Raw genomic sequence first — 72089 nt, 5'->3', positions numbered from 1 at the left:
GTGGATATCTTGGAGGAGAGGGACATAATTCTATCTACCTAATGTAACGTATTCTGTTTAACCTGTCATGTTTAGCTACTTGGTGAAGATAAAAATGTAATTTGAAGACAGTAGAGAAAAAAATTTAGATTAAATGTTAGTACGCCCACAAGTATTCAAAATCTTCCCTTAAGAAAATGTCTTCACCCAAAATGTATAAAATATGTCATAGACTTCAAACAATAAAACTTCAATAGATTCCATAGGACATAGTTTGCAAATGGCTCCCCTATTATATTTGAAGTGACAGTGTGATGATTCAAAATATAGCAATAACTTATATGTCCTGGCAGCAGAAATAACGAGAATAATACACAATCGTGTTATGCAGTTTTGTATATGTCACAAATTTATAAGCTTTCAAATATAAAATAATAGCATAATTCTAAATCACATTTTCACATGCTCTGATCTAGGACTGACAATAATGGGTTGGCCCTACTTTCAATAATAGGTTGGCCCTACTTTGAATCTTGTCAAGATTGGTAACCTTTAATGTTAAGATTTTCCACCTTTGGTTTGTTATCAAATCATCCCAAAGGAGTGCAGGTAATATACACCAGACATAAATATAAGGGCGTGAATGAAGTTCCCTGAAGCTTCCTTCGTTCATGAGCAAAGCCTGAAGTTATCAGTGCAGACTGCGTGGAGTAAAGCAGTCTCCAAGTCAGAAAGGAAAAAAATCAAAGGCGTCTTTGTCCTTTGTTCCGTTAGGTTGGGAAAGCAGCAACATCATCACTCAGCGGTGTTCCTACTATCATGTAGGGTAACTTCTTATATCATTGCTAGGTTCTCACTGTACCATTGGACGTACAGAGGGCCTGCCATTGCCTACCATGGTTTTAACATACATTTTAAAAAAGGTTTTTTTGATCCTTAAAACAGCTTTTACTTACCTAGAGGGCACAATTTATTTTTTAGACTGTTTTAATATATTCCAACAGAAACTTTCCTTCTGAGAGTAGTAAATCTGACTTCCAAAGATATCCTTTTTTCAAAGGAACAACTTCCAATTTGTGAGGACTCAACAAAATTAATAATTTAGCATATATTCATCCATGGTGGTGCATTGGGTCTATCCAGAAAATGGAAAACACTAAAATGTCTCCTGCTCTCAACTCATCAATCTGCTGCACAGATAAGAACGATATCAACTGTGACTTGGTGGGACTGAATTGGAAAACCGGTGCTATTGTGATTGTCCCTGAGGACAGCAGTAGGTGGAAGGCTCTCCTAGAAAGTAATAGGTCAAGAGGAGTGTGAGGTCTATAGTGTTGAGGAGGGAGACGACATTGGAAATGGGGTAAAGCTGTTCATAGAAAAACTGAAATGTCTCTATAATGTGGAAAACAAGAGTAATCAGTGAACCTAATTTAGAAGTTGATAACAACTTACAGCAGCAAAAATCAGAAGATTATCGATTTCACTGGAGAAAATTTGTAATCCAATAATTTTAGCCTTAGATAAATCATTTCCAAGTGAAGATAGCAAACATTTTGTACTACTCAAGTACAGACAAGTATACTACCCGCACACTTCCTAAAGAAAAAAATCTATCAACAAAATATAAAAAGCAAAATGAAGAATGCATGCAGAAAATCATTTAAACAGTAGTAATTCAATAGTCTACTAGAGGTCTCTCAGTTATGGATAAATGAAATATGAAAGCCATGAATGCATTTATAATAGATTTAATTAACTTAATTAGCATGTTTTTTCAGTAAGTGTAGTTAAAATCCTTCACTGCATGCAGTTACAAATTTTTTTCTTGCCATGAGAACTTTTAAGATCTACTCTCTTAGCAATTTTGAAATACACAATACAGCATTACTAATTATAGTCACCATGCTGTACATCACATCCCCAAGACTTATTTATTTAATTAACATGTTGATATTTCAGGTGTTTAACTTAAAGTGCTTTTCAAGCTGGAAGTATACTTTTGCTACTAATATTCATTGTACATTTATAGAAATTGAGCATGTCCTAAGCCACAAGAAAATCAAATAGCAAAATTTACAAGATACTTATTAGGGCATTAGCACCATAATATTAAGAATTAAAAAGAAGAGACCAGCCCCGTGGCCAAGTGGTTAAGTTTGCACACTCCACATCGGCGGCCCCAGGTTTCCCTGGTTTGGATCCTGGGTGCAGACATGGCATCATTTGTCAGGTCATACTGGGGCAGCATCCCACATGCCACAGCTAGAAGGACCACAACTAGAATATACACTATATACTGGGGGAATTTGGGGGAAAAATCAGAAAAAAGAAAAGATTGGCAACAGTTCAGGTGCCAATCTTAAAAAAAAAAAAGAATTAATAAGATATAAACAAAAATGCCAAAGCACATAAGTTAAAAAAGAAAGCTTTTCATAGTTAACTCTGAAGTAGTTATCTTCAAATACAAAGTACATGGAAAAACTGATAAGATCACATTACAAAATCTATGAAATAGATGCAAAGACAGTGTTAGACACAAACTTACTTTTTTTGTCAAGTAAAATAAATGGAAATAAAGGAATTAAATATTCATCTGAGGAATGTAGAAAGGGAACAAAAAATAAACAAAAAGAAAATGATTTATAAATTAAAAAGCAGATTAAGGACAATATTATAGAATTGACAAATGCATTGTTTTTTTGTTTTTTGGGGTTTTTTTTGAGGAAGATTAGCCCTGAGCTAACTGCTCCCAATCATCCTCTTTTTGCTGAGGAAGGCTGGCCCTGAGCTAACATCTGTGCCTGTCTTCCTCTACTTTATATGTGGAACGCCTGCCACAGCATGGCTTGCCAAGCAGTGCCATGTTGGCACCTGGGATCCCAACTGGCAAACCTGGGCCGCTGAAGTGGAATGTGCGCACTTAACCACTGCGCCACCAGGCTGGCCCACAAATGCATTGTTGATATGATTTTAATCAAAAGACACAATATTGTGAAATACAAAACAACTCACATAATGAAAAACATATATAAAAAAGAATAATATCATAATTGAATATACTTAAAATATGAAGGGAAATTTTTATGTTTTAAAAATTTTTTAAGGATAATTTAGTTGAATAGAATTTATAATATTTCATTATATGAAGTTCATTAGTTTAACAAAAATAAATCGTTTTGGTTTTGTTTAAAGCTTTTGAATTTTTTAAACTTTAGAATTTACGTTGGGAATGTAAATCAAGTGTTTTAATAAACTTCAACATGCCATAAAATGTAAGGAGAAAATTTATAAGATTATCCAAATTGATGCTAAAATACAAGTCATTAAATTTCATATATCTTCATGATAAAAGCTATATATAGAAGAATATATTTTTAATATGATAAACATTACATTTTAAACTAACAGCCAACATTACCTTTATAGTTGAAACTATAGAAACATGTTCACTAAGGTCAATAATTCGGGAAGCACATGTCACAACTGTAATGACGTATTTTTCTTAAAGTTTTAGCCATTGCATATATGTAAGAAAAATAAAGTATCTGTTAAAACAATTTTATTTCTAAATATAATTTGTCTTATTTAAGGATAATAACTATTTTATTACATCCAAGACAATCAACTTAAAATTTAAAAGAAATATTAAGAATCCTCAGTAAGGTGACTGGTTATAAAATTAATATCCTAGTGAATAGCTTTCCAACATGCTATTAATAACCTATAGAAAATTAAAATGGGGCAATCACCTTTACTATGGCAATCAAAAATACAAACTTTAGGAAATAACCCTAACAAAAAATGGCAGATGTATATGAATAAAATTTTAAAATAATGGTGTATATGAAGAAAAGCATGTTTTCTCATCTTAGAAGGTAAAATGCTAGTTCTCTATAAATAAATGTTTACATGAAATGTGATATGAAGCAAACGTTGATAAAAATACGCACATATACACAGGTACTTTGAAAAGCTTATTCTCAGGTTCATATGGAATGTAGAAAAGACAAGGATAATCACAAAGATTTTGACAGAAAAATTACTGAAAAGGGACATCTGCCTCCAGATATTAAGATGCATCATATAACTAAAATAATTAAAGAAATATACTACTGAATATACAGTAATGATGAAATTGTCAACTAGAAAAATAAAACCAGATAGAAAGTTCAGAAATATACCTACAAATATTTAAATATCTTATAAATAAAATTGTAGTTTAAATCAATGACATCATGTTTAGTTAATAAATGCATAGTAATAGAAACTGAAGAATTGAAATAAAAAAATAATGGCTAAAAATTAAATGAAACAGGGGCCAGCCCCATGGCATAGTGGTTAAGTTCAGCATACTCTGCTTCAGCGGCCCAGGTTCATGGGTTCAGATCCTGGACACAGACCTATACCACTTGTCAGCCATGCCATGGCGGCGACCCATGTATAAAGTGGAGCAAGACTGGCATAGATGTTAGCTCAGGGCTAATTTTCCTCAAGCAAAAGAAGAGGAAGATTGGCAACAGATATTAGCTCAGGGTTAATCTTCCTCAGCAAAATAAATAAATAAATAAATGAAACAAAAGCATCCTAAAAGCATACAGGCAAACATTTACATAACTTCATGCTATGATTGATTTTTTTAAAAAAAACAAAGGTAGCATACAGGTATACAATAAATGATTGGTTAATGAAACATTAATCTTTTATACATAAAGAACCCTTAGAAACAAATAAAACTTGAACATCCAAGGGAAAATTGAGCAAATGAGATAAACTAACAAGTCACAAAATTTGAAACACTTATGGCCAAACTATAAACAATTTAAATCTCTTTGTGATAAATTCTTAATCAAGAGTGACGCCAGTTTTCATCTATGAAAGATACTTTTGATTTTAAGAGTCAAACACATAAGAGTTAAACTGTATAATACAGTTAGGCTTAAATCTTAGTTTTGCTTTACTAATTTGAGATTTTGAGCAAATTATTTTAATTCTCTATGCTTTTGTTTCTTCATCTGGAAAATTAAGACTATTGTACCCCCTACTTCACAGGTTTGTTGTGAGAATAAAATGAGCTTGTTTCCATAAAACACTTGGCCCAATCCATGGCACTTAGAAAATATTTAAAAATATTAGATTTAACCTAAATGTCCAAAGAGAGGATATATTATGTAAACTAATTCATTGTAATAGAATATTATGCAAATTTTAAAAAATCATGTTGGTGTGGATAAAATGTTTATATCTGTTGGCAAGTGAAAAAATGCTCAAACAGTAAATATGGTCTTTTCTTTGGGGCTACGATAGTAACCAATACTGGAGTAGCTCTCCCAGTGAAAACTATAATTCACCAAATATATGAGGTATCTGTTTTCAGATATTGGAGAATGGATGAGCAAGACAATGATGCCCAAATAAAGAGAAACACAAGATTTGATGATATGATCACCTACACCTCTTGAGGGGACAATTTCTCGACATGGCACAAAAAACTAGCGCCCAAGCAGAGCTCTACAAAATTAGGAGTAGCTGAAGCATTAGACAGCCCTCTAGAGATAGAGATCCGTGCAGAAAGAGCTATCAGGAAGTTGTGTGAGTCGTTGGCCCAGAGCAGGGCAAAACTACATGAGGCTTAACAGAAAGTGGCTGTTATGCGCTTGAGAACAGAAGAGCACAGAGGCAGTACAGATTAAACAATGATGGGGGACTTTGCAGGTCAAGTGCATGCAGAGTGAAGATGCTGTTAACATATCAGCACACTGAAAAGTCTGGCCATCCAGCTTAGACACCAGAGAGGCTGTGAATTATCAATAAGGGCCATCCCCTAAGGTAAGGCCTATTCTACTCCTTCTCTAACGAATCTAAAATTAAATCCTGATAAGATCTTTAGGGCAGACAGATTTGGGAGGTCACGTCCCTTTAAAAAGAGGGGCTTGAGAAAATTCAGATTTCTGTAGAAATACTCTAAGAAGATGTAAAACTAAGGCTAAAACAAACTCAAGATGATCAGCCAGTTGCAGAAATGCCTACGGGAACAAAAATTAACATCGTTTAGAGAAAGAAAATAGAACTAGAGTCTTCATACATATCATCTACAAAGTATAATATAAATCAGTAACTATATGCAAAGAAACAGGAAAATATGACCTAGAGTCAAGAAAAAAATTCCACAGCAATATTCAATAGCAAATAACACTGAGATGGCCTGGATCTTGGATTTAGCAGGAAAAGTCTTTTCTTTTTTTTAATGTTTTTTTTTTTTGAGGAAGATTAGCCCTGAGCTAACATCCGTGTCTTTTTTTCTGCTGAGGAAGATTGGCCGTGAGCTAACCTCTATGCCAATCTTGCTCTACTTCACATGTGGGACACTTGCCAAACTGACAAATCCCGGGCCTCTAAAGCAGAGCCCATGAACTTAACCACTACACCATCAGGCCAGCCCCAGGAAAAGTCTTCTAAAAAGCTATTATAAATATATTTAAAGAAATAAGGAAAAATATATTCAAAGAATTGAAGGAAAATGTGCTCTTAGTGAGGGAACTGATTGATAGGGAATATCAGCAAAGAAATGTCAACTATGAAAGAAGAGTCAGAAGAAAAGTTTAAAACTGGAAACTTTAAGAAAAAGAAAGAGATGAAAAAATCCACTGAAACTGCTTAACAGGTAATTAGAGAAGGCAGATGAAAGAGTCTCTGAACTTTACAAAAGATCAATAGAAACAATCCAATCGGAAAAACAGATAAAAGAGATTGAGGAAAAATAAACAGGCACCATGAACATAATATATCCCATCCATGAACATAATATATCCTTTGGTTTATTTAGATTCTCTTTATTTCTCTCAGCAATATACTCTACTTTTTAGTTGTTGATGTTTTTGCACACATAATTTTATTTTAACTCCTAATTATTTTTATGTCCGTAAAACTAATGTTTATTTTAAATTCTATTTTGTAACTGTTCTTTGCCAGAGACAGAAATACAATTGATTTTTGTATATTGAGCTTATATCCTGTGACTTCACCAAATACTTTTTAATTTTAATCATTTTTTTATTGGTGGGAATATAAATAGTGCGGCCGCTATGAAAAACAGCATGGAAGTTCTTAAAAAAATAAAAAATAGAATTAACATGATACAGCAATCCTCCTGCTGGGTATCTATCCAAAAGAACTGAAATCAGGATCTTGAAGAGATGTCAATTCCCATGTTCATTGCAGCAACAATACAATAATAATACAATAACCAAGGTAAGGAAACAACCTAAATGTTTATTGATAGATGAATGGATTAAAAAAAAAATGTGGTATATAAATACGATGGAATGCTATTCAGCTTTAAAAAAGAAGGAAATCATGCCATATGCAACAACGTAGATGAGCACAGAAGACATTATGCTGAGTGAAATAAGTCAGACACAGAATGACAAATACTGCATGCTTCCACTTGTATGCGATATCTGAAACAGTCAAGCTCATAGAAACAGAGATTAGAATGGTGATTGCCAGAGGCCAGGAGGAGAAGGAAATGAGGACTTGCTGCTCAAAGGATGTATAGGTTCAAGCTGTACGACGAATAAGTTTCAGAGATCTGACCGTAGTTAACAATATTGTGTTGTGTACTTAAAAATTTGTTAGGAGGATAGATCTCACGTTAAGTGTTCTCACCACAATAAGAAAAACACTTTAGAAAATACCATGGTAAGTAATATAAGCCAGACATAGAAAAATATATACTGTATATTCCATTTACATTAAACTCTAGGAAAGGCAAATTTATGTTATAGTGCAGTGGTTTTCTTGAGTGAAAGCTGGGGGTGGGGGGTGACTCAAAAGTAGCAGGAGGGAGCTTTCTGAGATTGTGGAAATGTTCTATATTTTGATTGAGATTAAATGAGTGTATAAAATTGTCATTACTCATCAATCTGTACAATATTGTGATTTATAAGAAATTAATATTTGGTGTTTCTGGTGACTAAAATATATTTTTCATATATATTTGGTCCTTGTTCATGGTTCCTGGCTCACAGCTCCAAAAACTCTCTAATTGCCTGAGTGATAAGGGCAATGGCATCATCTTTTGTTATCATTTTGGTCTCTTGTTCCTGAAGTAGCCTGAGGGCCATAAAGATGAAACGGTTGTCTTATTCATAATAAGACTTTTCCACCACAACTGGGTTTATGTCAATGAGGCAACTTTTGGGACACACCTAAGGATGAAGCCTGGTTGCCAGTGGAGACAACCATGTGCTTGTCGGATTGGAATTTTCAGTCCCACCCTGGCCCCTCATCTACTGGAGGGGAGGGAGATTGATTTCAATTACTAATAGCTAATGATTTAATCAATCTTGCCTAGGTAATGCAGTCTCCATAAAAACCCGAAAGGCTGGGGTTCATGGAGCTTCCAGGTAGGGCAACACATGGAGATTTGGGGAGAGTGGTGTTCAGAGAGAGCATGGAAGCTCTGAGCCCTTTCCCCATACTTTTCCCTATGCATCTCTTCCACCTGGCTGTTCCTGACTTAACAACCTTTTACCTTAAACCAGTAATCTAGCAAATAAAATATTTCTCTGAGTTCTGTGAGCTGCTCTAGCAAATTAATGGAATCCAAGGATGGGATTCTTAGAGCCTCCAGGTGAAAGAATATAAAAGTAAATCCACGGAAATAAATAGCAGTTCTTGATGACCGATTCACTTCTGGATATGGAAGATGGAGAGCAATTTAAAATGATTTGGGATTTGCAGATATGATTACCAGAAGAATAGTATTATCATAACAACAACAGAAAATGTCATCTGAATTCATGGCAGGGTGGCTGGCTTATGACCATTGGCTACCGGACTGAGAATTATATCAACATATACAATTATATTAACATATATTAATAAATATTTATTTAAATAATATGTGCTGAAATAGAGTAGAAAAGAAAGCTTTTATATGGTAGAGTCTAAAACCGAGACTAAGAGACACGCTGACTTGCTCATGATCATTGAATAGTGAGTTTAGGTTAATAGTGACAATATTCTTTTTCATAATAACCTTTACGATGTAAGATTCATGAGGGCAGGGACTGTCTTATTCACCCAGTGCTAGAAGAATACCTGCAATTTAGGCATGGTATAAATATGTATTAAATGAATGATTGCATCAACTCTAGTGAATTCCCCCAAATAGCTCACCAAAATACCAAATTAAACATTATAATTCTGTTAAAGCAATAATAAATTTTATAGAATATACTGGAAAATACTGGTTATTGAGATTATTCAGGCAGAATGATTGCCCCCAAGAAATGAGAACATATAGTATCAGACCTCCCTGCTCTGATGTCCTGCACTATTCCTGCACTCTCCACTTCTCCCCACTGTATCCTGGATATCCCCAGAGGACCCAGGGAGAGCAGATCCAGCAGTTAGCAATCACTTTCCCAGTTGGAAGCAGAGTTGGCTTTTCTTTTCCATTTCTATGGAATGTTCACTTTTATTCCATATTTTAAAAGAAATTCTGTCTTTACGTGTCAGCTAACCTTTAGCATACATAGAAATAAATCTCTAAAAAATGAAATAATTCTTCATAGAATGTGGGAGGGTTTTAAAATCTTCAATTACTCTATTACATCTCTCAATGTCAGTTTTCCAGGAGGCATTCATTCAATTTTCAACACATACGCAGCATCAACACAGTGTCATAGAGTGTCTTTGTCACAGCTGGTGTCCCAATGGAGCTATTAATTTCTTTGGAAATCGCGTTCCCTTTGTGGCATAAGTAGAACGTAAATAAATGTGTTGAGAGAAATTATTTTCATGATTTTAACAGGCTACCTGTATTCACCACAAGGGCCATGATCAAATATGTTCTCATTTGTTAAACAAGCTAGACAGATGATCTTTGGGATGCAAAAATCTAAGTAATATTTAAAAATCATGAACACCCACTTCAGGATTGATACTGCATAAGGTTACTCTAATTTTCTTGTGAAGTCCAAGTGTTGTAACAATTATGGCTCATTATGTTGTCAAAGAGAGACCTGTATTCAGTAACTATTTCCAACTCAAGGCAGACTGTGTTGTTGCCAACAGGCTTTTCAATAACCTGTGACAATCCAGCCCGGAGAGGTTAGAATTTAGCCACTACACTCTCATCATTTTGTCTCAGTTCCTAAATCGTCAGGATTTTTTTGCAAAGATCACAGGTAAATCCCTTGTTCTTGCTCATTCTTGAAGAGTCCTTCCTCTCAGTTCTCGGTATAATAAGCATGATTTTCTAATGATTATATTCTTCATATTACTTATGGCTTTCATCTAGCACAGAATATGAACGGAAGGGAGAAGGGAATCCAAATAGAACAGACTGCTTTTAACTTAGCTTCTACGGAGGGAGCAAGAGGTCTTTCATTTAAAATATTTCGTCATCTCCTTGGCTGTGCACCTTGTCCTTTTCTGAGCATCTCGTGTGACCTTGTTTATGCAAGGTTACTCTGGGGCCTGCTTCTCTCCTAGACTGTGGTCAGGCCGACACCAGTGAATATTTGCATGACATTCACCAACTCATATGCTTCTAATAAAAGCGTAATATATATCCTATTTTAGAAATACAAATAAAATAATTGAATGATTACTATCTCTGATCTGTCGTGAGAATTTAAATGAAAGATTGTAAATTAAATTTATGGGTAAAACTTCTTGGTTTAAAACTGCATCCCTTTTCTCCAATTTGAAAATGAAATGGCATAAAAGTTTAAGAGTGATGATCCATTTTTGCAGGTAGAGAAATTTAAAAATGTTTTTAGATTATTTGGATTAAAATGCGGTATACTTGCTGGCAATCTAGAAAAGGGCACTCGAAGAAAGAAAAAGGATGAGTGTTTCCCTTCATCTCTCTCTGCTCTCTGATACAAATATTTTATGTTTTGGGATCTAAAGAGGTCTCTTGAGTTGGGTTAATTGAGATGTGAGAAAGTGTATAAAAAGATAACTACAGCCCTTCAAATGAAATAAGCCACAAAATCACCATCTTTATCATTGGAACTATAATCACATTAGATGTATAACACTAATTATGACGATGGTGATGTTAATGAAGGAGGAGGAGATGGAGAAGCAGCAGCTGCACCGTGAACGTTGTTTTATAACTTGATAATGTCATTTTTGGGTTTTTTTATGAGCTCTTCAGTAGAAATCTAGCGGGAACAAACTTTTCATTAAAATTTGTCTTGCCTGAATAGTCACAGCAACTGTTGTATGAACATACACACATGCACACGCACATATTTGGTTAGCAATGTATGTATATACACGTATATGCAAATACAAATATGTATTTAAACCATTTAGACTGAGGCTTGAAAACAGTATTGCTTTTGTTAAAAAAGGGCTAAGATCAATTTGGGGATAAAAGCGGAATGAGTTTGATTAATTGAATACTACCACATGCACAAATTGAAAGAAATACCAAAGGTGCAGCCAAAACCTTCTGATGGCAAAGGTTGATGCTCTGATCACACACAGAATTTTCTTTTTCTTGCTCCAGAATTCACATTGTTGATTACTGATGAAGACGACGAGGAACACTGGGGTAATTAAAGTTAATTTACTGGCTTATAAACTTTAATGAATTTGATGACATGGAAGGCTTTAACTAGCACAATAGCCAAATCAGAAATTTTTCTAGGCAAAAAGCACTAAGCACATTTATGAGTGATACCTATATCAATAAAACGTCCTTGGTAATATATAACTCGAAATTTTACATATTTTAGTTTTCTGTATACTTATGCATTTTCTATTATGCTTGACTGGAATACAGACATACTGAGTTCTTACTTTCTTCAAAAATGCTATGAGAACTGAATATTTTGCATAAAATGAGTCTTAAAAAATGCCAAGCCCTGTATCTGTGATGTTGTTTCAGTACTAACGATTAATACTAATACTAACACTAATGGTTGGTGTTTGCCTTTGATTCATATTAAATGTCGCTGTGAGCCAGCCCTGATGGCCTAATGGTTAAAGTTTGGTGTGCTCCACCTTAGCGGCCTGGGTTTGGTCCCTGGTCATGGAACCATGCCACCCGTCTGTCAGTAGCCATGCTGTGGCAGCAGCTGGCATGGAGGAACTAGAAGGACTTATACCTAGAATGTGCAACTATGTACTGCGACTTTGGGAGGAAAAAAAAGAGGAAGATTGGCAACAGATATTAGCTCAGGAAGTCTCTTTCCCAGATGTTAGCTCAGGGCAAATCTTTCCCACCAAAAAATTTTAAAAAGTTGCTGTGCTTGGGGAGGTGATATATTTAACTTTATGAGTCCTTAGTACTTAGCATGAATCAGTTTATTATGCTCTGTCCTGAGGATCTATAAATAGAAGCTAGGAGAGCAGGGTGCTCCATAGTGCTGAGTGTCCAAGAGCTGAGAGAGGGCCACCAGAGGGGAAGGGAGGTGAATGGGAAAGTAACTCTGTTTATTTCACTGTTGTTTGGCCTGTGTTGCAAAGCAAGGAAGGACACTGATTTACTCCTTAAACTAGACACACCAGCATTATGTGCTGAGGCACGTGGGCATTATTGACAACGTCTGGTTGACATTTTCGTGCCTTTCTTTGACATTTGTCTCTGTTAGGCTTGAGAAAGGTATCATTAGCCTCAACGTTCTTCCCCACCCTCCATCCCTACCTCCACTGTACAAAGCTTGGTGAAACAAAAAAGATCTTTACTTGATCTTTGCTTGACTTTGGACTCTTTAAGGATAATACCTATGAGTGAAAATCTGATTCTTGTAAATGGCGTTAGGTTTACAGTGTGATTTGTCTATTTATTCGCTTGCCAGATATTGGAGGAAGAACTGGTGGAGCTGAGGTCCCATCGACATATACATAAGATACGTGATTTCAGAGCTGCAGACAGCTCCACAGACATGGGTTGACTGTCACCGACTATGGAACTGTCATCCCTATCATGCTTAGGCATATTAAATGGCACGACACTTTAGCAGGGCATGTCAATTTCAGTGATGAGTGATAAAGACTAAACTACATGCATGCTGATCTGGAAAGTGTTAGGAAACTGCTTTGTAGCCTAGGATTCTGGTTTGAGAAATGACAATGTCCAGTTTGTTGTCATAACAAGAGAAAAAGGAGAATTGTTCACAAAATTGCAGGCCTTAGATGGAAATTTCTGACTTTTTACTCTTTGTTTTATTATTAGGTAGGAATCAAAACAAATGAGATTTAAGAATACAGACACGCAAATCTCATGCAGCGTTAGAATAAAAATGGGCGAGAGAATATATCTGAGAGATGAATCCAGTCTAGAATTCAAGACATCAAGAAAAATGATGATTCTAATATTAATCTCTATGATAATGAATAATAAACAACAGCAGTCAAAAATATCAAGGCAAATGTGCAAAAAACAAGTATAAAGAGAAACTTATTCTCTTTACCTTTTGGAAATAAAGACCATTTTTCTTTCTCTTAGGAGAGAAATTAAAACGTAAAAGCCATAACTAATATTCACGTATTTTACAATGTAATTTTTTTAAAGAGAGGAACTAGTTGTTCCTGGGAACTTTATCAGCACAAACTGATTTATGACTTTGTCTTATTTATACAGGTAAGTGTTCAAAATAGATTCAAAGGCAAACATCTGGTAGCATTCAGAGGTGGAATTTGAACACAGAGTCAGTGGGATAAGACCAAATGGAAAATACCTGTGCTTCTCTCATATAGGGGCAACGGAGTTTACCAGGATGATATAAATGTAAAGAATTAGGCAAGTCAACCAAATACATTTTTTCACTTAAAATTGTACATTTTGTTACTAATTCTCAGGAAATTAGTATAGCTGACTGTATATGGTGCACAATGACTTTTGATAAGTTACATTTTTTCTCGGCAAATTCATGATTTACCCTTAATGACTTCAACTAATTTCATTTTGTAAGGAAATAGTCAATTAAAAACTGCGATGTTATCTTTTAATGACATATTTTGATTCTTGGTTTTTGAGCCACGTCCTGGGCAACAAATCAAGTGACTTTGATCAAAGTCTTTGGAAAATGTAATGTTTTAAGGACACATTTAATTGGATCACAGTTTGAAGTGGTAGCAAAGTGAGTTTGCCCTTTGTCATACCGTACCGAGGAATCCTGATCTATATTCCTGATTGCTATTGATTTTTCTAGATTTCATTATAAAATCAATAACTGTTGCACAGGGTAAAATAGTTTACAAGGGTTGCAACATACTGTGGACTTCTGAAAACATACTGAGCTCGGTGAAGCCACCCAGGCAGCCAATTAGGAGAAAACATCTATTAGGTAAAAACAGGCCAGTCCCATTGACTGCTATTGATTTTCTTAGCCCTGTGAAAAGACAATCAATTAGATAAAGAAGGCTAATGTTACAGCTGCAATTTAATAACCCCTAAAAGAAGAAGGAGGGCTATTGATTCCTGACATGGAATGTTGGGGCTTATTGAAATATACTGAACCTCACCTGTCTTTTAATCAGGCCTGCAGAGACGAGAGGAAGCCTGCCTTTCCAGCCATGTGGTATAGAATCCCAATTATTACAGAGCCTTGGTGATGCCAGACCTAAGAGATGCAAATGAAACAGAACTTTAGAAGAAACACAAGCCCAGATTGAATACTAAATCATGGAAGCTATTGACAGAAACTGTCTTGGTGAAGGTTGTTTCTTTTTCCATACAGAGCTCACCAGAGTACCACCTGTCATTTTCAAAAGCAAAGTCAGTTTTGCCAACCAGCCGTGAATGACAAATAAAGCTTTATATGAAACACAAGGGCATATTATGTGCTATTGTGAGTTCTGCTAAGTGCTAATTTATCTGGCTTGTTCTCTTCAGCAAACACAGGCACAGACACATGAAATAATCCATCTAATTATGTAGCTATTTAGGAGAAAAACAAAGCAAGGTGTTTTTGTGTGTTGCAGAAAGTACATGATATAAGAAAGGTTTTTACAAAACCTAACATAGCTAATGAAAATAAATGAAATGCTGTAAGCTGTAACAATTTGAGAACAAATAAACTTTTGCCAGTTTTGGGTTTCGGGAGTCCCAGCTGCTTTTCATAAATAGATGAGTACTTTCATTCATTTTTTTTTATAGTCCCTAATTGGAAATGGCTAATAGGCCTTGTCCCTTTGAAGAATAAAATCTGGGCTAAAATACCTCATATAGATATTTTCTTTATGCTTTTCTTTCCTATTGCATGTATTTGATCCTTTCTCCCTCATTATATATATGCCTTTTTACCAGCAGACAGCTGCTATTCACAATAATTGCTAGGGCAGTCAATTATACTTTAAATAGACCTACTTGAGGACAAATGGTGCTCTAAATTGTACTAAAGGCATACCATACACAAAGACTATGTCATTTCTAGTATCTGAAATATTCTAAATATTCCTGAGCTGTGATATAGTTTATATATCTTACTCCAGCATGTCAAAGTCTTTCTCCAAAATAACTCCAGAATACGAGTGTCCTATTTTGTGAGCCATTACTTAATTACTTAAATTTCTATTTATAGCAGAAGAATATATTGCGCTAATTCCCCCATGTGTATTTAGATAGTGTAAATCAGCATCACAGAGAATCTATTTTGTTGATAGAATTTTCCTTTTTGTTTAAAGCCATGTGAATTCAACATGCACACATACTTCTAACCCTTAATGTGGATGTTTAAAATGTTGTATTCTTTAAAGGGTGTATTTTTCCTTAGGAATTACACATTTGTAAAAATAACTTTATTGATCTGGACAAGAATTAGATTTTAGAATTTAAGATCACCATCAAAAGTGGGTAAATATGTCCCTTGTTACATCATGCTTTACACATATAGTGTTAAAATTAAAAACACAGTTAGAGACAGCGTCACAAGCGGGAACATTGCTTTTCTGTTTGTAAAAGGCTAACACTGGTATGATAGTCAACACATTATTGATTGGCAAGAGGACTGCAATCCATAAAAATCTAAAATGCAATGTTCATAGATATCAGTAAAAGTATATTTATAGATCACAGTAAAAATGTCTTTAGAATCAAAACTTTAGGATGTAAAAATGTTTATCTAATTTAAATTTTAGCAATGCAATTTATTCAGCATCTTGGCACATCATACCAAAATGTCAATTAGTCTCTCACTTTGTTTTCACTTGCAAAGTATTACATATAGGTCATTTATTCTCAAAGATAAGTTGTTTTGTTACATATATAGGAATACATATTTATTCTCATCTATTCTCATGTGTATCTGGGGTAAATTGTCACATCTCTTAGGTATGTTGGATGTATGTGTTCTGAATGGTATTTTGACCTTAAAGGTTTAAGATAGCTCTCCTGCTGTTACATTAGCACAAGTGAAAACATACATGTATAGTGTAAATAAAATCTAGGTTTAAAGGATAAGAATCTATCAAAAAAAGAGTAGTGAAAGTGCATATTTAAACATAAAGAAATGAGCTTTTGACACTTACACCTCTGTTTGAGATCCTGAAGTAGCATTTAGCTGTCCAACGTGCAGTGGAAGAGTCCTTTGCTCAGGCATCTTCTCTCAATTCTCTAAGATTGTAGATGTAAAAACTTCACTCTAAAGCGTGTGACTAGTGTAGCAACAAGGTCAAGTTATATTTTCAAAACCTTAAAACATGTTATATGAATGAATGAGGGCAAATGAAATAACTAAAAAGATTTTTAGTGGGGCTTCTATAGGACACTGACAATAATACTGGCTCTGAAGCCAAAGCACCTGGGTTGAAATTCAGGCTCCCCTACATCATAACTGTGCAATTCCAGGTATATTATTTAACTTCCCTGCTCACCCATTTCCCCCAGTTTTCTCATCTGTACAAGGGGGTAAATTGTAAATATTTTCTTAGGATCATTGTGCAGATTCAGTAAATAATAAGCAAAGAAAGAAATCTGATAGAAAAAGTATGTTGTTATTGCCACTGTTATATGGTTATATCTTTATTATTTTATTAGCAGTATTCTAAAACATTTGCCATAAGAATGTTTTGAAAATTATTTTTAAAAATCTCATTTGAATGGGGGCTGGCCCCGTGGCCGAGTGGTTAAGTTCGCGCGCTCCGCTGCAGGCGGCCCAGTGTTTCGTTAGTTCGAATCCTGGGCGCGGACATGGCACTGCTCATCAGACCACGCTGAGGCAGCGTCCCACATGCCACAACTAGAAGAATCCACAACGAAGAATACACAACTATGTACTGGGGGGCTTTGGGGAGAAAAAGGAAAAAATAAAATCTTTAAAAAAAAAAAAAAAATCTCATTTGAATGGTTTAGGGCCAGTCCTGGTGGCCTAATGATTAAGTTTGGCACATTCTGCTTTGGCAGGCTGGGTTTCATTTCTGGGCACGGACATACATCACTGGTTGGTGGCCAAGCTGTGGTGGCTGCCCACGTACAAAATGGAGAATTTTTGCAACAGGTGTTAGCTCAGGGCAAATCTTCCTCAACAACAACAACAACAACAACAATTTCATTTGAATGATTTAGGTTGTGACTTTTGATTAAATTATAGACTCTTAAAAGTGCAATCTGTGAAAAAACATTCATAAACTGATTGGAAATAATGGTATAGCCGCTTCAAAATTTGAAGGACTTTAACTTATGGATACAATTTGTTTTTATTCCATTATTCAAGTAGACTAAAATAATGTATATTTTAAAGCAAAAAATTGGATAAATACATGCAAATACCCTCCCCCATCTTCCATCCCCTGTGTGTGTATGTGTGTGTTTTAGATGTGCAAAGAGAGATTGAAATTTGACTGATCTGAGACAATATACTCTTTGAAATGGAATGGAATTTATAGGTTACTGTAAACTTCACATTGTGGAAAACTTCTAGAACTGGAGTTGATGAGACTGTTCTAAGTCTGGTTTTATTATAGAATAATTTGGGTAAATTGGGGCATATCTCTCAACTTTTATCTACCTCATTGTATGTAAATTGCATGACTAATGTGAAAATCTGTTTCCATTACAAAAATGGTAGGACATAGATAAGGGCTCTTAGAAGGGTTAGCACAAGAAATTTAAATATGCATGATTTCTTTTGGAGTGCTTTCCTCAGCCTCTACTATCTTGATTTAAAGAGATATTGGTTTAAATCAGTGGTTCTCTACAGGGGATGATTTTGACCAACAGGAGGCATTTGGCAAGATTTAGAGACATTTATTGTGGTAATTAGGGGACAAGGGGCTCCTGGAATCTAGTGGTTAGAGGCTAAGAGGCTGCTAAGAACAAAGAAATATCCAGCCCAAAATGTGATTAGTGCTGCTGTTTAGAAACCCTGACTTGGATGTATGACCTTTGCTTTGGTTGTCTTAGGCATTATTGGACACGTACATGTGCTGGACATCGAAGAGATACACTCCAAAGCCTTTACAGGCACTAATGTCTTTATAATTGGGACAATGAAGGCTGAATATTGTCTTGGGGAAGCCATAATTCCTTTTGGGGATAGAATCTTTCCTTGGTCCTCCATGGACCTTGTATGAGAATCCAGAAGGACAGGTTCCAGGAAATTATTGTGTTAATTTTTTTCCTTATCACATTAGCCGAAGAGCATGAGAAAAGATACTGGCAAGGGAAATTGTCAACACATCGTCTATAATTACTCTGTAGGAGTTTTGTTGTGAAAACCATTTTGCAGACACGGAAAAGAAAACACATGTTTGAAAGAATCTCATTTTCCTCATTCTAAGAATGTTAAATATTCTGTTCTTTTGTTGTTAATTTGATAAGTACTGTGCTTTTGGAGCAACAGGCTGAGAAGCTAAATGCTGAGTCTCATAAAACTTTACAGCTAAGCTCTAAAGCATGTCACTTCAATGCTTCCTTCTGTTCTCACCTCCCTTTATAGAGACACAGGATCTTGATCAATCCCTTCACCGGTAACATTTAAAGATGAATAACGACGTTAGTGAAAGTCATTTTTAAAATTTGATTCTCAAAGTTAGTATGTCACCCCCAAAAATTTTATTTTTTAATGCTTTGAATTGTGAATAATATCAGGAACACATATAGCTTAAGAAAAATGAAAATACAAGTATCTACCTGCTTGAGTCCATATAATTGGCAAAATTAAATATCAGTTCTAAAACTGCTTCTTTTAAAAAAATAAAATGATGACAACAGGAACAAAGGGAACATAAACTCACAAATATGGGGACATCTTTTCAGATGGTTTCAGACAGATTTGGTTTTTATTTGTTTTGTTTTTATTCTTTTCTCATATATGAGAAACAATGCTGACAAATGAAAGAGTTTTATTGGCCCAAGCAACAGAAGCATTGACATTTCTTTTCTGAAATAATTTCTCGTTAATTATTCATCAGTTTGTTGAACACTTATGTTTACCATGCTCTGAAAAGATCTTTGAGAAAGAACAATAAAGTTTAAGGCATGCATAGTTTCTACCAATGAAGAGCATAGAATCTCTTTGGGAGTCATCTAGTAAATGTGACAAAAGATACAAACAATCCAGCTAACTTCTTCTGTAATCTATACTATTATTTGTTTATTAGACATTTTTTCACTGACTTTCTCTTCTTTATGGCTCATTTACCAAAAACTCTAATTTCTTTTGTATAAACTCAAGAAATTTTGCAATTCAATAATGCTTAAGGTTGTACAATAGTGCATTGTTAGATCTGTTGATAATTTAATAAATAAGTCAGTTAACAATATTTTGGAAAGCTTGTCATTGGGAAAATATAAAATTATGAAGCAACATTTAATCAGTTCATCCACCCATGACTGGTTAAGTGGAAGATTCTACTTAATCCTATACCAAACATTTATTCAAAAGAATTAATATCACTTTTCATATTTCCCTTTATCTAAATAATCTCATAATTCTTTGATTATACAATACTGTCACTGTTTTATTACATTTACCTTCTCATCTAGTATTAGAGTTGATTATACTCTTATTTTAACAAGAATGACTAGACTCTAAGCTTCTTGAGAGAAGATATGTCTAATATATCTGTGTCCCTGCTCATAGTGGCTAATATACAATTGGATTTCGATAAATACTTGTTGAGTTAAAAAAAAAAACCCTCAATGAATGAATGAATGTATGGCTTATTCACAATTGCTTGATGTTTCTACATCATTCAAACTATTGCTCACATCCTTCCTGAAACTCTCTATGTTACTTTACACAAAAGTACACCATCTCATTCTTTTTGAGAGTCTTTCTCAGTGTTTTTGCTAGTTCTTTTTCTTTTTCTTTTTCTTAAATGTGGAAGATCCCCAAAGTTCTCTCTCTGTCCTTCCCCCTCTCTTCCCTTGGCTTCTTCAGGGATTGAATCCAGTGTTATGTCAGCTCTCATATGGTCTGATGTGTATCTTCCCTTTGTTTTGGGAGCTTCTGGCCATATTCTTACTGGTCTGATGGAAATATCTACTTAACTTATGCAAATTGCAATTTATTTAAAACAAAATTAATGGAAATTGTTAATTTGAGTCAAAAGTGAATAGCATTTGACTGGACAGCTTTATTTTTATGAAATTCTTCTATGACTATACATAAAGATATAGTTAAAAATGAAACAGAATAAAGAGCCTAGAAATAAACCCACATAATATAGTCAAAGGAGCAAAGGAGCAAAGGCAACATAATGGAGGAAAGATAGTTTTTTCAACAAACGGTGCTGGAACAACTGAACATCCACATATTGAAAAAATGAATCTAGACAGAGAACTTACACCTTTCACAAAAAATGAATAACATATCTAAATGTAAAACCCAAAACTATAAAACTCTTAGAAGATTACGTAGAAATAAATGTAGATAACCTTGGATTTGGTGATGACTTTTTAGATAGAACGCCAAAAGCACAATCCATGAGAGGGACAATTGATATGATGTACTTAATTAAAACTAAAAATTTCTACTCTGCAAAAGATACTGTCAAGAGAGTGAAAAGACTAGACACACACTGGGAGAAAATCTTTGAAAAAGACATTTCTTATAAAAGGCTGTTATCCAAAATATACAAAGAATTCTTAAAATTCAACAGTAAGAATACAAACAATTTAACTAAAAAATGGGCCAAAGACCTTGTCAGACACCCCCCCCCAAAGAAGATATATAGATGGCAAATAATCATATGAAAAGATGCTCCATATCATATATCATCAGGGAAATGCGAATTAATACAACGAGATACTACTGCACAACTATTAGAATGGTCAAAACCCAGAAACCTGACAACAACAAATGCTGGCAAGTATGTAGAGCAACAGGAGCTCTCCTTCATTGTTGATGGAAATGTAAAATGAAGCAGCCACTTTAGAGACAGTTTGGTAGTTTCCTACCAAACCAATCATACTCTTAACATATGATCCAGAGATTGCACTCCTGGTATTTACCCAAAGAAGCTGAAACTTATGCCCACACAAAAACCTGTACATGAATGTTGATAGCAGGCTTATTCATAATTGCCAAAACTTGGAAGGAACCAAGGTATCTTTCACGAGGTGAGTGCATAAACAAACTGTAATACATCTAGCCAAAGGAATATTATTCAGCCCTAAAAAGAAGTGAAGTATCAAGCCATGAAAATATTTGGATTTTTAGGGTAGTGAAACTACTCTGTATGATAGTATAATGGTGGATACATTTCATTACACATTTGTCCAAACCCATAGAACTAACAACACCAAGAGTGAACACTAATGTAAATTATGGTCTTTAGGGGATGATGACACATCAGTCTAGGTTCATCAGTTGAAACAAATGTACCACTCCAGTGGATATAGTTGTTGATAATGATGGAGGGTAGGCACGTGTGGGGCAGCGTTTACACTGGAAATCTCTATGAATTCCCCTTAATTCCTGTAAAGGTAAAACTGCTGTAAAAAATAAAGTCTATTTAAACAAATAGTGAAACAAATAATGGCAACACCAAATACTATCAAGAATGCAGAAAAACTGGATCACTTAAACATTGCTGATGGGAATGTAAAATGTTGCAATCACTTTGGAAAAGAATATTGTGGATTCTTATACTCTAAATACATCCTTATATGATTCCATAATTGCATACTTGAGCATTTTTGCCAAAGATAAGAAAACGCTAAAATCTGTATATGAATGTTCATAGCAGCTTTATTCATAGGAGCCAAACTTTAAACAACCAATGCCATTGATCTGTGAATGGTTGAGCAAAACGTTATGCATCCATACCATGGAATACTACTTAGCCATATAAAGAAATGAACTATTGATACATACAAAAACTTGGATAGATTTCAAGGAAATGACACTGGATGAAAAAAAAGGCAATATCACATAAATGATATATCAAAAGTCAATACAAAATAAATCATATAAATTATTTCATTTATATAACAATCTTAAAATAACAAAAGAATAGAGTTGGAGAATAGCTTGATGGTTGCCAATAGTTGGTTTGGGGTGAATGGAGGGATAGAAGTGACCATAACTACTTGTGATGAAACTTTTCTGTCTCTTGACTGTAGTGGTAGTCACATGAATGTACGTACATGATAAAGGTGCATAGAACTAAACACACATGCACACACACACACAAACACACAAATGAGTGCATATAAAACTGATGTCATATGAATAAGGTCAGTGAATGGTATCAGTGTCAGTGTCCTGGTTTTGATATTGATATTGTGTTATCTCAAAATAAAAATTGTTAAAAGAATGGATATGGATTTCAACCAAAAGCTGTTTTAAAAAAAATACAAATGCAGTTAGCAAGCATTTTGCTGGTTAGAAAGAGATTTTGACGAGGTGAAATAAAAGCATTAAAAACCATACATATGGAGATTTACTTAAAAAAGAAGCCTGTACATTTAAATGAATAAAAGAATATAATGTATAACATTATATCAATGAATTTGCATATATAGGCCTATGTCTCTCAAAGAATGTGATTTTGAGTGTGATCATCTTTTTGAGGTTGTTTTGTGTGTGTGTGTGTGTGTGTGTAAAACCGTCTGATATATTGAATGGTGTTTACCATGCCTGCAATCCGTCAGTAATGTTTAGTGCCTCTCCCCTAGTCTTTGTAAAAATAAAAAATGCCCACACACATTTCCAAACATTTTCCAAAGGGTGCCCAAATTGAGAACCATCTACCTAGATTAACCATCTTTTACCAAAAAATTAAATAGTCAAAATTTCCTGAAAAAAATTGAAAAAATGAATGGTTTAAGTTTTTTGAAGACATTGAAAAAGCAGTCATGTATATACCTCTTTAAAAGGCACCAGTATAAGAATGCTTTACAGGTGAGTTTTAGCAAATTCCTTTATCATCAAAATATTACTTATCCTAGAAAAAAGATGGAAATATCTTTTGACCTTTTGGCTGACTACCAATCCAAAAAGGTAAGTATAATGTTAAAAAGTAATGCAAATTATGAATATCAATGCAAATTTTACAAACAAAATATTAGCAACTGCTATTTATAATTGTATAAAATAATAAAATATAATAACCAAATGTAGTTTATCTCAGAAATGCAAAAATGGTTCAACCTTCAAAAATCTATCAATGATTTTCAATATTAAAAGTCAAATGAGATGAAATAATTGTTTTAATACATGTTGAAATGTAATTGGAAAAAATAAAATACTCCCATTTGAATTTATACTTGAATGAAGAATAATAACAAATAGAATAAAGCAAATGTGTTTAGTTTTTTAATGTTGTAAAATAGCTAACAGTTATTATGATTACAGCGTGTTATATTATAAAATAATTTTATGACTATTATACAAAAGTTCCAATTAAAGATATAAAAATAGAAATTTAAAACATGTAAGAAAATAATCTCTTTATTAATTTTACTATCCTCAAATAAATTATAATTAACATTTTGAGAAAATTCATATATCTCTATAAATATATTCAAAAATTTTTGTAACTTACACAAATTAACTCAATAAATAAATATGCTGTTTATTTAAAAAAATAAGCACATTGTATAGTCTTTATTTTTTCTTGATTCACTTTTCTCTACATCTTTCACTCAATCCTGAAAGAGATACTGATAGCTTTCTTCCTCCAATGCCTAGCTCTAAATACATACATAGAATTGAATAAATATAACATAAATTGGTTCCTAGATGGGGAGGGTCTCCATTTTCAAACTATCTATTATCTCCAAATTTGTCTATAATTCAGTACAATCTAGATCAAAATCACTACAGAATTGTGGTTAAAATTTAACAAGTTCTTCATGGAAGAATAAAAGGGAAAAATTGATGAGGCAATTTTTTAATAAAGACACTTATCAGTTATTAAACCATATTATGAAGTATCAATTATAAATGCATGGTATTGGATTGAAAATAGATAAACACAACAGGGGAAGTGGTCAATAAGTTGTACTAGTTGATATCCTGTGTAGTAGTAAAATATGAAAAGATACAGTTATATGCATTGAAAAGGAAATATTTCTAAGACTCAAAAACTGTAAAGTTGTGTAAGAATTAATGTAATGTAAAGAAAAATCACATAATGGCATAGTTATAATTAATATCAAATTCCCCTCAAAGACCACTAGAAAATCCGTTGGGATCAAACATCAAATTGAATTCACTAGAAACTTGCCACTGACCAAAGTAATTTATTCACAAGGAATGCTCAAGCAGTTTGAGCACTGAGGTTTTAGAAAGTTTTGTGGTGGAAGATTACGTCATAGGGTGGTTTCAGGTGGGGATTATTAAACTAGATTTTGTACAGACTGGTCTTGTTCAGAGTTGGTAACCAGGCGAATTTGACTGGTTCAGTAGGGAAGTGAGGCTGGATGTTGAAATTGTCTGTGTTTATACAGTTTGTCAAGGTTCTTATTTTTCTGAAGCACGTGGAGCAAACACAGAAGATCCAGCTGTTTGTATGGATAGATATGCATTGTTTTGCAGAAAATTTATAACCCGATTTGGTGCACAGAAAAAAAAGCAATCCTAAATAAAATCTCAAGCTGGGACAATTTTTAATGCATTTGAAACATGATTACGGATATTAAGAGAAACAACTCCTATATAAATGACTTATTTTCCTTGTCAGTGTAATAATGTCTTGGAAATGTTTCACAATAAATGACATCATTCACAGGCAGAGCTGACATAAAATAGAATTCTTATTTAACTCACAAAAATGCTATGGGCATTGTCTTTTTTTAAGTTGTTCATCACTGATTTGAGATAGAAAGTTTATACCTGTGTAAGAGTGAAATGATTCTCGACCTTCATACACTTTTTGTTTTATTTTATTTACTTAAGAATATTGTTGTTGGTGTCTAGTGGGATTTTTTCTTTTTTTTGCTTCAAGTCTGTGAATCTCCTGACTATGATCTCCATAAAACATTGCCCCATTAACTAATTTTATGGCAAACTGTAGAACAGTGAACATTACTAAGCTTGCTGAAGCTGATTCATAGTGTAAATAACAACCCACACACAGGTGCCAGAGATCTTTCACCCTCAAGCTTTCCTGTTCACACTCCCTCATTCCCTCCTTCTCTCATTCACTGTAGCATAGCCTGATAATGTGAGGAGTGAGTGAACCCGTCAGGCTGTAAGGAAAACCACGAATGTGAAAAATTCTAACTAGGGCAATGACCCGGTGAATCATCAAAGACAGTTAAGTGAAGAATTATGAGACAGTATGATCTTAGAAATAGAGACTACAGTAAGAAGGACTAGTACAGTCAGTTCTGTCCCTGTTAAATCATTGATGCATGTAAGAACTAAATCAAAATAAGATTTTGTTGTATATTTCAGGTCATGGAACCAAAAGCATGGGTGAAAGTTAGAGGTCCAGGGCAACAAATTCCTGCACTTAGCGTGAATTCTCCATTGCCCACAAAGTAAAAGGCTATAGAAGAATCAGAAAACTTCCTTTAAAATCAAAAGTATAAATAAATGGAGAGATATTCCATGTTCATGAATAGGAAGACTCAATATTATTAAGACGTCTGTTCTTCTGAACTTGATCTATGGATTCAACACAATGTCAATGAAAATTCTATCAACTTAGTTTGTGCATATCAGGAAATTGATTCTAAAGTTTATATGGAAAGACAAAAGACCTGGAATAGACAACACAGAACTGAAAGAGAGGAACAAAGCTAGAGGATTGACACTACCCGATTTCAAGATTTTATTTCTATAAATCTACAGTAATTAAGACAGTGCAGTTCTGATAAATGAAAAGATAAATAAGGTCATTGAACAGAATAGAGAGCCCATAATAGACTCAAACAAATATAGTCAATTGAATCTTGAAAAATGAACAAAAGCAATGCAATGAGAAAGGGTAGTCTTTTCAACAAATACTGTTGAAACAACTGGACAGTCACATGAAAGAAATGAATCTAGACACAGACTTTATATCTTTCACAAAAATTAACTCAAAGTGTATCACAGACATAAATGTGAAATGCAAAACTATAAAACTCCTGCAACAAAATATCACAGAAAATTTAGGTGACACTGGGCTTGGCGATGAGTGTTTAGATACAACATTAGAAACGCGAAAAATAAAATGTTGGACTTTTGACTAGTTGGACTTCATTAAAATTAAAAACTTCTGCTCTGTGGAGGATACTGTTAAGTGAATGAAGAGACAAGTCACAGATTGGGAGAAAATTTGATAAAGAATTTATATCCAAAACGTATATCTCAACAGTGAGAAAACAAACAACTCAATTAAAAATTGGGTAAAAACTCTGAACAGGCACTTCACCAAGAAAATACGCAGATTGCAAAAAGCATATGAAAAGATGTTCAACAACATATGTCATTACAGAATAGTAAATTAAAAGGAGACAGCACTATACACCTATTGGAATGGCTAAAATCCAAAACACTGACAACACCAAATGGTGGTGAGGACGTGAAGCAACAGGAACTCTCCATTTATTGCTGATGGGTTTGCAATATAGTTCAGCCGCCACTTTGGAAGACAATCTAAAAGTTTCATACCAAACTAAACATACCCTGATCATATGATCTGACAATCGTGCTCCTTGGTATTTACCCAAATAAACTGAAAACTATGTCCATATGAAAACCTGCACATGAATGTTTATCTCAATTTTATTCATAATTTCCAACACTTGAAAGCTATTGAGATGTCCTTTAGTAAGTGAGTGGATAAATAAACTGCGGTAAATCTAGACAATGGAATATTATTCTGTGCTAAACAGAAATGAGCTATCTAGCCTCAAAAAGACATGGAAGAACACTAAATTCATATTGCTAAGCCTGAAAAGCCTACACACTATATGATTCCAACCATATGACCTTCTGGAAAAGGAAAATCTATGGAGACAGTAAAAAGAGTGGTGGTTGCCAGGGACACAGGGGAAGGGATGAAAGAGGAATAAATTGGTGAAGCACAGAGGATTTTTAGGGCAATGAAAGCATTCTGTATGATACTATATTTGGCGGTTATATGCCACACGTTTGTTAAAATACATAGAATGTATAACACAAAGAGGGAACCCTAATGTAAATTATGTAGGAGGGGAGAGGAGAAGGGCATATGGGGACTCTCTGTACTTTCCACCCAATTTTTTGCAAACCTAAAACTACTCTAAAAAATGAAATTTACTAATTAAAAAAAATATTTGAAGGGACAGTAAAAAGGGAATCTTTTACTTCTTTTCATGTGTCAAGGGCAGGAGAGTTTTCTTGGAAATCCCACAACTGATGTCCCTTTACTTCCACTTTGTAAGATTTGGGTCAAATACCAAATTGTGTAACTGGCAATGAGAATGGAAATGCTATGATTGATTTAGACTAAGCGGAATTCTCCCTCTGCCTTTGGGAAGGGGCCCAGAAGTATGTCACCTTGTAGGTAACCAACAATATCTGCCATAAATTAGGATACTTCGAATACAGCTAAACCATTGTAGCCTTCCCAGGTACTAGCCAGTAAGGATGATAAAAATAGAGAGATTACAGTAGTAAATATAAATTGTACTTCCCTCTTACTCTTCAGATAATTGTGTAAAGACATATTAGGACAGAATCCAAAAGACCATCTTTAAAAAGTACCGTGTAAAGTCCTCTAACTCAGCTTGATCATTGAGCAGTTAAGAACATGGGCTTGTCTATACTCACAGGCATGCACACGGGTGCAATACAAAGATCATTTATTCAAATAAAAGCATCTGTTCAGGAACATTTAGCATACTAAAATAGGAAAAAGGAAAGCTATCAGGAAGTTTGTGATATGATTTACTTTGGTCAAATCATATGGACAGGAAGAGTCTGTGCTGGCAGGTATTTGGCAGCCAGCTCTTACCACCTCAAATTCTAAGAAATTATTGGAAAATGGAAAATAATGGTAGCTCCATAATTTCAGTAAAAATAATAAAAATGAATTCACTCTTTAGTCCCGGAAGAAAGAAACCAGAGCCTAAAAGATACGTAGAAGAGAGTCATAGCCTGTCCTCTACTGCCTCAGCTGAAATCAGTCTGAAACTAGCGGATTCCTAAAGGTGGGTTATTTTGGTCAATGATTTCAGAGATCAGAACTGAGAGACTGATAATGAATCAATAAAGGGTAAGTTCTTGAGTGGTTACAAATCCGGGGAACTTGACCCTCTCCTCAGAGGGGCCTTTTAAGAAGACACATAGAATATGTCATAGATTTATTCATTAGAGAATAAAGGTTGGAGGGCATTTTACTTCTGCCTCCTGCCTCAATGATCGAGGGTGACCTATAAGTCCTCTTATATCCAGGCTGCGCATGAATGCCTCCCAAGTCCATTCCCATGGACATCCCACACCACAGCTTCAGAGTAAGCCTGGTTCTGAAAGTGACAGCTGCTCAGGGACACCTATGCAAAGCCAGTTGCCACAGCAAGAATGAGGCTAAGCATACACTGAGAGGATACGCCACAAGACATATCCAAAATATACACGAAGAGGATAACATTGTGGTTTATTATTTTTCTATTAGTGCATTAAAAATTGGTAAAAATGTAGTGAATTAAAACAACACCCATTTATTAGCCCTTAGTCTTGTAAGTGAGAAGCCCACATAGGCTGGGCTGGTTCTCTGCTTAGGGTCTTACAGTGCCAAAGTCAAGGTGTCAGCCCAGCTGGGCTCTTATCTGCAGGCTCTGGGAAGAATCTGCTTCCAAGCTCATTTAAGTTGTTGGTAGAATTCAATTTATTGCGGCCGTAGGATTGGTGTACACTCTTAACTGAGGATTGCTTTTCGCTCCTAAAGGCCACTCTCAGGTCCTTGCCTGTCCAGAGTTTAGCTAAGCTACTCCATGCTATTGCTGCCTCAGGATCCATTTTGTTTGGCCAAGCCACCTGTTGGGGCCTTAAACTGACGCTAGCCCCTCATGCAACCATATAACAGATAACAGCCCTCAGAGTCACAAGTACATGTAAGCTCCTGATATGACTTTCCCAAGGGCCTTGTGATAAACAGTCTCCTCCACCTTCTAAAGATTTCCTCTTGTGCGCCCCTTAGATAAGATCCCCATGGAGCATACCAAAACCCTGCTCTTTTTTATTTGGGTTGATCAATTTGGGAACCACAAAGCACTCCACTCCACCCTAATAAAGGCATGTGCCCCAGGTCCTGCTGCTCTCTCTCTGCCTGCACTCTGCTTTGACCTTTCTGTGTAGCCCATCAAAGTGTACCACATACTTCCTCCAGGACCTGTGAGTAATAAACTTGTCCATCTCAATTTCTCTTGTGATCTTTTGTTGAATCATGTTGTACCCTCTGGCACCCAGGGGCTTTACTTAACAAGTGTTGATTTAACAAAATCATAACATTGCCCTATGGCCACCTTTATCTCAGCAACAGAGAACTTCCCTCTTGTCAAATCCTTCTCATGCTTCAGATCTCTAACTTCTACTGCTGCTACCAGCTGAGACTTTCTGCCCACCCAGATAATCTCCCAACTTAAGATCAACTGATTAATAACCTTAATTACATCTGCAAATACTCTTTGCCAAGAAACAATCATGGGAGTGATACCAAGGGAGGCAGTTAAGCAGCTGGAGAGCATCTAAAAGCTCAGCCTACCAATGAGGGACAGAAGTATTCACATACCTGGATACCTCATAGTGCAAGTTCTGGGTACCATGACAAAAACAAAAAGCTGAAAACCTCTCCAGAAAATAAACTAGATTATTTATAAACTAATGAGGATCAAATTACCTTCAAACTTCTCACAGCATCATTGTTTACTCCAAGATAGTGGAGAAATGTTTGCAAATGTCAGGAGAAAAATAATTTTTAATATAGACATCCATACCTAATTATATATGAAGGCCAAGTAAATATTTAACATCTGAAAAAATTCAAAATATATTAAAATGACAAAACTTTTTCTGAAAAATTTACCAGACATTTTACAGGGGAAAAGAAAACAGAAAAGAAAAGACAAATAAACTAGAAGAAAAGTGGAAGAGTCTGACTCGAGAAGCAGTGGAAAGGCAGGAAAAGAGTAAAACATTGTTACTTGTTACTTCCCAATAAACTGACTATATGAAGTTAACAAACTGGAACTAAAATCTAAGATAACAACAAATTGTTATCATTTCTAATCTAGTTAGAAAAATAGTTTCAAGTATGAATGATAACAATGGTTATCCAGGGAACGAATAGAACTAGAAAATGTAACTTCAAAATCGTTCCACACAGTGCTCTCTATAAGAGACACACTCAGAACCAATATGGCAGAGTGACGATAAAGAAAATGAAAAAGATATACTCTGCAAATGCCAACAAGATGGAAGCAAGTGGTATTTACGTCAAAAATAGAATTGTGGGTACAAAGCTTCACAAGGGACAGAGAAGAGTATTCTGTAATAAAATGGCAAGCATTGATTGAGTGCTCAGTGTGTTAAGGCAGAGTTAACTCTTAAGTGTTAACTCTTTCAATATTCATAACAAAGCTATGAGGTAAAGACTGTTACTACCTTCATTTACACTTTTCAGATAGGAAACTGAGGTGCAGAGGATTTAATTGGCTTGCCCAAGGACACAGCTATTAAGCGGTAAAGACTCAAGTCAATTCTAGGTGGTCTGATTCCAGAAACAGTATGGTTGATGCAATAGTATATTATTTGTATTTCCTGTTGATAATAAAGACAATCTATATATGTATGATAGTATATATGTTATATGCAATATTATATAAAAAATAGTATACTAGGGGCCAGCCTGTTGTGATGATATCACATCTGTTTTATATATATATATAAATTAATTAATTACAATTAATAAATAATTATTTTTACTTTATTATTTATGTATTATATTTATATATACATATATATTTAATAATATATTATATTAATATGTATTGTTATAAAACAAATAACAAAATTAAAATTAAAAATAAAAATAAAATATATATTAAATTAAATATATATTATATATTATATGTATATTATTATTATAAAATAAATAACAAAATTAAAATTAAAAATAAAAATAAAATAGTATATAACTATATATAATGTTAAATGTAATAGTATGTTCTTTTTATTTCCTGTTGGTATCAACGACAATGATATAAACATATATATACACCTTTATGCATCTAGTCACACAGTTATGATATTTAAAAACCAAATCTAGTAAAACTGCAAGGAGAAGTAGGCAAAGTCACAGTTTTTAAACAACTATCTTGAAAATTGTCTGATTGAAATGTAACAAAAAATTTAATATGTATATTGAAGGAGTCTCAGGAAATATATTCTGAGAAAGTTGACACAGGGAAACTGATAGATGATAATGAATTATCAAAAGAACATTATAACTTATTAGCATAAAGCAAGGTTGTCAGAAGGAGTCTTAGCACAACATGCAGAAATAGAAATATGGTGTATTTTCAGAATTCTGAGAACCAAGAGCAGTTGATTTACTTGGAGAAATTATATATGAAACGAATTGGGAAACAAATATGTCAAGCAGTAAAATGGTAAGTAGGAAGAGTATGCATAGGCAGCTTATGTCTGTAAATGCAGAAAGAGATTTTAGCTTCTAGAAGTGTGGAACAGATTGCTTCCATTCAATCTTCTTAGGTTTTTTATCCACACACAAAAACCAGCAGAAACAAAAAAGATAAACATCGTTTTTATGAAAACAAAAGAATTGGTGATGGTACGTATAATTAAAACAGACTACAGAAAATAATTACCATTACTAATGAGAAATTTCTTAGCAGTGCATATATTTTGTATTTTTAAAAATAAATAGTAGTTTGAAGGTAACATGGATTGATTTTATTCTATTTATTAACGTGGTAATCGTTGCGTAATATTCTCAAAATTGCATTCACGTAAAAGTAGATTCCGATACAAGTTCACACATTTGTCATGTTTCCTATTTTATGTCTCTATTGTTCTATATTATTTTCTGTTTAGATCAGCATCATTGTGATAATCAGCATTTCTTTTTATTTCAACATTTTGAATTACTAGAGTAACGCTCTTTCTCCTTTTTGATATATATGATTTATGTGACATTGCGTTTTCTCATGCTTGCTGACAATGGATGGAGGAAGGAACTTGGCGATGTGCTCGGTGTTGAAGATGCATATGATTCACTTGCCTTTCTAGTGTCTCTCATGATACCCCCATGTGGTTACTAGTTTCCCAGATTCTGGTAGGAGAGAGAAAATTTCCAATAGAATGACCCCTAAAAACGACCCCTTGGAATTTGCCATGCGACATCTTGCGTTGCCTGTTCTATATGCCACATACCGTAAAGAAACCAAATTTCCTACATTTCCAATAATCAAGTTAGTCTTCTCTACAGCACACAGTGGCAAGAAGGGGAAGGCTCTCACACCTGGGTCCCAGAATCAGTGAATTTCTTCGTAAATTAGGCCGAAATGGCCAAGAACACTTCTTGACTGAGGCAGAAGGACCAGCTGGAGAACTTCAAGGTGGTTTTCGGTGCAGGTTGATCACCTGCAGAAAGGACCTTTGCAGGTCTGCCGTTAACTTGGGTCATTTTTACCAAAAGCTCAGTTTCTGATTGATAGGGAATGCTCAAGGGGTGAAAAATGTTGGAAAACATACATGTTGGAGCGCAAGTCATTTGCTCACAGAGCCCACTCAGGAGCTACCCGCAGACCCAGCAGAGGTGCTTTCCCAGGGCTCCCATAGTCTGTGCTTTGATAAAAGATACGAAAACACTCTCCAGGAAAAAAACTAAGGACTTGAGGAAGCTACTGAGGGGTCGTTTATTTATCTGATAGAAATATAGAACTCGATTACTTCAGTGAAATTCAGCATTCTAGGAATCTGCCTCTCAATATCATCTAATTACTGTTGGAAGCGGCAGAGTGACAGAGCATGCTCATGGCCAGCTCTGAGACAATAACGCGGAAAAGCCAACTTACATCCTGATTTCAGTCCTTTGTGAACACAGGAGGGAACTTTGGGAATTCAGATTTCTACAAATATAGATGAAGATTAATATCCTTTAAAGAATAAGGCAAGTGATTAAAAGCTTGCAAAAAAATATTGAAGTCCAACCGAGACTTGGAATGCTCACCGAGACAGGAGAAATTTTCTATTATAATGGATATCGTTTTGGCTGCAACTTAGAAATTTAGAGTTCTCATTGTTAGTGATTTTTTAAGAGTCTGTAATCAGTTTATTTTGGGCTGTAATCCAAGAGTTATTTGATGTTTTTAAATTACTAAGCAATTGAGACTTAGAAAAATTAATTTTCTGTATTATTTTTCTTGTAGGTAGAAAATATGGTCTATGTAATTTATTGCTTTATAATTTATTTGTGGTTTAGGGAGTTATTTTTAAATAAATATTTGTATATTATGGATGCTGGGAAAGGATGTATTATTTTGCTTATGTGGAGTAAATATAAATATACAAATAAGGTAAGTTTTTGATATTTAAACCAATGTGTTTTGCTCCTTCCAATTTGTTTCCATTAACCCTGAGCTCATCAGTAGGGCTGTAGCAAGGGGTTGCATGCTTATTCCCTCTTGGCAGGGGTGTACAGCAGAAAAGCAGAGGAGAAAGAAACAAAGCTCAACTTTTGAGGATTCTTTTTGTTGTTTTTTTTTTTTAAGGAAGATCAGCCCTGAGCTAACATCCGCTGCCAATCCTCCTCTTTTTGCTGAGGAAGACTGGCCCTGAGCTACCATCTGTGCCCATCTTCCTCTACTTTATATGTGGGACGCCTGTCACAGCATGGCTTGACAAGCTGTGCATAGGTCCACACCCAGGATCTGAACTAGCAAACCCCAGACTGCCGAAGCAGAATGTGCAAACTTAACCACTGCACCACCAGGCTGGTCCCCAACTTTTGAGTTTTCATGCAATTGATGTCAGTCTGCAGAGCGAAATGAGATCTGGTGGTCCCAGAGAATAGTGGCAGGTGGGATCAGGTTAAAGGCTGCACAGCAAAGGGCATGGTTTAAGTTAAGTAACAAAGTCAGTGACTGAAAACCGTACACATGCTTTATTTAAGGGATCCTGGCACAGGATCTTATTACATCCATCAGAGTTTTCAGATTCCTACCACTGAATCTTCTCTAGCAAATTGACGCCAAGGAAGGATTTTATTAAGATTTAGGGACACCTTCATCATACTTCAGACTTTCTGTTAATTCAGGTGATATTATCATCAATCACAAAACCATGCAGAATCTGATGGGACCAGCAACCTGGCAGTGTCTCTAGTACCAAAACTATTCTGCCTTTAGTAATGACTGGAAGCTTCCACCTCTGTCTTCACCCACAGAAACACACAGTGTCTGCTGTCACCAGCGTCAGCAAGATGGATACCCGCTTCCTACTCGATTGCTCAATAGTTTTGTATCAAAGTCTTGCTTGGATTAAGGTGGCAGGTGAAATTTATATCAAATGACAAGGAAGGCTGTAAATAGAGTGATTCTTTTTACTCTATAGAAATAATGAGGGATTTGCAATACGGAGACATTTTCCCAAATGTTGAAGGAATGTTCCAAAATGTCAGAGCAGATACAAATGATGGGTGCCCACTAAAGTCTATCTCTTCACTGCCAACATCAACAAAACTTTTTTGTATTCTTTAATATAAAAGAAAAAAAATGCTCCCATGAGACATAAATAAACTTCATTACAAACAAATAAAAATATACCCATTTTCTCCCCAAAGAGGAAGGTACAATTTATTATCAAAATTGCTAAATCCAGTTGTTAGTTCTAGCAGATCATTTTATTAGATGCCTTAGGATTCTCCACATACACAATTATGTCATCTGTGAATTAGAACAATTTTACTTTTTTCTTTCTAATTTGTATGCCTGTTATTTCCTCTGCCTGCCTTATTAAACTGGCTAGGACCTTTGATAAAAGGTTGAATACAAATGAGGAGAGTAAAAATCTTTGCTTCCTTCCCAATATTAGGGGCAAAGCATTCTTTATCTTCTCATTAAGTATGTTACTACTGTAAGTTTTTATAGATTTCTATAGCAAGTTCAAGGCGTTCTCTTTCTAGTGGTTTGAGAGTTTTATCATGAGTAGATGTTGAATCTTTTCAAATGCTTTTGCTGCATCTATAAATATGACCACCCTCTTTTCTGTTCTATTAATGCGTTGAATTGCATTGATTGCTTTTTGAATATCAATCTTACATTTCTGGGCTACATCACACTTGGTGGCATCTTCTTATATGTACTTCCATTTGTTAATATTGTCTTACTGTTCGCATCGATGCAAGGACACTGTGTCTGTAATTTTTTTTCTCATTATATCTCTGTTTAGTTTTGGTGTTGGGATAATTCTGGCTCATAAAATATCTTAGAACATTCCCACTTCTTTTTGCATTTTTGTGTATATTTGCATTTGTATATGATTCGTATTGGTTCTGTGTTAAATGTTTGATAGAATTCACCACTGAAGCTGTTGGGGCTTTTAATTATCTTTGCTAAAAGCATTTAATTACAAATTTAATTTACTTAATGGATATAGAGCTGTTCATCTCTTCAAATTCTTCCTGAGTCAGTTTTGATAACGTGTTTTTAAGGAACTTATCTGTTTCATATAAATTGTTGAATGTGTTGGCATAAGATAGATTATAATATTTCCTTAGTTTCTTTTAATGTCTTTAAGATATGTAGTGATGCCCCCTTTTTAATAGCAGATATTGGTAATGTGTGTCATCCTTCACTCATTTTCTCCCTCGATCAGTAGAGCTGTAGATTTGTTAATTCTATTAACCTTTTCAAAAGAAAACAACTTCATAAATCCCGCTCTAAACACTGCTTTATCTGTTTCCAACAAATTCAGATATGTTTTGTTTTGAGTATTATTTTGTTCAAACCCTGCTGTAGCTGCTGATGTCTATGCTGCCACTGCCTTGTTCATGTGTTGAATTAACTCTTGGTTTTCCCATGCTTCTTTATTGCAGGCTCCTGATCCTAAGACTTAGACATAATTTCAATAAAACTGAGCCAGAGAGAAATCAGTAACAGATATGGTTCTAATCTCTAAACCACATAACCTCTTAGATAATGATCCATTGTCCCTGAGTCTAACTTTAGCTCTACTTTTATGTTAAATTATTATCTAGAAAAGTTCTCAATCACTCATAAAATAGAGCTTTAGTGAGCCTAACTCAGCACCCTTCAGACTGACCTACAAATGCCTGAATTCTAGATTCAAGCTAAGACTTCTGCTGCTGAATGGTCCCGTGGCAACAAATTTAGATGGACTAAAATATTGGAATTCTCATGAATTTAGAAAGCCTAGAAACTTTTTCAGAATAGTATTTTATAAAAAATTAAGTAAATCTTTAATTTTTTTATATATTGTTATTTTTACCAACGTAAGTGACCATACTCTCTCTGTTCTAAAACATACAGGATTTTGTAAAGGCTAGTTTACTTTAAAACATTTTTGGTAAATTTGACTATCTATTTGTTCTTGTATCCAGGACCTTTTTTCTGGTTATTATTTAGGAAGGCTTGCAGAATTTTACAGAACACGTATTTCATCACTGAGAGAATTAAATGTTCTCTCTCTCTAAGCTTATTACTGAACTTCACGTATGAAGGATCGCAGTCGACTTTATCAGATCTATTTTTAAATTTTAAACAATTTTTACTAAAATCCTAAAGAATGGAATTTAGGAATACTTGGGACTAAATAATAATATGTTGGAATGCATTCTCCTTATTTTTACGTGCAGGAATCTATGGTACTAATTCAATATGAGAGAATATGTGTGAAAGGATGTTGAAAACTGTTTAATATGTAAACTCATCATCTTTAATCCAAAATATATCTGATAAAGTCTAAGTAGACCTTAATGTTTATATGTAACAAATATCTGGAGAACTCAGAGGTGTTGAGTTTCGAATTTGAGCCAAGTTAATGCTAAGCCTGTGTGGGAGTCCATAGTACTCTGTGTGGAGGTGGACAGCTCTTTAGATTTCTATAGGCCATCGAATTGGGCATTCAAGGCACATCTATCATGAACCCAAATACTCTAAGTTACATAAGGTGTAGAAGAGGGAAATTAATTCTGAACATTTCTGACAGGGAGTAACACCTGGCGGGTGTGAGGGGTAGTTAGAGGGGTCAGGAGAGAGGGTCATTGAGAGCATGCTCAATTCAGACACTAAAACACAAATTTTAAAAAAGCATGAACAGATGGTTCAGGGAGCTGTGAGTAGCATCATTTGTATGTGTGCTCTTTGCCTGGTTAGAAACTAAAAACATGAAGACCTAAGCATGTTATCCCCGAGTGGAACAAAGTATATGAGATCAATTTAACTAACATAAAATATACTATTCTTTAGTTCAACCGAAGCACCTAAGGAACAGCTCTTGAGCTTTCTCCAATAGTTTTCAATTAGAGGGACTGGTCAGGAATATGTAAGACCTCAGGCTTCAGTTACAGCTCTCTGTGACTTGGTTTCCTGCTTACAAATAATGTGAGAGGGCAATAGCTGAGTCTCCTGCATAGAAAACAGAGCAGTAAGTGACAACTCCCTCTCACGATCTAACCATACCTTAGGAGTTCCTCCATAGGGAACTAAATCTGGAATAAATTCTCTCTCTGATAACTAAATAGTTATCATTACATACAGGAAAAAAATAAATAGAAGCTCAAGGTTTCTGAGTTACCTCTTTGCTTAGGAACTAATGTTTTCATTATCTAAAAGCGATCCATCTGAAATTGACTTTTTAAAATTTCCTTTAAAATTATAAGAAGTTTATCAAATAATAGATACCTATGTAGATAAGTGATGTCCTCATTTTCATCTTTGTTATATCATTTACAAAGCTTATGTCATTTCTTCATTTCTAATATGTGTTTGGACCTAATTTAGTAACATTTAAAAAGATAGTCAAAAATATCATTTGCTGCAGCCAACATATCATAGGATCCTTTCATTATTTGACAGTTTTGACAGATATTATTGATTTGGGCAGCAACTGCAGCTAACCAGAAGGGGACAATGTGACAGTTTTATGTAACAAAAGACACAGTGTCATGTCAACTGAACTAAATGTTGTACAAAGTGACAGCAGGACAAAAAATCCTTTCAGACTTAATTTTCTGCTTCATTTTTTTTTTCTACCATCAATACATAAGGCAGTTCAGTAGGTGACACAAATTAGCAGAATGGAGCAAAAGGTCCCTCCCTGTCTCTGTGGCTATACTTGACTTCTTCCACCACAGAGCGGCAATTATTTTTAGGTGAATGAACAAGAGGAACAGCTTATAGTAATCAAACTACCCCTATAGGAGAAAATGTATCCCTTATCAAGATGCTTTATATATTTCACCTAGGTGGCTTTTGGGGAAAGATGAAAGGAAAAAGTCCCCATCTGCTAGGTCATGCCTACAAGACACATTCTGTCAAGTCTTAAAAGCAACCACAGCTTTGCCTGTGGGATACCTATGATAATTATGCAGAGCTGCCCACAGCCTGCTGCAGTCCATTGTTCTGCTAACAGAAGACCGAATGAGAACAGTGGCTCCAGGCTGTGAGTGGATAAAGTGCAACTTTTCGATTTTGCTCTTCTAAGGATCCCGCATTGTGTGGAGTCCATGAGTGACATCTTTGGCCTTCCTTGGGGCTCAGCAGATTGAATCAGTCATGCTGAGTTAAACAATGAGTGGGGGACATAACCTTAGCAGTGCCTGTCATTTTTTCCTCCTAATTCAATCTACATTTAATCAATGAAAGTAATTTCTTGTTTGTTTAAGTCTTATAGCCAATGGATCTTGAGGATTTTGAAGCAGTACACCTTTACCTTGACCTTTCCTGCCTTTTGAACTTCAACTACTAGTACACCAAAATTGGGATCTTCAAAAATGATAGGCAGCCATGGTATTTCCCTGGTTTGTACTTTTAATGAAGCTCGGGAATAAAGTCATTTAAATGAGAAGCTGGAGAAAATATTTTAAAAAGGGAAAAAAACAATAGAAACAACAGCAAGAATAGGGTAATTTGAATTTCTAAGATACTGACATCGATATCCAATTTGAAACAATCCTTGTAGGGGAGAGAACTAGTGTCAGGTTACCTGTTGCTCACTTTGTTTTAATGGCTTGAGGGTTTACTTTTAGGCTATCACCATTATTGGGAATAGCCGCTAGTAACTTATGCAAGTTCAAGGTCTTTATTGATCGGTTCAGCTAGTCTTAATCAAAATCCGTCTTCCTTTCCACTCATAGTGATTAAATATGTCCCAGAGAGCTTGACACTGAATCTTTGACTTTTTATACGTTTGTACAAAAGTGCTGATCTAAACATTTTATTACCTGTTAATTGTCAGACTGGAAAGCAAACTAAAAGATAAAGTTTTAAGGAAACGGAGTTACTTGATCATACACAATTAATTAAATGCCACGATAAAGAAGAGCAGTTATGATGGTATTTAAAATAGGGAAAAAGGTTTTATTTTTTTTCAAGATTAATGTTGCCGAAATGTCAAGTAGAAAAAGAAATACCTATATCAAAAATGTAAGAGAAAGTCAATGAGATGGGGTAATATTATGGTGGAATCAGGAACTGATTTGAAATAGATCTGAAAGCTTTGACATTTAGGATTTCTTAAGAGGAAGAAAAGTTGTAAGTAAGAAAAATAAACTCTGTGATAAAACGTGGGCTTGATACTTTTTGTAAAAATAAAAATAAACTCAGTTTTATTTTTAAAGTAGCCTTGGAAAACTATGGAATAATGAAAACTTAGATTTAAATTTTAAAATTAATTTCATCATGTAATTTCCCAGTGTTGCTCCATGAGTCTAAGAGGAAATAAAAAAGACTTTGGTAATAGTTGGATTCTTAAAAGACTCATAAAAATTGGCTAAACATTTCATCTGTGTAATACCTAAATAGTTTGAAAGAATGAATTGATTTAAGAAGTGAGACGTATGTGTGTTTGGCTTTTCTTCATTCTTTGATTCTTTCCTTTGGCATTCACTGACCGCCTACAGTGTATGAGTGTTGTGATAAATGATAAGGCAAGGTACCTGACCTTAAGAAGCTCACAACCTATTTGAACTATGTTGAATGTGCTTTAACACATTCAAAGGAATAAAATTTCACCATTATAAAATTCTTCAAAACCGTTGGCTAAATTGTGATTAGTGTCCTAGGGAGAATGAAGTCTTCCTGGCCTCCGGGCTCGCAGGGATAGCTCTGTGTACAAACACCTGCCTTCTGAAGCCCAACTTCATTTGCTGCATGCCAGGGCCTGCCCACCTGACAGAGGCTTGCAAGGCTAAAATGAAGCATAAGCAGAGACACGATGTATTTCAAAACCAAAAGGACAAAGGTCCAGGGCCATGTATGAAGCCCAAAGGAAAAGCCAGTGGGATGATCCAGAAGGATACTAAAGCAAGGTAGCTATGCCTAAATATGGAGATGGGCATTCTAAAATAGAGAGAGGCATATGTAAGACAGGGTGAGAGTGTAAAGGAAGGGATCCGCAGGCAACTGTGGAGGCCATATGCTATAATATGCTTTTACGTGCCACCAGGGAAAGGTAAATATCAAAATCCATCTAAACTGCTATACGGTTTGACACCCACCTCTTTGGCTGACTCCTTTCTAGCCTCCTCTCTCTTTCTCAGGTAGATTCCTGCCTTCTCCCAGAAAGTCCCCCTGTTCTTGGTTGTGAATCATGTTACAGGCTCAACTGTGACTTGTCTAAGTTTAGGAAACAAATGTTTCATCCCATTTTCCAGAACTGATAATGAACCAACAAGGTTTTGGCTTCTGTCAGAGCTCAGCTCTCTCGTATCAGACTGGACCATTATAAGTCTATTGACATTGTCAGGCTTTTTGTTACTTTTCAGCCAATTAAATACTTGCCAGACTTTTCTTCTTGGGTGCGTGTACATGTGGATGTCTGTGCATGTGAGTGTGTGTGTCCCCTTTGTTCAATTCTAATGAGTGAACTCTTAGCAATAGAATAAACCTTTTCACATTGATATTTAATCAAGATTAATCAAATTAATCAAAATTGGGTTTATAGATTCAAGGATAAAGGTATATCACTTTGAAAAAGCATATCCCTTTTATTTTTGAAACAAGTATCTTTTAGAAATAACTCTTCTATTATCCAGAAGTTCAAAGTCATAAAAAAAGAAATCTGAGCAATCAAATCTGATTACATCTGAATTTATGATCTTTAATTATTTTTTTAAACTATGTAAGGAGACTAGTTGATTCTGAAAAGTTGAGCTCTTCTCGAGGCAGCGATGCAGGATGCGATAGCGTAGATCATCAATCAGTTCACTCAGACGAACAATGAGCAAGATAGAGCTTTGAGTCTCCTTAGCAGGATGTGTTACTGAGTTCTCTGAGCGGATCAAATAGTGACTTGAACTCCTTCTGTGACCTTGGTTACCTCAACCAATCAGTGTCGCCATTTTCACCTATGCAAAGCACTTCAGTATGGAAATAAGAATGGCTTCAGGAAATAGAGTGGGTTATTGGCCGCAGGTGAGTGGTTTTCCTCTTATTTTCAGACAGATTATTGCCTGGCTTTAGTTTCCTCCATATTCCAACTAGCAACTTGGAGTTTCAAGACTAAACAGAAAGTTCTCCAAGTATAGAGAATTAAAATCAGGGGACTATATACATCAGTAAAGAAAAAACAGATTAAAAATCTGTTAGATAAAAATAAATTAATTTTTACTATTAGTAACAGATTGAGTTTCTAGGCAATTCTTCTCAAAGATAGTAAAGTAGGGAAGGGGAGAGAAATAGATTCCATAACTGTAGGGAAGGGGAGAGAAATAGATTCCATAACTGTAAGTGTCCTCTTGGTGTTTATTCATTCATTCATTTATTCAGTACATCATTATTAACCACCTACTAGTTGCCAATCACTTTATTTGCTGAATAAAATGCAATGGTAAACAGGGAGAATCTCTGCCCTTGACAAAACATAACAAAAACACATCTCAGATTATTGAAATAATCTGAGATTTTTGCTGGTCCCCTTAAAAATGCCACTGATTCTTTTCTCTTTCAGATTATGAAATTTTGGCTCTTATTCAATGTAAATATTTACAACAAAACAGCTGAAAAGAATTAGAAAATAGCTCTAAACCCTAACACTATTAGTGTTTGGGTGAGCATTACACCAGACTTCTATATCTCTACTTGTATCTATCTCACTATCTAGATACATTTAGAGATTATATAGGTATGTAGAGATATAGACGAGAGAGAGTGTATGTATGTGTATGTATATATATGCATAATTTTTATATATATTGCTACCTGGTGCCATATATAATATATATACTGGTATATATATATATATAATACATATGCAGTTTTTATATCATCTGTATCTCTCTCTCATTCTACACACACACACAGATAGATGAACATTTATCCTTGTAGATGTTTTTGCATAGTTCTCTCATTATAGTTTTAGCATGTGTCCAAAAATCAAGTGTCTGCACCCCAATGTATCTATGCTTTTTAGTGCCATATCACTCCTCAATTTACACTACATATTTCTCTATATCCTTATAAACGATGGATATGTTAAGCAATTAAAAGTTTGCCAGTCAAATACATAATAAAAAATGTAATGGCTTTAACTTGTAAATGTCAAGATTGAGCTTATTTCGTATCATTGGTGATACTTAGTATTTCTTCTTGTAGCATTTTTTTTCTCTTCTAATACTGCGCCCATTTTTATATTGTGGTGGTGGACAATTCTTATTGATGTCATTTACTAAAAACTATAGTAAGTCAGTCCATATTCTGGGGTGGAAATACCTGGAATATTGGAAATACCTTGTTAAATTAAATAGATAAAAATAACTGCTGTCTTGGGGCTCACATTCTATTGGATGAGGAGAAACAATAAAAAATACATATATCAATTATGAAGAATGACAGGTGTTATTAAAAATAAAACAAGGAAGAGTAATGTCTGCAAATATTCAATGAGTGCTAATTATTTGATAGCCATGTATATTAATTTTTGTCCCATTTTAAAATGTTTTAGGGCCGGCCCCATGGTGAAGTGGTTAAGTTTGTGCACTCTGCTACAGCAGCTCAGGGTCTACCGGTTCAGATCCTGGGCACAGACCTAGCATGGCTCATCAAGCCATGCTGTGGAGGCGTCCCACAGAGAAGAACTAGAACGACCTACAACTGGGATATACAACTATCTACTGGGTATTTGGGGAGAAAAAAACTTTAAAAAAAGGAAAAAAGAGGAAGATTGGTAACAGATGTTAGCTCAGGGCCAATCTTCCTAAAAGAAATAATAAAACAAATGAACAAAATAAATAAATAGGTAAATAAAATGTTTTAATTTGGTCATGAATTACCTTCCTATACAAGCTTTTTTAAAGTATAGATTCTGATAGAGTAAAATGTATTAATAATTTGCTTACTGATTTCTTATTGTATTACATAACTTCAAGAAATGTAAAAGTATTGGCATTTGTTTAATCTGTACTTTTACCATTTTATTTTCACGTTTATATTTTTTCATTCAAGTGTTACTAATTTGGGTTTAACATAGATAGAAACCTAACTGTAGATATAACTTCCTAAATGAAGGGTCAATTGTCCCAACCATATTAAAAAATATATATTCATCCCATTGATTACCAATGTCAATTTCATCCCACATTAAGTCCCCATATATTTGTATTTATGTCTAGATCAATCTTTTTGTTCCATTGAGCTATTGGTCCATTCCTGTTCTGATGTCAGTGCGTATTTTACTGTTTTGAACTGTTATTTTGAAACAATGTTGGATAGCTGGTAAGAAAAGTGTAAACCTTTCCAGTTTTTCCTCAAAGATTTCTAATCATTCTTACTATTTTAAAAATAATCTGTAAGATTTTTTAATTTAATATAATATAAATACTTACTAATGACTCAATAAATCTCTCATTGGAATTTCACTAGGGGTTGGATTATATTTCCATGGTAATGGAGGGAATGCTGATATTTTTGGTCTGCTGAGGTATAGAATAGACTGAAATCTTCATGAATTCCTGACTTTAACACTGTTGTCATCAAACCCCACTTGGGTTGCATTGGTAGCCTTATACACACATTCACTGAAAAGATAACTAGTGGGTTCCTTCAATTTGTCAGTCACAATAATGAATGAAATGATAAAAAGTATTAATGTATTAATAAGAACAAGAATTAATGTAATAAGAACCAACCAAACAAATGAAAAGTATCTTGCATCAAAGTAAACCAAAAGTTAGTTCCTGAAATCCCATAGAATTAATATTTACTTATGATAGGATACAAGGAACTAATTTAATTTAAACAACTTGTCTAACAACATTTGTTAAATATTCCATACTAATAATTTTGTAATGATGGCTACATCATGTAAGATTTTTATATATATGATTCTATGCTCCATATTGGTTTCCAGTTACATAGTTCTGATCTAGTATCACACAATTTAAATACTCTTGTTTTAAAGGTATAATTTTTACATGATACCAAAAGGATCTAAAGTATCGTATTTCTCAAGATTATTTTTCTATTCTTTGCCTTTTGTTCCACCAGATGAATACCAAAGATTTGCTCTTCAATTTCTAAAATAACATGAATAAAAACAAACATCTGTTAAAATAAGTTTGTAACATATTTATAGATTAATTTGTGGAAAACTATATAATAGTATGCTAAGCCTTACAGCCAATTTAGCTGAGTCTTATCTAAGTATTTCAATGGCATTTTATACTTTTCTTATAATTTATTAAATATTTTATTATATTTATTCCTGACCACCTTATATTTGTAACTATTGAATATTATGTATATTATTCAATATATCTACAAGACAGGATATCTACTGTTGCTACTTCTTTTCAACATGGTACTAAGGTTCTTGCCAGGGTAATTAGACAAGAAAAAGATATAAAAGACATATAGATTAGAAAGAAAGAACTCAAACTATTTCTATTCACAGATGACATGATCTTTTCATAGAAAATCCTAAGAAATCCACAAGAAAACTATTAGAACTAATAAATGAATTCATCAAGGTTGTAGGATACACAATCAATATAAAAAAATCAATTGCCTTTCCATCTATTAGCAATGAATACTCTGAAAATAAAATTAAGATATAATTCCTTTTACAGTAACATTAAAAAGAATAAAATGCCTAAAAATAGATTTTATGAAAGTGCAAGAATTGTATACTGAAAACTACAAAACATCATTGAGGGAATTTTTTTTTAATTGAAGTAACATTGGTTTATAACATTATGTAACTTTCAGGCATACGTCATTATATTTCTGTTTCTGTGTAGACTATATCATGGTCACCACCCAAAGACAAATTGCCATGCATTGCTGTACACATACTCCCTGTCAAAAGGTCTAAAGGATTCCAAAAATAAACTCCTACATTGATCTTTAAAACAAGTGCCAGAAGAATTCAACGAAGAAAGAATAGTCTTTTCAACATTGGTGCTTGGACAACTGGATAGCTACATGCAAAGAATGAAGTTGTACTCTGATCTCATACCATATATAAAATTTACTCAGTATGAATCACAGACCTAAATGTAATGGCTAAAACTGTAAAACTTTTAGGAGAAAACTTAAGATTAAGTCTGTGTGACTTTGGGTTAGACAGTGGCTTCTTAGATATAACAGCCAACTATGAGTACAAAAGAAAAGAGATAAATTGAACTTCCTCAGAATTAAAAACTTTTGCACTGCAAATGGAATCATGAAGAAAGTGAAGACACCCCACAGAATGAGAGAAAATATTTACAAATATTATATTTGATAAGGGACTTGTATCCACAATATACAAAGAAGTCTTACAACTCAATAATAAAAAGACAACCAAACCAAAAAGGAATAGATATTTCTCCAAAAAAGATATAAATGGTTGATAAGTACCTAAAATTTACTCAAAATGTTGCTTAGTCACTAGGGAAATGCAAATCAAAACCATGAGATATGACATCACACCTCTTGGCATGACTAAAATAAACAAAATTAAAAAGGAGATAATGTTAATGAAGATGTGGAGAATTTTAAACCCTCATACTTTGCTAGTGGGATTTTAAAATGATGCAAACACTATATAAAATAATTTGCTCTTTCCTCAACAGGTTAAATATAGAGTTACCATCGGACCCAGCAATTCCACTACAAGGTATCTGCCCAAGAGAACTGAAAACACATGTCTGGACAAAAGCTTGTACACAAATGTTTGTAGCAACATCATTCATAATAGCCAAAATGTGGGAACTGCTCCTATGCCCAACGATGATAAAAGCTACACAAAATGTGGCATCTCCACGCAATGGCATATTTATTCAACCATAAAAAGGGATGAAGTACTGATACATGCTACAACGTGGATGAACTTTAAAAACATGCTAAATATCACAAAAGACCACACATTTCACCATTCAATTTATGTAAAATGTCCAGAAAAGGCAAATCTACAGAGGTGGAAAGTAGGTGAGTAGTTAACTAGTGCTGGTGGATTTGGGATTAAATAGGAGTGGCAGCTAACGGGTACAGAGTTTATGCTGGGTGATAAAAATATTCTAAAATTAGATAGTGGTTCTGGTTACCTAACCCTATGATACACTAAAAACTATGATTGTACATTTTAACTGGCTGAATTTTATGATATGTAAATTATATCTCATTAAAACTTAAAGTCACAGAGGAAAAAATCTTTAAACAGGAAAAGAAGCTACATTACATATAGGGGACTAATGATAAGAATGACAGCTGATTTTTTTATCACAAAAAATATATGTCAACTAAAGAACAAGGTCTTTAAAATGCTAAAAAGATATCAACCTAAAATAAATGTGCAATTCTACTTCTACTGTAATTCTTATAGCTTTTAAATTGATTAAACTATAGCTGCATATATCTCCCAAGATATCTGAATATATGTTCAAAATCCTGAAAGCATAAGGACATTTTGTAAATGCTACAATTATAATATTTACAGAGTATATATACATTTTATTAATTATGACTAAAATAAAATATGAAATTTCCTTTTAAAACAAACCCATGACCTTGCAAACTCTACTAGCTCCTTATTATATTTGATCATCCCACTCTCATTTTACTGTAACCATTCAAGAAAATCTATTTTCAACCTCCTTGACAGTGAAATGGTAATGTTACTCACTAGGTACTCTGGATTTCAATCAGTACCATTTATTTTCCTCTTTGGGAAGTAGTAAAGATATGAAGAAAATTAAACTAACTTGAGTTTTTCCTTTTCCTTAATGATATACAAATGCAATTAACTTGGAAAGCATGTGAATGGAGATTGTACATACAAGGTTAGACTGTATAACTCTATGAAGTTTTCTAGAATATAATACTTCTTTAATATTCCAAGAAATTACTATAATTCCTAAACTGCCAGACTATTCAGCTAGAATACTCATTGTCTATGCATGATTTGAGAATGCATATTTTCATTTTCCTATATGTTCTGTGATCATTATATAACCCTGCTAATTGAGATAAGGGCAAATTACTGGGTTTGTATAATTTACAAGTACATTACCCCAGAGGAAGCAGTTACATTTCTTCAGGTATCATGCATTGTTGCTGCTAGGACATAGTAATATTGAGAAGGGCATGCAGGATACACATGTCCCAAATTCCTTCTTTGAGATTTGGAGCGACAACAGTAAGCAGATATGTTAACGAGAACATTGTTCCCCTGAGAAAGATACCGTGTGAACCTACTCCATTCAGATTGAAATTGTAGCACTTTCAATTCTTTTTAGTAATAATCTGAAACCCCCCAATTTAGGAAGTAGAATTTTAGGAACCAGGATGTTAATAATAGAAACATTAAAATGTCTTTTCCACCTTTAACAGTTTGGAAATATCATCAGCTAAAACCTTAAAGATATCAAAAATTATATCAAAATACAAGGGAGAGTATATCCTCTATATTGAGCATTGTGTAAAATCTGTTGCACAAAGCTTTCTATTTTAAAATTGACTAAAGAGGCACCCAGGTTCCAAATGTTGAGATTCAAAGTGGAGGTTTAATTTTGTGAAATTGTGAACAATTCTTAGTCATTAAAGTTGAAATTGTCCGAAAAACTCCCTGTGAAATGCTCCTGGTTGCCCCTAAAATGGAACATGTTTTGCTTTCAGAAATTTACATACAAAATTTTCAGCTCAGTTCAATTTCTGTAATGAGTAGTAATCAGGAGAACTTTTCAGCAAATCCTTAAAGGGAGTGGCTTGTTTCAGAGTGTTACTTTTCAATAACAAGGATCTATTGCTTCTCTCTAATTAAATATTTAGTGCTTCAGTCAGACTATGAAATCTCATAACTTCACTATATATCATGTATCAACAGAATTAAGCCTCAACAGCTTAATTTTCCTGTCTATCTCTACGTGTCTGCTTCTAACATTATGCTCAGCTAAGCATTGCAAAGACTAAGTATGAACCTGTCATGAGGGACTTCTTAATGAAAGCTGTTTAGACTTCATCCAAAAACATGCTCAAATGATCTACACAAAGACCATAGAAAAATTTGTTTTTAGTTTATCATTTCCTTCCATTTCTCCTTTTGTCGACCTCAACCACTCTCCACACTGCAGTTATCCTGCTTTTTCTAAAAGGCAAATCTAATTCTACCAATTTGTTGCTGACAAGCTTGTTTACTTCCTCATTGAGAAACTGTCAGGGTGTGCAAGAGCCCTCAACATCTGCTTCTTCTCCTTTTTATTTTCTCCCTCTAGAGCTACGCTCCAGCCATGATGAACTTTTTTACACTTTCTTGAAATTGCGTGTCACTATTCAATGCTAGAATTTCCTGCAATTGATAAATACTTTTTGTAATAACTTTCATCCTCCTCTTGACCTAACTCCTATTCGCCCCATTCAAAAAGCCTCCCCTTGTCTTCGTTTGGCTTAGTATCTCTCATAGAGCACCAAATTGTTGTTTGTCAGAAGTTTATTGAGTGCCTGCTATGTGCAAGGCATTGTCCTGAGCACTGAGGGCTCAGTAGTGAACAACACAGCACTCCTGCCCTTATGATTCTTACATTCTGGAATAAAGTCATAGTATACCCTTAACATGATAGTTATTCTCATCATATTCTAATTGCCTGGTTTTTTGTTTCTTTTGGGTGTTTTTTAGTAAGCTTCCTGAATATATAGGCTGTGTCTCATTTGTCATTTTCTCTCACAGTGTTTACCTCAGTAACTAACATGTAAGAAAATTCATGAAATGTTTGTCATGAGTGGATAAATTAATAACTGAATGCTTCCCCACCACCCACATAATGAAAGAACAGTGTTATGCAAAATTAGCCATACATGTGTCTAGTGATAAAAAGGAAAGGACATTTCGAAGCAGCTAATCTTATCAGTGTAGAACTCTATTTGTCAGGAAGATTTCCTGAAGTTAATTAAAGCTGCTATACCTCAAATCTGTCTTGGTATATACTAATAACCATAGTAGTAAAAATTAACAATACGACAAAAAATTATAAGACATTTACTATGGGTAAGTTGTTTAATATATGGGATTCACTTGATGCTTGTGAGAACCTACAAGGTAGATGATGATCTCCTTTTATTTATATAGATGGTAATACTGAGGCCAGTAGAAGTCAAGTGACTGGCCTAGGTGACAAATTTAGTAAGCGTTAGAGCTGGCTGACAAGCCTGAAGGCATTGCAGCCCCGATCATTTACTTCTCTAATCAGATAGACAGAGAGCATCACCCTGAGTGATAAAATACTTTGCCACTTGCCAGCTAGATGAGTGAGTTCACTTCATGCCTCAATTTCTTCATCTACTGATAGGTATGCTGTGGAGATTAAATGACACAATTAATTAAAAACATTTGGCACCCTACTTCTCAAACAGTAAATATCCTGTATATATTGCAATGTTGTTGTGCAATATTAAACATGTGGGTAGTAGTTTCCACCAAAAGTATCAGGGATTTTCTGCCTAGCATGAATCATTTGAACGCTATTGTTTAAAAATATATACAAAACTCTTAATAGTGAACTTCTTGAAAGAAAAAAATTTGTTGGTTCATTGTTTCCTGCTTCTACTATCTTCTTCCACCAGCCTCTCACAGTGACTTGTGCAAAGTCGCTGTAATTATACACTTCTTGGAATGGAGAAGTAAAACAAGCATAGGGTTGTACTCCAACTAAAAAGTCATCTAAGTTTACTATCAATTACCTTAATTATTTACGTAGATCTTGGAAATGTGGAAAGTAGTAGAACTTACAGGAAATAACTCCTATTGCTAAATGATAATTATTTGAGCTTATGTGCCAGTGCCAGTAAATTGGCAATGTGTTCTGAAACAAATCATATCAAAGCATGCCATGAAATATATCAAATGTACCATGACTAAAAGGCACATCCTCCAAGTAGCTGCCTTTGGGAGTAGGCTAGCTGAGAGTGCTATCTATGTCACTCTGGGGACGATTGTGTTACTGCTCAAGGGATTATCTATTTTTACCTTTATCAAAACCAGAGGATGATATTTCCAATAAAATAAGTATAGTAACTTTCTAATTTTCACAGTTTGTCAGAAAATAGAACATATGTAGGCTGATTGGGCAGAGGAGTAGGTTCAAATGTGTGAGAAAGAGAGCTGCATGGAGTACATAAAGATTTTAATTCTGGGTGTGAGAAAAGAAGTGTAGTTATGAATAGACTGTGTGAAAGAGGATTCAGCCTAACAGAGAGTAACAGCATGTTGTACTAATGATTATAGTCAGAAAATATCCAAAATAATCAAATGAATAGATTTGACAGTGTAAAACAGTACATCTAGAAACAGGAAGAATGGAGAATGAGGAAATTTAGAATAAACTTGAGCTCTGTTTTTGCCATATTAAAATGGTGATCAAACCATGAAGTTTAAAGTGTTTGTACCTCCAGCAAAATCTTAAATTAGAATAATAAGAAAGGAAAATACCAAATAGACAGGACTCACAAATGATTGTATAATTCAGGTGAGAGAGATCTCAGGATATTAGGAATAACACTGGACTAGATATTCCAGTGAGTAGAGAAGGTGCTCATAGAATTGGAGATTTCTGGTAAGTCAGTGAGAGTGAAGTGGTTCAGATCTCCTGGGTTTCCTGACATGTTAAATGCATAGAATAAATAAACAATATAACAATGAATTCGAAAATATAGCTGAATTCAAGAGCAAAAAAGGGAACATCCTAGAAACCAGAAAAAAAACCACCAAACACTGAAATTGAATTTGATATAGGAATTGAAGCTAAAGGCAGACAATTCACAGCGCATTGGAACAGTATACTGAGCTTAAGAGGTCTGGGAGCTGGAATTTTGAAGCCCTGGTGAAAGCAGAGATGAGGGCTATGTCTTTGAGAGAAGAGGAGCTGCAATTTTTAGATTTTATTTTTTTTCCTTTTTCTCCCCAAAGCCCCTTGGTGCATACTTGTATATTCTTTGTTGTGGGTCCTTCTAGTTGTGGCATGTGGGACGCTGCCTCAGCGTGGTTTGATGAACAGTGCCACGTCCGCACCCAGGATTGGAACCAACGAAACACTGGGCCACCTACAGAGGAGTGCGTGAACTTAACCACTTGGCCACGGGGCCAGCCCTTGGGGAGCTGCAATTTTGCTACATGCATAAGGCTAGAAGGAGCGTTCAACCAAAAAACACAGACTAGGAAATCTCCACTGCCCAGATTAGGGAAGCTCTCAAAAGTCCATCTGGAGCAGTGGAAGGAAATCAGAAACCTAAACTAGTATCTTGCAGCGGTATAACCTTCAAATCCATACGAACTGTGGAGTAAAAGACCCAATCAACAGCTCCTCAAAAAACTGTTCCTGAACCAGAAACATCTGAGGAACCCCAGCAGAAGCGAACAAAATATCCCCTGGTAAGAAAATGGTGATCAAAAAAAAAATAGCCTTAATAAATAAAACATAACTTTAAACATAGCATAGCATAACGTAAGTTTAAAGCAAACCAAGAAAATCTGAATTCAGACTAATAATGGAGAATGGCATTAAAGATGAAGTACTCATTATTGTATAGGATTTAATTATCCATGGCAGAAGAGTCCCTCAAGGAAAATAGCCATTGATGAAAATGAGCTCAAAGTAAAATAACATTCTTTTAATCAAGAGATATGAACAACAATGAGAGAGATAATAGGTGCAAAAAACATGATAATGTATGCATAAAAAACTAAAGATAGTGGAATTATTTGAAAGAAATTTCAAAGTAATCATGAGAAAATATTCAAGCAGTAGCAAAAGAATAAGACCATAAAGAAAAAACAGGTAGATTTGAAAACACAAACAATGAGTCGATTTTATAATAAACAAACACATAGAAGTTCCAGAAATGAAAAAGGCAAACAGACCTAAAAGTTAACAGCTCAAAGACTTGGTCAAGAAAAGAGAATCAGTAAATTGCAAAAGACTTCTCAGCAACTTCAATATATGAAGAATATGAATTCTAGAAGAAGAGAACTGAAAAACCAGAGAAGAATCAATATTAAAAGTGATAACAGAATTTTTGAAAGACATACCATGTCCAGAATGGCAAAATAAAACACATTCAGATTTAGACATAGCACAGTGAAACTGTAAAAAATTGAAGACAAAATATGAAATTCTTAAGGAGATACTGGAGAGAAGAGACATTATTTACAAAGGAATAATAATCAGACTAATAACATACCTCTTGTTAGCAACAATAGATAGCAGAGACAATCGTATAATATCTTGAAAATACAACAGAGAAATAAACTTAAAACCAGAGTTATTTACCCTGATGCAGTATGATTCAATGGGGAGAGTAGAATAAATACATTCTTAAACCTGCAAAGACTGTGAAAGTTTGCTACTTTATGACTCTTGCCTAACGAACTACCAAATTACACATTTTGGCCCAAATGAAATTGAATTCCAAATAAAGGAGTAGGGTGGGCTGGAAAAGATAATGGAGATCACACTGAGTGGAAAATGTCACTAAATCCAAAGACATATTTATTGAGATATATGACTATCTCGGAGTGACAGTGGAGTTAAAAGCAAAGTTGAACTAAAATAGCCAAAAAAAAAAAGGAAGAAGGGGTATGTTCAGGGTTGAGGCGTTCTAAGATATTGATAGTGTTTAAATTAAAAAAAGGAAAAAATGGAGAGTAAAAGGAGAAACCATTCTTGGGGAATGTGCAAAACTACAGATATTATTGGATAGTGTCAGTATGCTTGAAAGGAATGGGGTAAATAGGATCAGGTAGGGTCTGCCCCCTTGGAGGCGCTTGGACACAGCACCCTATTATGAAAAGGTTTATGGGATTTAAATCAGAATAATCATAACTAGAGTAATATCTCCAATTGACCTGAGGACAATGCTGTTCTGTTAGTAAAATAGTGCTCATGCACTTTATTCAAGTGTGGTATTTGTCTTGTGATAGAAGCATGAGAAGAACTGGTAAAAACAGGCTCTAGAAAGTGGAAACGTTTGGTTATTTTGTATATATAGTACCTAGTTATTTCTTGTAAGCCACAGACACACTCTTACTTTACTTAAGAAAAAAGTGAACTTTTTAAATTGATGACTTAGAACTTGCATAAAACAGAAAGCAAACTTATTATGGTAAATACCTATAATTAGTCCCCAAAGGCAACATTTGCTGTCTAAAATGGGACTGAGTACAGAAGCCCACATATTCTCCTGAGGCAAAATTCCCCATTCTCACAATGAATTTTAACTTGAAAGAAAACAGTTCCTTTTGTCTGCCATTGCCTTTTCCTTTGTGGCTGATCCCTTCAGGATTGTGAGGAATGATACATGAGATGCTCAGAATTACAGCACCTTGAAAATAAGCATTCTTTATTGAGATTTAAAAGTTGGAAAATCAACAAATTGCTTTCCCAGTTTGAGAATTCTGACTATAATCAACATGAACAATAGATATTTAAGAGATCAGATGTAGGAATATATACCTGAATTACAACTTCTCAAAATAGTAGGAGATGCTTTCGAGGTACAAATTAATAGAAGGGACTCCCGGCAGTGTTGTGACCATTTGACCACACTCTGGCTAAACAAGGCCTGACTGACACCACAGTCTTTACTGCCCTCAGTCTCTCTCTATTTTTTTTTTTTTTTTTGATGAAATGCATCACTAACCAAAATTAGACAATTCTCCTTGATCCCACCCATTTCTTCTTCCCTCACCTCAAATCTGTTATTACTAAGTCCTCAGGTTCTACAGACACTTTATAATCCAATTCAGTCCAATCCCTCTCATGGACTGTTGCAAATCCCACCTGTTTGCCCTGATTTGAATTTTGCATGCCATTCATTAATTCGAGAATAGGTATTGGGGACTGTCTTAGGCAGTTGGGGCTACTATAACAAACTACCATAAACTGGGTGGCTTATAAAATATTTTTCTCACAGTTCTGAAGCCTGGAAGTCTGAGATCCGGGTGCCAGTCTGATCAAGTTCTGGTGAGGGCCCCCTTCAGGGTTGCAGAGTGTCAACTTCTGGTTGTGTCCTCCCATGGCAGAGAGCAGAGAAAGGAAGCACGCTCTCTCCTGACTCTTTCAAGGGCATTCATCCCATTCATGACAGCTCCACCTTTATGACCTCATCTAATCTTAATTACCTCCCCAAGGGCCCCACCACCTAACACCATCACATTGAGGGTAGGGTTTCAACATGTGAATTTTGGGGGGACACGCATTCAGTCTACAACAGGGACGTTTATTATGCTCCTGTCATTATTCTAGTGTAGGGGATATAGTATTGAACAGAAAAGACAAAAATCCATGCCCTCATGGAGCTGTATCCTAATGGGGGGAACACAATAAATAAGAAATGCTAGCTGAATATGTATAGTTTAGATGGTTAAAAGTGCTAAGAAGGAAAAGAAAAAGTATGGAAGGGGACTGAGAAATTGTGGAGTGCAATTTTTAGTAGAGTAGAGAGACATGGCCTCACTGGGAATGTGACACTGGAGCAAATATCTGAGGAAGTCCAGGAGTGAGCTATGGAAAGAACTGGAGAAGAGAGCTCCAGGTGAAGAGAAAAGTGGGAGCAAATAGCCCACAATTTGTAGTCATTTTAAAATGCAGATAATATCAAATAACTGTTACATTTAACTCAATTCAGGGACTTTCTATTCCTTTAAGAATGTCATGTAAATAAACTTTATACAGTATTCTAAGGCGCTTCAGCATATGGTTCCAGGACCTCGGTCCTCCTCCCACAGTGTTCGCTGCCTTCTCTGCAGGGTGGCTGGGTCCTGCCATTGCAGTTCTTAGAAAATGCCAGGTATTTTGTCACCTCCAGCCCTCACTCTGGTTACTTTACTTTTTCATTTTAACCCATTTCTGTGTCTAACAACTTTTCATTTTTTAAGTATAAGTTTAAATAATATCTTTCTGAAGAAGTTGTTCCCAAACGTCCTGTTTTTTAGGACGTGCAATTATGCACCGTTGTCTAAATCTCCCTAGAGAAGCTTCCTGATTCTTTCCTGATACAATCTGAGTCTACCTTTTTCTTTGTTCCACTTCTTTATTCACTATTTCACTGTCTGCCTGCCTCCTTCTAATGTAAGAAACAGGAAGGCAGAGACCCCCTGTATTGTTTTCTCTTCTTCTGGAATGGCCCTTTCCCAGCTCCACCCACAGCTTGTGCATCTTGTCCTTCAGTTCTTGGACCGAATGCCACCTCCTCAAAGATGAGCCTTCCCTCAAACGCCTTTCTTCAATTACTCCGTTTCAGAAGTTCAAATGCCTTAAGGGACAAGCATGCAACCTGAGTATGAAATGGCCTGGGGTAGGCAATACAGATAGGTAGGAGAGACTTCTTCACTAGAGAAAAAATTTTAAAATATATATGTGTGTGTGTGACACAAAGAATTAATACCCATAAGATGCATAAATTTCCTAAAATCGTCAAACATTCCAGAGCATAATTTGGCAAATGATTTGATTATAATTTCACAGAAAGTTCACCAAAATGACAATATCAAAAGACACTCCAATTTCTTTTTTAAAGAAAAACACAAATTTCAAACACAGTACTATAAGTTCTATGGGAAAGAATTCGTGTGCTCTGCTTTACCATTATATCCCTAGTTCCTAATGTGAAATCTGACATCTGACGCTGTGTGTGTTTGTGCATAATTGGCTATCATTTGTTCCTAACAGATTCAAGAAAATGGATATAGATATTCAGTGTTGTGAATGTGTGGAGAAACAGACACCACAGTACACTGTTTTTAGGGCTGGCGATTTGGGAATATCAGAATTGGAATTGCGTGTTCCTTTAACCCAATGTTTTTAACTCTAGGAATTTATCTCACCACATGCCAAAAGTACAGAATGGAATGTTTACATAAGCATTTTTTGTAATAGCACATAATTTGAAAAAATTAAATTGCATCTATTGAGCAATGATTAAATATTTAATGCAGAATAGTGATTAAAGAGTGCATTATGTAATATGTCTAGAATACATTATTAATTAAAATTTCAGAATAAAGCAAATTGCACCTATATGCCTAGGCAGAATGAATAGAAGGAAACTCACCAAAATGTTCTGTTTGCTTATCAATGGACTTGAAAATCCAGGCCTGTCTATTTATTTCTTTATGTATGTATATATCTTTGTATGTATTTACATATGGATTTTCCAAATTTTCCATAATGAACTAATTTGCAGTTTTTAAGTCACAGGAAAATTTAAACATAAAACCTGTTCTAGTACTTCTCACAATATTTGCCATCGCACTGAAGTAAGGGATTTCCAAATGGTCCTTCATAGTAGGAAGTTTCCTTCTTGCTGACTTTGATGTGGAATATATTTACAGATGTTTCTTTCCACAATAAAGTTTGGTTTACACTCTCATTAAACTTTTTGGCAATTACCTGAACAGATATTTCTGGATCATATAGGGGAGAGAAATTGGCCTGGATGTGCTATGAATGTACAAATAGCTTTAAATCCACACATATAATCAAGAGGAAGTGATGGTCTATTTACTGGAAATAAAAATGCTGTTATACAACTGTATTAGTTTTCTATGGCTGCTATAACAAATTGTCACAATACTAGTAACTTAACTTTATGAACTGGAGCTGGACCCATGGCATAGGGGTTGAGTTCAGCCTACTCCCCTTTAGCAGCCCAGGATCCCGGGTTCAGATCCCAGGCATGGACCTAAGCCACTCATCAGCCATGCTGTGGTGGCAACCCATGTACAAAATCGAGGAAGACTGGCAACAGATGTTAGCTCAGGCCAATCTTCCTCTGCAAAAAAGCAAATAAATAAATAAATAAAACAACTTTATGAACCTATAGCTCTATAGGTAGAAGTCTAACACAGGGTTTGCTGGGCTAGGATCAAGGCGTTGGCAGGGCTGTATTACTTTCTCATGACTCTAAAGGAAAATCCCTTTCCTTGCCTTCCTAGCTTCTATGGACAGCCTGCATTCCTTGACTTGCAGCCTCCTTCCTCCATCTTCGAAGCCAGCAATAGCAAGTCAAGGCCTTCTCACATGGCACCACTCTAACCAACCCTTCAGGCTCGCTCTTCTGCCAGGACCCTCGTGATTCATTAGTCTCACTTGGATAATCCAGGATGAATTCCTCATTTTTAGGTCAGCTTATTAGCAATTTTGATTCCATCTAAGATTAATACCTTTTGCCAGGTAAGGTAACATATTCATAGGTTCCAGGGGTTAGAATGTGAGCATGTTTGAGGGCTGGCCATTACTCTGCCTCCCACACCAACAAAGGATCATTCCAGACCATGAGGAAAACACCCGAGTCTTCTTAATATTCATATACGTCTTTATTATAACATGCTTTTGATAATTGGTAAACTACATGTAAGTTGTCTCAGGTCCTAGCATAGACCTAAAGAAGTATAGATTTCAGCTCACTCTTAAACATTCATTGATAGTCTTGCAAAATCCTCTAAGGTGTACCGTCAGAATCATGCCTTTAGCACTCTTATGTTACTTGTGCTGATAACTATAATTTGCAAAACCATGGAGGTATGTCTGTTCTCTGGAGTTTATCCGCCAGACTAATCTGTGCAAAACTTAGTCTTTTCCACCCTTATCACAACTAGAGAGAAAATTAGAAAATCATTGCTATTTCGTCAATAATTGGGCCTTTTTAATTGTATATGTAGCTATCTTTAATATGGTTTTAATATTTCTCTCAAGGGAACAGCAAAATGGTGCGACCTCTTCCTGAGCAGTTTCAAAGTCTGAATTTCCTATCACCAGTTTATGTAAAGATATATGAGTTACTAATAGGTCATAATTAGATTTTATGACAATGATCTTGTAAGGTGTTGTAGAATCACCTTATGCACAAATAACTTGCTATAAAGTAGCTACTTACATAAAGGAGCTGAAGAATTTAATAACAAAGTCCTTTAAAGTATGCCACCAAATTTTCATTTGTGTACGTTTAGGCACTTAATAAGTATTTTTTGCATGAAATAATTCTTCAACATTATTTATTTGAATGATTTTTGGTTTGTTCTTTAACTTCTACAGACAATTTATTGAAAAAAGTACTTTATAAGAATTTTATTAGTAAAGTTTTTGGCCACTCTCTGTCTCCCTCCCCTCTTTCTCCACTCTCCCCACCAAAAAAACAAGATGGACAATTTACCAAATTTTACCACTGCTATTTTATAAGGTAATTATAGTCAGGAAGGGAAATGATTATAATATGTCTCTGTCTCACCAGGAAAGCTGGGTGTTCTACATTATCCTACAAGACTAAACTTTGTGCATTCTGTTCATTCTCTTTCATTGGGAGTCTAGGGCAATGATGCTTTTCACTTTTATTCCACTTAAACCAACTTGATGTAATCTGAACATCTTCTGTTAATCCCACTGTGAGTTTTGTATTTTGTCCAGTGAGGAAGTTGTCATATTTCTTCCTGTTTGAGCATCTCTGGGGTAAGAGTTTCTTGTTCAATCTTGTTTCCTTGTTAATCTTTTGATCTATAAATTTTTTACCGACTTTTTAATAAGCTCCTCCCTCTTTAATTTTTTTTTACCCATATGATCAATTGATATTCATTATTTCAAGGCCTAGCAAGAACTATGGTCATTCATTCATATTCAACAAATATTTATGGAATGCCCACCATACGGAAAGTACTGGGCCAAACAGTGATTTATTCTTTCCTGACAGAATATTTATATTTCCTCTTTTATGTACTCAAAGTGGTAGATAAATCTGAATATTTTTGTGAGGAGAAAAATGTTTATAGTTTAGTGAAACTAAAGCTGTAAAAAGACAACAACAAAACATAAAAACTGGTGAGTTTCTAGTGGCCTTCTCACCAAATATAATCAAATTATTTGGAGTCATTGGGGCATCTAATACAACCTTCTATGATACTTTTTACTATTCACTTACATGTGATTCTCCCAGTGGACATTGAGCAAAGTGTGGAGATATTCTTTATGGTCATGACTGAGGAGTGGGATGGGCGCCATTGGCTTCTACTGAGTACAGGCCAGGGATACTGCTAAATCTCCTGCAATTCACACAACAACGACAACAAAACATATTTAGTCCAAAATATCAATAGTGCCAAATTTGGGAAACCCTGACTTACGTGAACCAAATACAAATGCTCCATGCTGTATGACACTTCAAATAAGCTAAAGAAGAAGCAGGTCATATACCGGGCTGAATCTTTTCGTATAGAATTAGACCAAGGAAAGTAGAATAACTATTTTGTACATTTAATGTAAAGTGTATAACATTTATTCACGTTTTTTCCCTTGATTTGTAACGGTTTTATGAAATTACAATTGCAATCAGGTAAAACCCTTAAGCGTAAACCTGACTGGCTTCTCAAGTATCTAAGGAGACACAGCTGGAATGAAAACAGATGGAAAGTGTAAATGAGAGGATTCAATTAACATTTTTCCTTCTAGTACATGTTTCAAAAAGAAAATCCCATGAGACTGAATATGAGACCTTATTTCAAAAAATATGGTGCCTTTTTACTATGTTAAGAATAAAATCGTTTAACATCTTTTTACGTCATCTGGTGTTTAGTCCAAATCTTGTCCTTAAGGTTAAGACACAAAATGGTGACAAAGAAATTCTACACTACAAGTGACAAAATTGTAGAATACTAACCAATTTAGCGGCAGCCTGATTCTTCCAGGAGTCTTTCTCTACTCTTAATAGCATTATAATTGTTATTACAAGATTAGATTTGACACCATGATTCCTAAGAATGAACATAATAAAAATACACCATTTATTATAGTGCTAGCAATTATCCTGCTGTGCCTTCATCAACATCTAAAGGGATCGATGAAATGTAATCAGATCCATTTGAAACATCCTTATTTTGAAAGTTTAATGCGTCTTTCAATGCTAATTTTAAATATACTAAAATTGAGTTCGGCCATTTATAAGGCTGAGATTGTTTTCCAGCTATCTCTTAGGGGTCAGTAAAGAACTGTAAAATGATTAGCAGATGGACAGAGGCAAGGTTATATATTCACTTCTTCAATTATTTCAATTGCTCAAAATGTTGTAGATGCTTTCAGAGTAAAACACTGCAATTATACACCAAGTATTTAGTAGGACTCCTTCAGATTTCAAGAAAAAAGTAGATGTTCAGTTTACTGTGGGATGGAAGTGAAAGAATACATGGGGACATAAAGAAATATAAACCCCTCAGCAGTAGCTGTGTCCCACTGAACACAGCTAATGTGCAACATTCTCATGAGCCAGTTTTTCTTTGTCTCTGCTTCTACTTCCACTGCAATTTACTACTACCATTTCCACTACCATTTCTTCCTGAGGACTTCTGCTTAGGGGTTTCCATGCATCTTATGCCTTCTGTTTTACTTGAATGTAGACTACTTCTCTGTGTGCTCATATTCAGACTCTCCAACAAGAAGTTCTGTCTAAGTTGGTGATTTACCAATCAGAAGAGAGAATTCCTGGCAGTCAGAGTTTTCAAGACCTGTTCTCAGGCAGCTGGCTCCTTTTACATCCATTCCATAGATGTCTCTTTTAATTCCTGATCTGATCAATTTTGGCTGGGATTGCAGGTTAATGGACATAGAGGACAGAAGTGACATGGGACCTGAGGAAAACTGTAGACCTCTTTTTTCAGACGTGAGTTGTGAGTGTGCTATGCACTCAAAGAAAAAAAATGAAATAAAAAAAAAATGATTAGACATTTTATCTTTAAGAAACTAAATTTTACCACAAATAAAATATAAACAAGATGGGATAAAGAAAATCTTATAAATACTTGGTAAGTTCTTCATAAAGCAGATGTTAGTAGACATTTTTGCCAAAGTTGTGACAAGCCCATAACTGGAACACCATACAATATTTCACTTAGCCTTAAAAAGAAGACAACATAGATGGAATTATTCAAGGACAGAGAATGAAAGTGTATAAGTAGTTGGAGAGGTAAATTTTGATATAAGTATACAAACAAAAGCATTCCTTTATCATGGAAAAGCAGTGGCAGATAAGAGATTAAGAAAAGGATCCTTTTATCATAGAAAAATAATAGATAATGACAAGTGAGATATTTTTCAAATGCAGAGAGAATGGACAGCATTTAACAAATGTCAACATAATAGGGTTATTCTTTGATGGTCTGATATACAATTGGCCAATAAAAAGATAAAATAAAATAAAAACTATGTTTTTTTGAACTTGTAAAATGGTATGAGGTAAAAATACAAATCCCTGACAAAAACATGAATAAATCTATGGAAAATAGGTACATAATAGGTCATTTACACACTTTTAGTTTTTCTAGGGCACAATTAAACTTTTCAAGGGGTAAGTAATATAGATAATTTTCAACCCAATAATAATTTAATTTTGCTGTATTCAAATAGAATACTTCACTGATTTAAAAGGTCCATTTAACATTATTTAATATGGCATTCCCCATATATATGTATATATATACATATACATATTTTTTAATATACAACTCGCTTTCTGCAGAATACCTGTTAAATTTGGAGGAGTGCTAATATTGCATGGAACACTCCTTGGAAAATTCTATACTGAACTGCATATGAGCAGATTCTGTGCACTGAAATATTATGTTAGCCTCTACTTTGCATCACTATTAATTATGTGAAAGTAATTAGATCAATGACCCAACATCTACGCTAAAGTTGTACTGACATATGAAAATTAAATAGCAAAGTCCATTTTCTTTCAAATTCAGACTAATCACTCCTTTTAGTGCCTTTGGAAAAACAATGCCCATTTCCAAAATTGACGCAAAAGTAAACTTTTCAAGATTCTTTAAAAGACACAAGTGCCACTGTGCCCTACTGCGTGCATTAACCTCAATTATTTTAAACTGGAGTTAAGAAAAAGATAATTGCTAAAAAATACAAAATCTATCAAGACTGTAGGTAGCCTATAGGGAAAAGCATCATATAACAGCTGATATCACATCAACTTTTCCAAATTCTGTTTACAGAATGGTCATTCAGAACTCATAAGGGACCATGTTAAATGAGTCATTTGTCCTGTAATTAAAAACTCAAATTACTGTGTTTTTTAATGCCTGACTGCCAAACTTTCCTTACTAGCCAGGAAAAGTTCCTTAGATTTTGAAAGTAACTCGCAATAGTTGATTTTAAAAATCTTATCATTTATGCGTGTTTACATTATTTTCCATGATACTCAATGTAGGCAAACACAATAACATTTATGTTTAATGGGAAAATGTTTAGAATAGTCTCCATTTTCAATAACATGACACTGAGTGAATAAAAACTCAGAAATGCACATGATAAGATGCTGTTAATTCCCCACCAGATTTACCCCATTCAGACCCCCAACAGTGAGTTCAAGGATCTGTTAATTATTAAAGGCTGCTCAGGTGACTCTGATGTTCACTAGAAGAAACTGTCATTGTGACACGAGATGTTTAATGACTTGAAGACAAAGTCACATCCTGTTATTGAGCAAAAATACAAGTTAAAGTGTGCATAAAGTGAGCCAATTTCCACGTAAGAGACTGCACTCATTTATACATGTACACACACATACATGCACACATATGCACGCTCACACATACAATGTGAACATCCCTGAACCAAAATATTTCCAGTGGTTCTCTCTTGATGACATGATTGTAGGTATTTTTTCTTCCTTTTTCGTATATGTGGATTTTAAATTTTCTACCGTAAATATATATTTTGCAAGAAAAATTCATTTTTAAAAATAGCAGATGACCTCCCAAACACAGTGGTTGCAACTAGATACCAGGGAAGTACAGACCAAGAGGGAAAAGAGTAGAATCCAAAATCTTGATTGTATACCCTGACGAAAACCATGACAAATGATGAGAATTAGAAGTGAATTTAAAGAAAAATATCTAGTAGGATTTTGATATTCACGGGCTGGTTGTAAAATTGCTCAGACACCTCCTTTTCAAAAAGTTTTTAAAAATCAATAATAAATTGCGCTGTTGGCATAAGAAAACAACAACAACAAAATTGTGTGGGAATGTTTTGCTCAGCAAGCAGCAGCGATCCTTAAGCGGGCCTCGCAGGCACAGGTGGAGAAGTGTGAGGTGCATCCTAGAAACCAGAGGATGCCCTGGAGGGCTCCTTGCAGGCAATGGGGTAATGAGGAGAGGACACTGAGGACTGTGGGCACAAAGAGAGGTGGGAGATGACAGTTCTTCCAAGTCCAGTCTTCCATCCGGGACCTGCTGCTTTCCCATCAGCGTTTACAGGGAGAGTCTGTGCGGAAGCTAAAGGGAGGATTGTGGGAGGTGAAGGCGGAGTAAGCCCATCTGATTTGAGTCAGCCCGGCTGTCGTGAAGGATGCTAAGCATCCTCAGACGTGAGGGAGGCAAAATCAGGCTCCCTGCCCAGAGCCTGCAATTTCTAACCAAGCATCAGAACAGATAAGTGAAATCAATCTTAAACCAGCAACCTGCTAACCCGCCAGCTGGATCCTTCCTGGACCACTAATATGTACCACCCACTGAGGTCCCAACTTACTGTTTGGGTATTTTTTTTTCACTCTATCTTTATTGAGGTATAAATGACATATAAAATTGTAAAATATTTAAAATGCACATCATGATGATTTTATATATATATATGTATACACACACACACAAATTGTGAAAGAATTCCCCCCTTCTAGTTAATTAACCAATCCATGACCTACATACTTATCGTTTTTTTTTTGGTGAGAATATTTAAGTTCTACTCCCTTAGCAAATTTCAATTATCCAGTACAGTGGTATCAACTATAGTCACCAAGTTTTTCATTAGATCCTCAGACTTTATTCATCTTATAGGTGAACGTTTGGACTCTTTTATCAACTTCTCCCTATTTCCCCCACTTCCGTCCCCAGACCCCGGCAACTAATTTTCTACTCTCTGTTTCAATGAGTTTGATTTTTTTTTTTAGATTCCACGTATAAATGATACCATGCAGTATTTGTCCTTCTCTGTCTGGCTTATTTCACTTAGCATGATGCCCTTACGTTCCATTCATATTTTTGCAAATGGCAGGACTTTCTTCTTTCTCATGGCTTAATAATATTCCATTATATATATCACATATATGTATATCACATCTTCATATACTATTTCATCATAATAATATTCCATTATATATATATCACATACATATATCACATATATATATCACATCTTCTCTATCCATTCATCCATTGATGGACACTTAGATTGTCTTCGTATCTTGGCTATTGTGAATAATGCTGCAATGAACATGGGAGTGCATGTGTCTCTTCAAGATCTTGTTTTCATTTCCTTTGGGTATATACCCAGAAGTGGGATTACTGGATCATATGGTAGTTCTATTTTTAATCTTTTGAGGAACTTCCATATTGTTTCCCCTAGTGGCTATACCAATTTACATTCCCAGCATGTTTTTCATTTTAATGGTGCCATTTTGTATTAGACAATTCTCAGAAAAATTGATTCATTAATCTGTTGAACTCAAAACAAGAAAATAATTTTGTTGTGATTGCCATATGATTATGATTTTTTAACAAACTGTGCATTAGTCTTCTATAGCTGCTGTTAACAAATGCCATACACTTAGTGAGTGGCTTAAAATAATACAAATTTGTAATAGAACCTCAAAGTTCTATTTTTGCCTTTTTAGTACTCTAAAATCTGGTAAAGCCATTTTCTATTCTCTCTGATAAAAAAGAAAGTGTGATATCTTGAGATATGAGTGATTTTTTTTAATTCCGAGTATCTGCCTCTTCACTTATAAAAATTATAATATAAAGTACTCAATTGTTCATGAGATACACACACATAGACACAGAAGGGCAATTACAAGCAAGAACTTTGAAATTAGACCAGATTTTGACTAAATTTATAGTTCAAGAAAGTTGTTAAACATTTCTTTGCATCAATTTCTGAACCTGTAAGTTGCAGTAGATAAAAATAGCAAGCACTGACTAGCAAAACTTGTGCAATGTATCGTTTATAGTGATTAAAGGGAATTTATAGAAATATGTGCATCTATAATGTACTACATCACCAATATAGAGGACAAATATGCATGATTATCTTAAAAGATTTTTCAAAATAAATAAAATTTAAAGTATGTTTATGATGAAACATCTCTGACAATTAGAATTAAAAGAAATATACTTAATCTGATAAGGTGTCTGCCAAACACCTACAACTTATTCCATATCAAATGGAAAAGTATTGAAATTCTTTCCCCTAAGCTTGGAGAAAAACAGAACAATGTCCACCATAAGCACCTCCATAAAACACAGTGAATAATGCTGTAAGTTCTAGAAGTTCTGGACCACCTAAAAAGACACGGAAAAAATATAAAAATATTGAACAAGAAGTAAAATTGTCATTATTTGAAAAAGACATGATTGTATGATGTAAAAAATCCAAAAGAATCTACAATTTATTTTAATTAAAAAGGGACTGTAGCAAGGTTGCTGGAGATTTCTGCATAATATATTTCTATATGTTAGCAATCAACAAAAAACCATATGGTTTACAAGAGTTTAAAAAAAGCAAACATCTTGTATTAATTCTGAGGAAATATGTACAATACATGACACTGAAGACTAAGCAATATAGATGAGTGTAATTAAAGAAGGCCTAATCAATGAAAATATATCATGTTGGAAGAGTGTATTTCTAACGTATCGATTCACCCCAAATTAAAATTGATACACGAATTAAATCCAATACCAATCAACATATACAGATGTATGTGCATACATATGTGCATGTCTGTATGTGTGGACATTGAAAAGCTCTTTCTGAAATTTATATGGAAATGCAATGCAATTTTGAAGAAGAATAAAGTTAAAAGACAAATTATCAGTAATCAAGTTTGCCATAAACCTACTCTAATTAAGACAGGATTGGATTAGTACAGAAAGAGAAAAGCAAATAAATAATACAGAATAGAGAGCCCAGAAAGAGTCGTAGATACATGGTCACCTGAATTATGACAAAGAAGACACTGCGCAATGAAGGCAAGGATGGCCTATTCAATCTATGGTGCCAAATCACTTGAATAAAAAAATGGTATAAAAATGGACCTTGAAAAAATGAACTTCGACCTCATGTCTCCATTCATTATATTTAGGAAAGATGATAAATTTAAATGTGAAAGGTCAAACAACAAAACACCTCTAAGAAAACAAAGGAGAGTATTTCGATGTCCTTGGAGTAGGAAAATATTTCTTACAAGAGACAAAAGAACTAAGCATAAAAACAAAGAATAATACATTTGACTTTGTCAATATTCAGGACAGTTTTAAAAGATAATTTTTAAAAGATGATTTTTGAGGAGACTGTAAAGGCAATCCACTAACTGAGAGAATGCAGGTGCAATATATACATATCCAAAAGGAATTCATATCCAGAACAAAGTTCCTCTACAAATTAAAAAGAAAAAAATGAAAATTCAAAAATCAAAGGGACAAAAACTTGATCAGGCACTTCACTAAAAAGGATAGCCAAAAGAACAATAAGCGTATTTGATTTTAAATATCAAAAGTCTTCAGTCTTCGGATCTAATTGAAATGCAAACTAAAACCCCCTTTAGAAGCCACTACACTTGTACTAGAATGGCTAAAATTAAAGAGACTATGAACACCAAGTTTTGATGAGACTATGGAACAACTGGAACCCTCACACATGGCTTGCGGGAGTTGAATTGCTCTGACTTATGTAAATTGAAAGCTTCTGACAAAACCAACACGTGTATTCTATGACTCAGAGGGTTCAACAGAATTTGGCATATGTGGCGTTAGAGCTAATGTTTGTTTACTGCCCAAAATGACATATAAAAGTATGTTCAGAGCAATTCTGTTCATAATAGCTGAAAACTAGAAACAACATAAAGGTCCATCAACATTAGAATGGATAAAAATAAGTCCAAATTCATACTGCAGAAGGCTATGAAACAATGAGATGAATGACTACTCTTCTCGCAACAGAAAGGATGAATGTCACAGAAAAAAAAAAATTGAGCAAGAGTAGCCAAACCCTAAAAAGTGAATACTGTAAGATTTAATTTACATGAAGATCAAAAACAGGCCATACTAAACTATGGTGCTGACCGATCAGAGTAGTGGTTACTCTTGTCGGGGGAGAGCACTGACTGGGAAGGGGAACAAGGGGCCTTCTGGAGGACAAGAAGTATTTTCTGTGTTGGTCTCTGTATTTTGACAGGTGCTTACATCTGTAAAAATTCATCAAGCTGTGCACTTAAGGTTTGTGTACTGTACTGTACAAAGGTTATGTGTTATACTGCAATAAACGCTAAGAAATAAAATAGCAAACACAGCTTACTTCTCTGTGCCAGGCATCATTCTAAACACTACGCTCTTAATAACTCATTCAATCTTCACAAAAATTCTCCTTTACAGTTGTGCTCATCCCTGTTTTTCACCTCTTCAAGGCACAGGGAAAATAAATCACTTGCCCAAGGCCACACATTTAAGTGGTGAACCTGGAGTTCAAATGCAGGCAAGATTGCGTGAGTCTGGAATCATAGCACTACACTATAGCCTACTTTGTAGAAAGTCACAGGGAGTTATAAAAGTGCTAATGTGAATGTAACTATTAGGTTTCATGAATATGGTAATCATGAAGCACTTTTATTTATGTCTCTCAGCCTCCCATTGATTATATTCAGTGAGGCCCCATTACTTCCCTAGTCCCTCTGGAGTAACAACAACAAAAAAATGTTCATTTGCTTTAAGTCACATAATAAAGTCTGAATTCAGTAATTAAAATGCCCCACCTCAGGCAAAAATCAGAACTCAAAATTTGATTGAGTTTGAGGCTACTTCCCCCCGCCCCAGTCAGGCCTATCGTAAGCTGACTGCCTGCTGTGTGTGAATGTGTCAGGGTGTGTGTGTGGCACGGGGTGGCCAATCGTTTTCTTCTTTCCCTACCTTGTGCAGGGAACTACAATTCACACATGGGTGATAACGCCATGACAATCTGGAAACCTTGTTCTCTGGGTTTGATGGAAGTTGACAACTGGCTCTCTCTGAGTCTGTCACTTGCACAATGGCACACACTTCCTGGAATGAGTGAGGGATGAAATACAGCCCAGAGGCTGGGTAGTAACTTTATGGAACCCACGTAAGAGTACTGATGGGGCCATATAGCATATTTCTAAATATTTAAAGTTATATCAAAAACAAATTGTTAAATAAAATGTAATCCATTATTCTAACCTGTAAAACTTAGGAAACAAACAAACAGCCAAAAAAATGTGTAAAACTATCTTTTTATATGATTCAGAAAATTTTAAAAGAGGGGTTTTTTTCTTTATGACGAAGATTGGCCCTGAGTTAACATCTGTTGCCAATCTTCCTCATTTTTTTTTTCTTCTCCCCAAAGCCCCTGTACATAGTTGTATATTCTAGTTGTAGGTCCTTCTAGTTCTTCTATGTGGGACACCCCCTCAGCATGGCTTAATGAGCAGTGCTATGTCTGTGCCTAGGATCCCAACCAGCGACTCCCAGGCCGCCAAAAAAGAGTGCACAAACTTAACCACTTGTACACGAGTCCAGCCCCTTAAAGAGGTTCTGATTTAATTATTCTTTTTTTTTTTTCTTTTTTAAAGATTGGCACCTGGGCTAACAACTGTTGCCAATCTTTTTTCTTTTTCTGCTTTATCTCCCCAAACCCCCCCTGTACACAGTTGTATATCTTAGTTGCAGGTCCTGCTAGTTGTGGGATGTGGGACGCCGCCTCAGCATGGCCTGACGAGCAGTGCCATGTCCGCGCCCAGGATCCAAACCCTGGGCTGCCGAAGCGGAGCACACGAACTTAACCACTAGAACATGGAGCCTGCCCCTGATTTAATTATTCTTGTCCATGTCTGGGTAAGCTTTTGATTGTTTGGCAATGTTAATATAAAGACAGATAATTCATCAATTATTATATTTTCCATAAAATTTGTTTATTTACTTAATTTAAATGTAGACATTGTATTGTTTTATTAAAATTTTCACATATTTTGCGTTTTATTGAAGCAATGACCTAAAGCACAATCAGCAAACTTTTTCTGTAAAGGCCCAGAGAGTATATATTTTAGGTTTGAAGGGGCTTACAGTCTGCCACAATGACTCAGCCTTGCTGTTGTAACACAAAAGCAGCCATCAACAACAAGTAAACCAAGGGGGAAGGAGGCTGTGTTGCAATAAAACTTTATTTACCAAAACAGGCAGTGAGCCATAGCATAGATGGCCAACCTGACCTAAGGGATTAAGCAATGGAAATGTAATTGTATTCAGAATTTAAGATTTTTATGCATTGTTACTAACGTAATTTAGTAGATGTAAGCAATTTCTTATATTTTTCCTGTACATTCTCTGGTGAACTCAGGTATTCAATATTAATCTGGAAGCCAATGTAAAGGATCAGAATTACATTTCACGCTAGACCTAAGCACATACAAATTTTAGAATAATATAAATTGTTTTATATTGTAAAATTCCTCAGACATCATATGTGATTTTTGCAAAAACCATACTAATTGGTAGGTACCTCTTGAACAATGAATCAGAACACAAAAAGATGCAAGAAAATGGAAATGATATTTCATTATGCAAGTTTCTATTGAATTTACACTCTCAGAAAGGAATGATTTGACAAGTTAATTAACTTGTCTTTTCTCCTACCCAAGCCCTTCTGCCACTCATGTCCTCCCCGCACTCTGAAGCATTATCCATCTCTGACATTGGCAGCAGCAAAACTCACAGACCTTCGTGGATGGCATTTGGATGTAGCTGCCTTTTGTTTTGAGTGTATTGAGCAAGAGATGTGGAGAAGCAGTACCCTGGAACCTGAACCATGGTCCTGTCAGCAAATGGTTCTGGGGAGGATTGTCCCATGCCATGGCTGAATTCTGGATCCTGAGTCACGGGGAAGGAAACATAGCTACTTAGTGGTAGATGGAGAACTTATTGTTGGCTCCAAATGCCAATTGTTTTCCCCTAAACTAGTATTTCCCAAATTTCAAAACTACCTTGCATCAAAAGTCATTTGGACTTAATACACATGGACACTAACACATATATGTATATGCAAAGGGATTCCTTTGTCACTGACCACTGCTATGTAATAGGTCTCCAAGTGACGGTTGGGATGTGTGTGCAAGAGTCTGTCATCTTACAAAAATCTCGCCAGGCCACTCCACCATGAAGCCATGTTTGGGAACCACTAATCTAGACCATGCAAGTGAGAGAATCAATAGATCTTTTAGAATTGCAATATTACCCCGCCTGACACAAGATTATTTATTTAAGGAAAGCCTTGTTACCTTGGTTGTAGCACTGTATTTGTTACTCAAGGGCTCTCAGACAAATTCCAGCATCCCATCCTCCAGTGGGAGTATTGAGAGAGTAATTCTGAGAGTGGTTTAATGAGATACATTGACCGGCTGGCACGGCCTTAAAAATATTTCTAAGGAGCTAAAATACACTGTTGTGAAGTTAGACAACTTGAGCAGCTACTGGGAGCTCATAGGAGCCATTACTTCTCTGCTTGGAGGAAACCATATGACAACGTTCTTGGCGTGGTATGGCTACTTTCAGCTCTGGTATCCACTTACCATGGAAGTCATCCTTGATGTCTCAACAACTAATGAGGCGCTGGTTTTATATGTTCCCCTGTATTTCTCTGACAGCTTTTTTGGGGGGGTTTTGGAGTTATCTTCTAAATTCTATGCCCTCACTTGTGTATACACTTCTGGAGTCTAGAGACTTTGCCTAATTAGTCTTCAGATCCTTAGTACACAGCACTGTGCCTAGTCCAAAATAGGATCTCAATAAAAGTGTAAGCCAAATAAGTATTTGATAAACACATAAGCTTTCAATAAGAACTGGTTTTACTCAATACTGCTGAGAGAACTCTTCACACAAGAGCAGAAACAAAGAGATTCACTCCCAGTGCTAGAAGTGATCACTTGAAGGCGCTGCCAATTGGAATAACAGATTGTTATATCGGGGAAATCTCTGCCATTCTAAGAGCTG

General features: G+C 34.9%; 1 long non-coding RNA gene across 1 annotated transcript; it reads right to left on the bottom strand.

The window, feature by feature from the left end:
* Positions 1-50033: 50033 nt before the first annotated feature.
* LOC138919864 (uncharacterized) lies at positions 50034-55074 on the bottom strand. Its single transcript, XR_011430413.1, has 2 exons — positions 54954-55074; positions 50034-50342 (listed from the first exon to the last, which is right to left on the bottom strand). It is a non-coding gene; the product is annotated as an uncharacterized lncRNA (long non-coding RNA).
* Positions 55075-72089: the final 17015 nt, after the last annotated feature.

Source organism: Equus caballus, chromosome 21 (genome assembly GCF_041296265.1).
Source record: "Equus caballus isolate H_3958 breed thoroughbred chromosome 21, TB-T2T, whole genome shotgun sequence".
Taxonomy (NCBI): domain Eukaryota; kingdom Metazoa; phylum Chordata; class Mammalia; order Perissodactyla; family Equidae; genus Equus; species Equus caballus.
This window is presented reverse-complemented; position numbering and strand designations above follow the sequence as displayed.